Below are 72,089 nucleotides of genomic sequence, written 5' to 3'. Positions count from 1 at the left end.
TACATGTTTAATATATTTTAAAGATAGTTTACATTCGAGTTACATGAACTTACCTAGTAATTGCTTAGGTTTCGTATTTCAGTTATTTTGAAACCTTCCATTTTCCACGATCGATCTTCGAAAATAATTTTTCGGGGTCTATAGTAAAAATAAATTATTAATACCTCATGTTATTTATTTTAGACCTAAAATTCACCCCAGGCAAAACAACCATTTTGCCCTTAACATTTCAAAATTTTACAACTTAGTCCCTAGACTCGTAGAATGAAATACATGCAATCCTTTGGTTACCCAAGCCTAGCAAAATGTATTATAAACTCATACTAGCCCATATTTTCCTTTATTTCACATTTTTACCACATATTTTGTACCTTTTGCAAAAAGGTCCTTTTAGGGGTTTTTCATGAAAATCACTTAGAAAAAGATGTTTAACACACATCTAACTTTCATATTCCCCCATAAATCATCAAAGAACAAACATGTCACACATGGTTCATTTTGCATACATGAACCCTAGCTTAAAATATGGGTAGAAATGGAGAGAACATGTTACACGGGTCTCAAAAATACAAAGAACATTAAAAACGGGGCTAGGAGTCACTTACTATTGAGCTTGGAAAGTGAAGAAACCCTAGCTATGGTGTCCTTTGAAATTTCAATAGCAAGAGGGAGAAGAATGGTTGATTTTTTCCTTCATTTTCCCTTTTTATTGATTTTATTGCCAAAAGACCAAAATGCCCTTCCTAACTAAACTTCCAAAATTTTCCATGCATGCCCATTTTTGTCCAAAAACTTAGAAATTGGGAAAATTACTCTTTAAGACCTTCTAATTAATAATCTAAAGCAATTTCATGCAAATTGCTTCTAGAATCCATGTTTTGCAATTTATTCAATTTGGTCCCTGATTTCCAATTGGACACCTTACACTAAGAATTTCTTCATGAAACTTTAAAAAATGCTTACTTCCATATTGTAGGCCTCATAATAATCATAAAATAAATATTTTGATATCGGATTTTGGGTCCCGAAACCACTGTTTCAACTAGACCCAATTTTGGGATGTTACATGCGTGTCCTAAAGCTGCAAAAATAATGCAAATTAAAGATAAATAAATATGGTTTACTGCAAGGAAAGAAGTCAAATTGTAATATAGTTTTATTTACAACGAAATAAAAAATTATTCCGAGGATCGTACCAAAGGGATTGCCAAAATTGGTGAACGTTGTTACTAAAATAATTATTCAAAAACAAATGCTAATCTAATTGAGTTACGAATTTGTAGTGTGAGTCCAATATTAAATTGAAATAAAAATAATTCTAATTTACTAACTACGAAATGAATCCCTATTTTCCAATTAAACAATACACATATCAATTAATTAACTAATTAATAATTAAGCTAAAATCCTAACCCGATTGAATTGTTACTACCCTTACCTAGAAATACCCTTTTGCTTTCATCTTAACTAAGGATTACCACTAATATACCATTTCACTCTTATTTAAAGGTACAACTCGACTAAATCTATAACACCCCTCACCCGACCCGATCAATGGGTTCTAACTACAAAATGTTATAATTGTTGTCGAAGAAACTACAATCATTTAACATTTAATCCGAAACATTAAACATGCAAACAATAGATTACAAGAAATAGATATGTTATAAAACCTTTCCCGGGTCTTGTACAAGTGTACGAATGCTCTAAAGTTAACCTAAGATCGAGTGAGGACTAATTTATAGAAGTTACAAAACTTTGAGTTGACGTCACGACATGAAGGACTTCCTTGTCGCAAAGTAACATACTGACTTAACCTCGTCATGACAATGGGGTTCCTAAACTAAACACGGCGAGCAAATATTAAATTTGTATCAACCCTATCTCACATGCAACTTAAGATTAATCTTAAGATTATTTGAAAATTCCTAAAGTAAATCTACCTAGTTCACTGAGTTACAGAACTAACAAATCTAGTGGTAATCCAAATGACTAAATATTCAATCATATTACCATCAGCTTGAGTTATATAGATACATAATAAATACAATCATGTGAATTAAATACATTCAAGAAGTTAATTATTAGCAGTTCTGTCACATCCCAAAAATCGGGTTATTGAAACCAAGAGTGGTCATGTCTTTATTTTGAATTAAGGTTGTGAAAATTTTGTCAAGTGAGTTAATTTGGTTCAGTGGATAAGTGTTGTGCTTGTGTGTGTGTGAGGTTCTAGGTTTGAGGCATTTTCTTTGAATTTTTTATTTTATCCCAAACCCTATCTTTGAACTTATAGTTTATATATCATTTTCGATCAACTAATGATAGAATGTGTCTGTTGGTTTAGTGGTAATGTGTTAGCTTACCTTTTGGTTCTGTGTTCAAATCCCTGCATGTTCAAATAGGGAAATATTTTTGTTATTCTTTGTTGTGCCACCCATGTAAATTTGACTATTGTCACAATATCAAGTTTTGGTGTGAAGTTCACGAGACAATTAATCCTCCAGCGATCTAGAAACTATTGGTGGGCTACTGATTTCTCAAGGGTGCTGGAATTACAACTGAGGTCTGAGCATAAAAAAACTATCAGGTGTGTAACGAAAAACCCAAAAAAAAACGACGTGATGCTGAGAAGCTCACTGTCGATATCTGTAACAGCCTAATTTTGGTGAAACCGGAACAGTGGTTCAGGACCACAAATCTGAGCCGAAAATATAATTTATTTTTATTTTATTATATTGTCCATAATATGATAGAAATGTCATGTGAAATTTTTGATAAGAAAATTTTATCGATTATGTGCCTAATTACGAGAAGGACCAAATCGCATAAAATGCAAGAGTTGAATTCTAGTAGCTATAAGGATTAAATTGCTATGGAATTCAAAACTTAAGGTCCTTATATGGTAATTAGACCATTAAAGAAAAGTATGTAGATATTATAGTGACTCATCCATGGACTTAGAAAAAGGGCAAGGACTAAATTGGAAAGTGAAATAATTTAATTAATTAAAAGATGATAAAAAGAAATATCATCTTATTTTTATCGTATTTATCCCTAAAAATACATGAAAACCCTAGGAGAAAGAGAAGAAACTTTCATGACCAAATTGGGTAAGTTTCCTTGGCCCGTTGTTAGTAATTTTGATATTTTTGAAACTAGGGTAGCTTAATCTATCTATTTGGGGATCAATTTGAGAAGTTATAAAAGTATGGAAATTGGGTCATGGATGTATATGCTGAAAATTAGAAATTTATGGTAGAAAATGAAAGGTTGTTGATAGATAAACAACTATTACAAAGTGATTTTTGATGAAAACATGATTTAGGGATAAAATGTAAAGTTGTGAAATTGAAGAAAAATGTTGAATTTTTATGAATACATGTGCTGTAAATTTTATAATGGGATTTTGGTTAGGCTTGGATAGGGAGTAAATTGCACAAATTTTATTTTCTGAACCTAGGGACGAAATGGAAATTTATGGAAAAGTTAGGGGCAAAATGATAATTTTGCCTAAGATGTAAATTGAGTCCACATGAATGTGAAATGTGATAAATTGATGTTAAATTTACTCGTATAGATCTGGATAGACCATATTAGAAGTTAGAATAAGGAAAAGAGGAAAATGTCAGATTAGTAAATTTATGTGCACGAACATTTGTCGAGGTAAGTTCGTGTAACTAAATTGTATATGTTTTTATACTTGAATTAAATGTTGTGTTTGTGAATTGTATCAATGCCATAAATTTGTTAAATGATCACATACTCGTTAAAGCTCGATAAATGAAAGTGCCCGATCAATTATAATGCCCAACAAATGACAAATGATAAAAAAATGTAAATTTTATGCTTGAGTTGAATGTGAACATTTGAATTGCATAAATGCAAAAATAAATGAGATTGACCACATGCTCCACATGCTTGATAATGCTTTAAAAATGCTAAATTTTGTTTGAATAAATGGAAAGTTCGATGGATATGTGATTTTTCGAAATGAATGAGGTCCTGTATTTGTTGCTAACGGGATTTAGCTCGGACGAGTAATCCTATTGACCTCATTATAGAAAGGATTTATCCCGGATGGATAATCCTGATATAAGTCCTCTCGAGCATATGTTATGGATTGGGTTTAGCCCAAATGGGTAATCCAAATCAAGCTCCTTAGAGCATATGTCATAAAAAGGATTTAGCTTGGACTGGTAATGCTGTTGTGTATATGCGTGGCTCGAGAGTGTATTCTCTAAAATAGTACCTTATAGGTATCACTGAACATGAATTGATGGATTCCAATTTGTACACCTTGGGTGTACTACATGTGTGTCCATCAATATTCCGAACAAATTCAATGGGTAAAAATCTTGACATGAAAGGACATGAATAAGAAATGAGTTATTACGCATAGTTGTCTGAAATCCATGAAAATGATGCTACATGACAATTGACATATGAAAACATGAGATGATGATATTTGTACAGGAGATTCCTTTGATGAATATGTTCATCCTTGGCTATAGACTTGCACACTTTAAGTGTACTACTACTCGTGTGACATTGATATTTTGAGTAAAATGTGTACAGTTTTGATATGAAATAATCTGAATTTGAGATCTGTTATATGGAAATATACTTGAGATATAGTAATGTGAATTATGCATGTTGTGGAAAGCATATGTGCATGGAAACTTGATTGATATTAAGCCCATACATGTTTCTGATGTTATTATGGAATATATGACTAACAAGGGCAATGAGGATATGTATAAGGCTTGAGGTCAAATTGAATGAATGTGCCTTACATAGTTACCTCAAAATAAAATAAGTGGTAAGTTAAGTACCATGTTATACTGTAACACCCCTAACCCATATCCATTGCCAGAATAAGGTTATGAGGTATTACCGATCAAAACATAACATATAGCATTCATTCTCATACATCATTCAATACAATCACCTTGTCCCTTACAAAGACCTACGAGGCATTAAACATGCTTTAAAAATGATTCGGGACTAAATCGATAACATACAAAAATTTTGAAAACTTAGAAATTTTTCATTCATACAAGGGTCACAAGCCCGTGTGAACAGGCCATGTGCCTCACATGGCTGGTAGACACGCTCGTGTCTTAGGCCGTGCGGAAATAGGGCATACATACTGACTTGCATCACATGGCCAAGGACACGTTCGTATGCTAGGGCATGTGAAAACTGGAGAGTATACTGACTTGGGTTACACGGCCAATCACACGTCCGTGTGTCCAGCCCGTATGTCCTTCGAAATGGCCACACACACCTATGTGCTAGGCCGTGTGCCATTTAGGGGGTATACTGACTTATACCACACGGCCAGTCACACGCCCGTGTGTGAGATTGTATGGAGCATACTGACTTCAATTCGATTTCAACACCAAGAGACACATAGCCATGTAACCTAACCGTGTGTCGCACAGGCTGAGACACACGCCCGTGTCTCTACCCGTGTCTCTACCCGTGTGGACAAAAATAGGCCATTTGCAAGACCAATTTGCCACCTTTTCTTGCACATACCTACAGAAGCTCATATGGTATCATTTTAAGACACAATTATGCAGCCAAAAATCATCAACCAATACATAATCATACCACATTCATTTCAACTAAATTCAATACTCAATTCCAATATCATTTACCTATTCAATTACCAAACAATTTAATTTGCTTTACTAAGCATAATTCACATGTATAATTCATTTAGCAAAACTAATCCAAACATACATAACCACTTCAATTCTATTCATTCATTATAGGTCTATTACCAAACATTAAAAGTAGAACTATTTGCACATTTATAATCATCAACAAGTTCATTTTATACCAACTCAAATGGCCAAAATACATATCCATCAAACATACCAAAATGACTCAAGCCTATACATGCCATATACCATATATACATAACTTCAAAAGTACCAAAATAGATTATCGATAGTGCGATGAAGTCTCTGACGATCCACGGATCCGAGCTAGCTTTGTAGAACTATAAAATATCAAAAATTAAACAAAGTAAGCTATAAAGCTTAGTAAGTTTGTATGTGAACATGAGATAATCACAACATTCATATAGCAACTCAAAATAGATAATATCATCAACATTTAAAGCATTAATTCATGAGCTAACATAGAATTTATTCATATATCCTCATTCATGAGTTCTCAACTTCATCTATCTCGATACTTGAATAGTTTTCCGTACATACCTGTACCGATACATTTCTGTTTCTCATCAATATTCTTATCAAACCGCTTTAGTTTATAAGTGTTTACGATACAAATTCATCAATTTTTCGATGCCATAGTCCAACTATGGTCTTATACATACATTTCCAAGGCCCTGCCGTGGCCTTTCATTCACATGCCATAACCTGATTATGGTCTTATTATTTGATTGCCATAGCCCAACTATGGTCTTATTCGGCAACTTACCATACTAAACTCTTAAATTTAATGTAATATCGCAAAATTTATCTAATAAAATAAATACTATCTCAATTTTATCCACTCAATAAATGTATACACATTTAAGTTCAGTTATATGAACTTACCTCATATACGGAATTGATGGACCGGGTCGACTACTCGATAACCTTGTTTTTCCCTTGATCTAAATTCGAATTCTTTCTTTCTTGATCTTAATCAAGGAATATACTAGTTGAACCCTAAAAGTTCATCAATGGATTCTTTTCTTCTTCAATATTTGTGACAAGAAAGAAAGATGAACAAAATTCCTTTTTGTTTTTTATTTTATTTTATTAACATTTATTAATGAAATACTATATTAACCTTAATAATAAACATATAAAATCATATAATGGATGTCCATTAATGTCCATTAACACTTAAAATGGTCTAATTACCATTTAAGGCCATCATATTTAAAAGCTAAAGCGATTTGACACCTTTAGCAAGTAGAATGCAACTTTTACATTTTACACGATTGAGTCTTTTTTCTCACATTAGCTAATTAAATGATGAAATTAATTCATGAAATTTTCACACATATCAAATAACATGTTGTAAACACCAAAAATAATATTAAAATAATATTTTAACCTTGGATTTGTGATCCCAAAACCTCTGTTCTAATTTGACTAAAAAACGTGTTGTTGCATATACGAACTTACTAAGCATTTTATGCTTACTTAGTTTTATTTCCCTGTTTTATAGTAAATCAAAAGCTCTTTGGATTGGAAGCTTGGCGGAGATTGCTCACACTGGCCATCGGCCTATATCGGTATATATATATGGTAAATCAATTATGATCGTAATGGCATGTATAGGTTATATTTGCCATATTGGCATGTAAATGTAAATGATGCTTGTAATCTAGCCATTGGAATGGCTAGTAATGGTTTGTTTTGATATATTTGTAATGTCATACTATGGTAACTACATATGTGTTAAGTAGTTGACCAAATTATGTCTAACATATGGACTAAACTAAGGTAAGATTGTAATCATGCATGCATGTAATGATATGTCATGTTGAATGACAAAATTTGCTTAAATTGAATGATTGGAATGGCTGGATTGTACTTGGTATGTTTTAGTGTAGGAAAATGGTAAATTTGGGTGACAAATGAGGCTAGGAAATGGCTTTATTTTGTCCACACGGGCAGACACATGGGCTTGTTTCTAGACCATGTGTGACACAAGGCCTTGTAACATGGGTATGTGGTTAGGCCGTGTGTCCCCTACACCTTAATTTGAGAAAAAAATGCTCAAAAATTGAGCACACGAGCAAAGACACGGGCATAGCAGAGACACAGGCGTGTGTCTCAGTCGTTTGTGCTACACGGCCTAGAAGACGGGTGTGTGTCTTGGCCGTGTAAAACCTACACCTAATTTCGAATTGAATTAATTAACCACACAGCCTAGCACAGAGGCTTGTGGCATGGCCATGTGCACAAGTCAGAGAGTTACACGGGTTCAAACACGGCCTGCAGCACGGGCATGTCCTAGGGTCACACAGACGTGTCCCTTAGACCACACGGGTGTGTAAGCCCTGCACCATGTAAAATTTTTGAAATTTCACAAAAAATTCTTAGAGTTCCTGATTAAGTCCTGACCTGATTCTAATGCTCATGTTCGGCCCCGAGGGTCCAATTAATGGACGTTTTAAATGATCTTGGTTAATGAATAGTAATTTACATAAATTATTTGTAAAAATATTTTGAAAGTTTTGGTAATGCTACGAAACCCTGTTCTAACAATAGATACGAGTTAAGGGTGTTACAATATCACACAGCTGTGTGGTAGCCATGTGAGCCACATGGCCGTGTGCCAGACTTTGTGGACTAGATAGTTTAGGCTATTTGGGTTGTGTGGGCCACACTAGTGTGTGTTAGGCAGTGTGGGCCACATGAGCTGGGTCATTTAGGCCGTGTGGGCCCATTTGCTAGAAATTTCACTTAGGGTCGTATTGATTGTGATGTGTATAGCCTTCCGTAGGGATCATATTGCATAAATAGGACTTGAAAACATGAAATTTGATGGTGTGATATTATAAGTAATGTGGAAGAGGTATGTGTTTTTTATATGCTCTGATGGCATGTTTCTGTTTTGTTATGTTTGTATATGAGCATTTGGTGTCTGATTATGTTAATTTGTATATCTCTTAATCTTTTATATGACTATGCATGTGAGGTTATAGCAGAATTGATTTGCTTCTGCTGAGTTTGTGATATATCTATTTTGTAAAGCATGGAATTCCATGGTTTTTGATTTCTGTTATTGTACAATTTCATGTCTTACATGATTTTCATTCAGATTTTGTATTTGCATGCCATGTCACATTGCACAGGGTTTGGATAATATGGTAAGGAGAAAGTTCTGAAAGTTCAATGATCTGCACTATTTGGTGGTTTATCCACATTTCTGTCTGGCAGTTTGTCTGCAAACATAGTGGTGTAACCACATATATCTAATTTGGCAATTTAACTGCAACTTCGGTGGCATAATCCACAATTATCTTTTGGTGTGTTTTTGAATGGATGAGTTCTGGCGAACTCTAATTTGGTGTGTAGTAGAGTTGGGTAGGAAGTTTTTCGAAAAAGCTGCATTATGTTTTTTTGAAAAATATGGCATTGGCATAAGCATGCATTTTTAGTTTTGCTCAATTGATCATTATGAAGTTATTTGTGATACTTTGATCTGATTATTGTGTTATTTGTGTTCTCTGCTTTATTTTGGTTATACATTGAGCTTAATAGCTCTCCCCACTCTTTCACCGTTTCATGTAAATGACAGAATTAGGATTGGGGTGACATTTGGGAACTCGAATTAGTTTCTCACTTAAGAAAATTTGAATTATTTATGACTAAGTTGTCTGGACTTTTGATTTTTGGACTAAGTTTTCATATTTGATTTTGGTTTAGGGTTTTTTATTTGGTTTAAGTTTTCTACATGTTTTCTATTAAGTTAAAGGAAGGCTTGGTTTTTAAAATTAAACAAGATATGGTTTTTCTATTGAAATTTGAAATAAGTTTTACATAAGTTAACAATGAAAGTTTCAAAAAATGCACAATCAATTTGGGGTGTTACAAATTCCAAAAAAATTGTGCAAAGGAAATGTTTAAAACACATAGGTCTTTTAGGCTTGTAATGTTCTGAACTTAGAACGGTATGAATTCAAATAAACTATGGCTCAAAACGGTTCAAACACTAGAAATAGTTAGGCACATGAGATTGTTCCTGTTCACCCCCAAATTTATCTTTTAAGCTCACTTTCTTATTTCTCCTTCTCTCACCTTCCTTATCTTTCCAAATATATGGAAGATTTAGTTTAATATCATTGGGTATAAAATGCTCAACAAGTTTTAGTGTATTGTAGAAATGAAAATTTTTCTTTTAAGCTTGAAAATGATTTTTCTCTTAAGCTTATTCTAAGTATTTCTCTCTTTTTCACTCCCACTGCTTTTAACAGAATTTATGCTTTTATCCACTCATTTTGCTTTTAACCCTCATAATGTTTTTCTTTACTCAAATATTTTCTATTATGCACATTTTTGCAAGTGTTATAAACTCATCATATTGTACCATCTCTTCAATTTTCAATCAAACTTATTTTGAAACCTCCACTATGTCTCTACCTAACCCTCAATATCCATGGCCTGACATCTATTTAATAATGCAATAAAGGAAAAATGATAAAGAAAGGTTTAAGTTTTAATTCAATTTCAGCTCAAGGCTTCAATATAAAAGGTTCATTAAGGAAGAGTACATAGACTCAATGAATGAATTAGGTGTGAAAATGATAGACATTAAGCTTAGATTATGGAAAGGAATAAATTGTATAGCTTAAAAAGCTTGATTGTTAGCTTGTTTACATTAGGGACCAAATTGAATAAAATGCAAATTAGCTATAGAATTATGGTAAAAATAGAAAGTAAAAGGTCCCCAATGAAAAATGTGAAATTAGATTTTAATCCAAAGCTTTTGATTGGAAGTTATGTTTGCCCCACTTTTAAGGACTAAATTGAATGAATTGAATTGATATTTGGTTATGAATTGGTTGGGAATCGATAGTGTTTTATGTTTTGTGACTATTTGTAGCTAACATGGACGTGAAATATTTGAAAGGGAAAGGAGAAGCAAGAGTTGACGACAACAACACGAGACCACTGTTTGTACTTTTATGATTTGGGATAGAATTAATTGTTTCCATATATATGTTAGTTGAATGAAAAATATCAAGGTAAGTATGATTTGATGATATGAAATGTTGCATTGAGTTTTTGTTTAGATTATCATAATAGAGGACTAAAATGAATAGAATGCAAAATGGTATAAAACACTTTAATTGTGATATGTAAAATGGGAATTGAAATGAGGTATGACATATGATATGAAATATTTAAGTGTTTGATGAGGAAATTGGCATATGTATCATGTTATATGATATATTTGAACACCGGTACCCTATTAACTAGTCAGGTTAAGTCGGATATAGTTGGCATGCCATAGGATTTGATTATGTATGAGATTATGCATATGCACCACTATGCACTTCGTGTGCCAAGATGAACTTCGTGTTTCAGTATGCACTTTACGTGCCAGTTTACCCTACTTGGGTTTATCTGATGATTCACTTTGCTGCCAGTTTGGTGTGTTGATTGGACGATCTGTATACTTGAGTCTAAGTCACGTTAATAGGGATTTACAATTGGTAAACTTGATAAATGGTATGAGATGTCATAATGATATGAAATTATTTGTGTACGCATGTGAATTGTGATAGATAAAACAAGTGATATAATGTAACACCCTATACCTGGTCCAATCGCTTGACCCGAGCAATAAGGTGTTACAACTATAAAACATTAACACTATTTACTAAGCAATCATAAAAAACCAAATAAATCATTTCATAAATAAGTTAACATCATTTCCATGCTAATCGATCATACTCGGACCTAAATCAAGCATATGAAGCATTCAAAATAAATCGAGAACAATTCTGAATTAAAATGAAACTTTTACAAACAAAAAAATTGAGTAAAAGTGCAAATAGGGGTTACATGGCCATGTGATAGAGCTCTCTACCCGTGTGGCTTAAGGACATATCGTGTGGCCAAACCATGTAACAACCTATACCCATGTAGCTCAAGGTAACACAGCCGTGTTGCCATGCCGTGTAACTATTTGAGGCCGTGTGAACAAACTTGCACCAAAAATCAAAGAGGCCACATGGCCGTTTCATGCAACCATGTGGGACACACACCCGTGGCAGATATGTGTGCCTAAAATACCTTTAAACACAAGTCATTTCACCTAAAATTGTAACACCCCAAAATAGGGACTAAGAGTTTTGGGGTATTTTAGGAATTTTAGCCTTAGAGTATTCAAAATTTTGTGACATGGTTTATCGGTAATGATTTTTACTATGGTTTTTAGAAAATTAAATTAATTTATGAAAATTAGTCATAAATACCTTTAATTTTGAAAATAGGATTGATTTGTAAAAGAGTCAAAACAGTTTTTAAGAGGCAGTTAGACCAAATTTTTAAATTCAACCTAAAAACCCCCATTGATAGTTATATTTTCATGTTAGTTTTCTTCTCCTCTCATAATTGTTTCGTCCATAGTTCTCCCAACTCTCCCATTCGATTTTGATTTCCAAATCCTACTTCTTTGCGATTTCTATCATCTTTTAAGGCATAAACCTCCATTAAATACCAAGAAAAATACCCAAAATCACCATTGATTTTTCCATTGTTAAGCTTGTGAGTTTTTCAGGTTTTCAATCAAACGCTCTGTTTTTCATCTTCTAAGGTAACGATTCAAATCCTAAATATTTTTAAATGTTATTTAGTCTTTATAACTAAGTTTTTAGCCATTAAATCTGTGACAGCCCAAAATTGACCCTAGTCGGAATGTGGTTTCGGGACCACAAAACCGAGGCATAAAAATAATTTAAAATTTATTTTGATGCCTATGATATGTGTTAATTTGTGTGTGGCATTTTTGATGATTCGATTTAGTGTTATAAAGGTGAATTTCACTAGAAAGGACCTAGTAGTAAACTTTGAAAGTATGATAGGGAAATGTGTGATGACTAGTTGATAATGCATGCAAAATTAAGGGATTTGCATGTCAAATTCCCCAAAGATGGCATAGTGGCCGGCCATGACAAGGAGTTATGGGCAAGGAAAAACATGTTATGACATGTTTTGATAATGCATGATGTCATGAAATGATAAAAAAATTTAGTGGTGGGAAGAGAAACAAAAAAAAAATGTGTGTGAGTGTGGTATTCTCCCCATTGTTGCCGTGAGTGAAAGAAAAGCAAAGAAAAAATTTTGTTCATCCTTGTTCTCTCCTTTTTGGCCAAAAGTACTAAGGAAGAAGACAGGATTTTTGCTCTATTTTTGGTTTAGAAGAGATCTAGAAGGAGATTTGGCTATACTTGCATCAAGATTAAGGTATGTATGAAGTTGTGTCATGAGATTCATGCATGTTTTAGTTGCTAACTTGATGTTCATGTTAGCCATGGTTCAAATCCTTGTTATGCCATGGAAATGGTATTAGGCCAAGGTTGATATTGTGTTAAAGCCATTGCATGCTAAATGTGAAGCTTGATAATGATGCATGCAATGATGGATTGACTACTCTTGAAATTTCTTTTTAGTATTCTTGAGTAGGACATTGAATTCTTTGTTTAACCATGACCAAAAACAAAATTAAAAGGAGCATGGTGTGAGGTATTCGGCCATGGTGCATTCATGAGCATGATTTATGCTTGTTACTTGATTGGTAAAAATTTGTGTTTGGATGGGTATGAACCCCTTGAGATTCGGCCTTGCACCTATATGTGTGTTTATGTTTGCACATGATGTTTTGGTTATGAAGTAAGTGATAAATATGTTTGTTTAAAGAAGAAAATGTTGAAGAATGGTTGTGAAATTGCAAGTACATTCAACCTAGTACACATATGATGTGAAAATCTTGGAATTTATTGTTGATTTGGTGCAAGAATGACTAAGTATAATAGGCCATATGAGTGCTTGATGCTATATTATAAGTATTGAGCTACAATATGTAAAGCATTAGCTAGTAAAATGTGTGCCATTCATGTGTGGTGTTAAACATGTAATTGGCCTCAACATCAACATGCATAATCGGCCATGAATGAGTGCCTAAGAGGTTGTGTTGTTCGGCCATGAGTAAGCATGTTGAAGGCTTTGTGTGTTAAGTCAATTCATGAATTCCGTACTTATGTGACTTTAATGTCTAGTGAATATATGTGGGCTAAGTGCCTTGAGTTCTTCTTTTCGATACTCAAATGATTGAATCAAATTATTTGTTAAATTAAGCTCAAGAGCAAAGGGGGACCAAATCCGATAAAGGGAAGGAAAAAGTAGTCGAATAGCCATCGAATCGCTCGACAACATCCGAGGTAAGTTTTCGAGTATCGAAACTTAGATTTTGATTCGATTGAATGAAGTAATAAGCAATCGAATTTGTGCCTTTGTATGTGGCCATTGAGCCGAAATGATATTTTTGCTAAGTGAATTGTGCATAAGAGTTGTGTTATGAAATTGAAACAAAGATGTGTATGAATGTTCGAGTGATATCTGGCTAAGCCCGAAGGCAATTGTGCAATTGTGATATCGGGCTAAGCCCAAGGCAATTGTGCGAGTTATGATATCCGGCTAAGCCCAAGGCAATTGTGCAAATTGTGATATCCGGTTAAGTCCCAAGGCCTTTGTGCGGGTTACCATAACCGGCTATGTCCCAAGGCGTTTGAACGAGTAGCTATATCCGGTTAAACTCCGAAGGTATGTGATTTGAAAATTATAAGCTTGCTGTAAAATTTTCAGTTAATGCACTTGTGAAGTTCCCAACAACAAGGTATGTTTTGTGTGTGCTTTGCACACTATGAGTAAGTGCGTATGAATATTCGCTCCAATGATAAATGAGCTATCGGCATTAACTAAGCCGTTATTTGTGTATGAACATGAGAGTTGGGATTGTGAAGTAAGCATGTCTTTGAGAAATTGTGCATATGAATTATTGTTTAGCTACTTGAATGCTATGCTTTGGTTGTGTGTATATTATGGCTCAAACTTACTAAGCATAAATTGCTTACTCCGTTCCTTTGTTTCTCTGTTTATAGATTTTGCTCGTTAGCGATCGGATTCGGGATCATAGAAGTTGAAGTCAACCACACTATCAAAGCCCTTTTGGTACTCCTTTAGTTGAGTTTTGGATATGGCATGTATAGGACTACCCTCGTTATTTTTAAGTACTTGTGATGTATATGTATGCGACCATGCGAAAATGGTTCGTAATAGTGGAGTATGGAATTAGACCATTTGTGGTTTGTAATTATATATGGTTTCATGATGTGATTATGGATTGGAATGGGAGTGTTGGTCACATGATCAGCCATTGGAATGGCTAAATATGATCATATGTGGACCCATGTATGGCAAGACCATAGTTGGCCCATGGAGACTACAAATTAGGTAAAGCCTACCTTAAAAACAGATGCTGCCAGCTGCAGTGACGTGGATGGGGAAAATCACCAAAATTTGTAGGAATGGTGTTAAATAGTGAATAAATTATGTGATTGAACCTTGACGAGTCTATTTTCATATGAAAGTAACGAAAGGATCATATGATCAGTATACCGAGAGATATTAAAGTTCTCGTGAGACAGGGCCAGAACGGTTTCTGGGTCCCCTGTCGCGACTTTGAAAATTTTCCATAAATTATCCAGAATGAATTAGAAGTCATGCCTTATATGTACAGATTCCTTTTTGAGTCCAGTTTCATTAGAAATAAACGGAATCAGTATTGAAACCCTGTACAGAGAGATATTCAAGTTGTAACGCGCGAAGGTCAGTGTAGTTGACCCCTGTATCAGGGGCGACTTTAACTAATAAACTGTACCAATTGGCCTGACCAAAAATTCTAGAAATAAATCCAGGGATGTATATATGAGTCTAAATTCAGGGAAAATTTACGGAATCAGTTTCCGAGTTTTGTAACTCGAGATATGCTTTTTAAGGAAACAGTGACGCACGTTTTCCAGCTTGCACGGAATGTCAAGTTGGTCGGTGCTATAAGTGGTTTTGGCTTGTTAACCCTCGTGTCCGACAAATCGCAACGGTCTCGTGTTCGGGTGTTACAATTTTATTGGTACCAGAGCTACGGTTTAGTCGATCCTAGGACTACCGTGATATGTTTGGGGTCTAGCTATACATGCCATTAAGTGACAAATTGATAGTGTGGTGATTTCTGACAATTTGAGTTTGTGTTTGTTTATAGCAATGGATCCCGATCCCAACCGAGCAATAGCTGATGATGTGGAGAGTGTGGCACCTGCTCCGCAAGGGGACAAAGACCGGCGGGACTCTCAACCTATTGCCAAGAATCCGAATGATGAGGCTAAGCAAGCCTTTTATAGTGTGATGAATGATTGGTTTAATCAATACATTCGAACTAACACTACTGCTCCACAACCTCCATTCCCGACTAATGCAACCTCACCTACAATACCTCCGGTAAATGACCAAATAAGGTCAAGTAAGCCCCACCGATGTAATTCGAAAACATGGGGCTACTGAATTTAAAGCTACGGATAGCGACGATGCCGAGCAAGCTGAATTCGGTTGGACAACACTATCCGGTGCTAGATGAGCTATCATGTACACCGATGAATGCTTAAAGTGTACTATCTCCTTGCTACGCGATTCCGCCTACTATTGGTGGAGTACTCGACTTCACAGTGCCTAGAGAGCAAGTAACTTGGGAGTTCTTTCTAACCGAGTTCAAAGAAGTATATCATCGAGATTTATGGATCAAAACGGAAGGAATTTCTTGAACTTAAACAAGGTTCCATGTCGGTTACCGACTACTGAACGAAAATTTGTGAGGCTTAGCCAGACGCTGCTGAGTGTATTTCTTCAGAAGCTGTGATGTATAAACGCTCCGAAGATGGACTGAACGGTGATATAAGCTGTATGTTGGCATTTTGGAAATCCGAGAGTTTGTGGCTCTTGTCGAGCGAGCGTGCAAAGCCAAGGAGCTCAGTATGGAGAAAAGAAAAGCTGAAATGGGAGCAAGGGAGTTTCGTAAGAGGTCTTCGGGGAAGCCCTTCCCACAGTCATCAAAGAAATTTAGAGATGGCTTAGGCCGATCTAGAGACATTTCGGGCTTTTCTAGACGAGACCGCGATCGACCCCCTATGGGCACGCGAGTCACTTCGATCGCCAGTGTTGGCAATGATCGTCGAGACAGAACGGAGTGCCAATATTGTGGCAAATGGCATTCTGGGAGTTGTAGATTCCGTGACCGCTCCTGTTACAAGTGCGGATCAGTCGATCATTTCATTAAGGATTGCCCGAGCTTATCTGAACAAAACGTAAATCAAAGTGGGAACCCGGGTGCTACCACAACTCGAGGTAGGCCGTCTAGAAACACGGGCAATGCTAGTGGCGGTCAGAGAGGATCTAGAGATGCCACCATCGATCCGAGGCTCGTGCTCTGCTAGGACTTATGCCATACGCGCGCGAGGATGTTGCCTCACCGGATGTTATTACCGTATCCTCACTCTTTTCGATACTAATGTGATTGCTTTGATTGACCTGGTTCTACTCATTCTTATATATGCGAAACCTTAGCATCCAAGAAGACTTTGCCCATTGAGTCTCTCGAGTTTGTAATTCGGGTGTCAAACCCCTTGGGTCATTACGTGCTCGTCAACAAAGTGTGTAAGAAAAGTCCCCTAGTATTTTGAGGTTCTTGTTTTCCGGCGGACTTGATGCTTTTGCCATTCGACGAATTCGACGTTATTCTTGGTTTGGATTGGTTGACCATGGACGATGCGGTTGTAATTTGCAAAAGCAAGACTATTGATCTGAGGTGCACGAATAACGAGATAATTCGGGTTGAGTCTACGGACTTAAAGGGATTGCCAGCTGTAATATCAGCAATGTTGGCTCAGAAATACGTAAGAAAGGGGTGTGAAGCATACCTTACGAATGTTCTAGATGACAAGGAGTTAGAAAAGAAACCCGAATCTGTGCCAGTGGTTTGTGAATACCCGGATGTTTTCCACGAAGAATTGCGGGTTTACCACCTGTTCGGAAATAGAGTTTGGCATCGAATTGGTACCGGTACCACTCCAATTTCGATAGCTCCGTGTCGTATGGCACCAACGGAATTAAAGGAGTTGAAAGCTCGATTGCAAGAATTGGTGGATAGAGGTTTTGCTCGTCCGAGTTTTTCACCTTGGGGTGCGCCGGTGTTGTTTGTGAAAAGAAGGATGGAACCATGAGGTCGTGCATCGACCATCGTCGACAATAAAGCGACGATAAAGAACAAATATCCGTATCACAGACGACGATTTGTTCAATCAACTGAAGGAGCCTCGGTGTTCTCGAAAATAGATTTGAGATCGGGCTATTATCGATTCATGAATTCGAGATTCGGACGTACCCAAGACCGCCTTGAGCGAGATATGGTCACTACGAGTTCCTAGTGATGCCGTTTGGGCTTACTAATGCCCTACGGTATTTATGGATCGATGAATCGGTCTTGGACCATATTTGGATCGGTTCGTAGTTGTCTTCATTGATGACATTTTGGTCTATTCGAAAAATGAGACCGAACACGCTGAACACCTGAGGATAGTGTTGCGAATTTTACGGGATAAGCAGTTATATGTTAAGTTCGAATGGACGGAGAAATGTCAGAAAAGTTTCGATCAACTGAAAACTTATTTGACTGAAGCCCCAATTCTAGTGCAACCCGAATCTGGCAAAGAGTTTGTCATCTATAGTGACGCCTCCCTACTTGGGTTAGGTTGCGTATTGATGCAAGAAGGTCGAGTTGTGGCCTATGCGTCGAGGCAATTAAAGCCACATGAGAAAAATTATCCGACCCATAGTCTCGAATTGGCTGCCATCATATTCGCCTTAAAGATATGGCGACATTACTTATTTGGTGAGAAGTGCCATGTGTATTCGGATCACAAAAGTCTCAAATATTTGATGACTCAAAGAGACTTAAATTTGCGACAAAGACGTTGGCTCGAGCTGTTAAAGGATTATGAGCTGGTCTTTGACTATCACCCGGGAAAGGCGAATGTGGTTGCGGATGCCTTGAGTCGTAAATCATTATTAGCTTTACGAGCGATAAACGTGCACTTGTCCGTTCGATCCGACAATGTGTTAGTAGCTGAATTAAAAGCCAAACCATTATTGATACATCAAATTCGTGAAGCTCGTAAAGTCGACGATGAGTTGGCGCAAAACGGCCGAGTGTGTTCAACAAGGACTCGGAATTTCAAATCGATGATGACGATTGTTTGAGGTTCGAAGTCGTCTGTGTGTTCAAAGAATTGAGCTTATTTCGATAATTCAATGAAGCCCATTGTAGCCGAATGGCAATCCACCCGGGGAGTACGAAAATGTACAATGATTTGAAACGTCGGTTTTGGTGGCATGGTATGAAACGAGACATCTCCGACGTCGTTTCGAGGTGTTTAATATGTCAACAAGTGAAAGCGGAACATCAAGTGCCTTCAGGATTACTTCAGCCGATCACGATACCCGAGTGGAAATGGGATCGAGTCACAATGGACTTTGTATCCGAACTGCCATTGTCAGCGAGTAAGAAAGATGCGATTTGGGTCGTTGTAGATAGATTGACTAAGTCGGCTCACTTTGTCCCCGTACGTACGGATTTTTCAATAGACAAACTAGCCGAATTGTACGTTTCTTGGATTGTGAGATTACACGGGGTGCCTATTTCCATCGTGTCGGATAGAGATCCGAGATTTACCTCGCGATTTTGGAAGAAGTTGCGAGAAGCTCTGGGTACAAAGTTGCATTTCAACACCGCCTTTCACCCCCAAACCGATGGTCAATCCGAGCGGATGATTTAGATACTTGAGGACATGTTAAGATGTTGCATCCTCGAGTTCAGTGGTTCATGGGAACGGTATTTGCCTTTGATTGAATTCGCTTACAACAATAGTTTTCAATCAAGTATTAAGATGGCACCTTACGAGGCCTTGTACGGGCGTAAATGCCGTACACCATTGTGTTGGACGGAGCTCGGTGAAAGCAAAATTTTCGGTGGACTTGATTAAAGATGCTGAACCGAAAGTGATAGTGATCCGTGAAAATCAAGATAGCCTCCGATCGTCGAAGTCGACGCGGATCTGAAGCGTAAAGACATCGAGCATCGGTGGGAGATAAAGTGTTTCTCAAGGTTTCGCCTTGGAAAAAGATACTCGATTCGTAGTAAGGGCAAGTTGAGCCCAAGGTTCATTGGGCCATATGTGATATCCGAGCGAGTCGGTCCAGATTGCATATCGTTTGATTTTGCCCCGAACTCGAAAAGATTCACGATGTCTTTCATGTTTCGATGCTTGACGCTATAGATCTGATCCATCGACGTGATTAGTCCCTCGAGGTTGAAATTCAAGCCAATATGAGTTATGAGGAAGAACTGATTTGTATCCTATCATGTAAAGTGAAAGAGTTGTGAAACAAGCGGGTTCCGCTAATGAAAGTGTTATGGCTCAAACACGGGATAGGAGAAGCTACTTGGGAAACGAGAACTCTATGAAAGAGCGATACCCAACCCTATTTACGGTAAGATTTTCGGGACGAAAATTTCTTAAGTGGGGAGAGTTGTCACACCCAAAATTGACCCTAGTCGGAATGTGGTTTCGGACCACAAAACCGAGGCATAAAAATAATTTAAAATTTATTTTGATGCCTATGATATGTGTTAATTTGTGTGTGGCATTTTTGATGATTCGATTTAGTGTTATAAAGGTGAATTTCACTAGAAAGGACCTAGTAGTAAACTTTGAAAGTATGATGGGGAAATGTGTGATGACTAGTTGATAAGCATGCAAAATTAAGGGATTTGCATGTCAAATTCCCCAAAGATGGCATAGTGGCCGGCCATGACAAGGAGTTATGGGCAAGGAAAAACATGTTATGACATGTTTTGATAATGCATGATGTCATGAAATGATAAAAAAATTTAGTGGTGGGAAGAGAAACAAAAAAAAAAATGTGTGTGAGTGTGGTATTCTCCCCATTGTTGCCGTGAGTGAAAGAAAAGCAAAGAAAAAATTTTGTTCATCCTTGTTCTCTCCTTTTTGGCCGAAAGTACTAAGGAAGAAGATAGGATTTTTGCTCCATTTTTGGTTTAGAAGAGATCTAGAAGGAGATTTGGCTATACTTGCATCAAGATTAAGGTATGTATGAAGTTGTGTCATGAGATTCATGCATGTTTTAGTTGCTAACTTGATGTTCATGTTAGCCATGGTTCAAATCCTTGTTATGCCATGGAAATGGTATTAGGCCAAGGTTGATATTGTGTTAAAGCCATTGCATGCTAAATGTGAAGCTTGATAATCATGCATGCAATGATGGATTGACTACTCTTGAAATTTCTTTTTAGTATTCTTGAGTAGGACATTGAATTCTTTGTTTAACCATGACCAAAAACAAAATTAAAAGGAGCATGGTGTGAGGTATTCGCCATGGTGCATTCATGAGCATGATTTATGCTTGTTACTTGATTGGTAAAATTTGTGTTTGGATGGGTATGAACCCCTTGAGATTGACCTTGCACCTATATGTGTGTATATGTTTGCACATGATGTTTTGGTTATGAAGTAAGTGATAAATATGTTTGTTTAAAGAAGAAAATGTTGAAGAATGGTTGTGAAATTGCAAGTACATTCGGCCTAGTACACATATGATGTGAAAATCTTGGAATTTATTGTTGATTTGGTGCAAGAATGACTAAGTATAATCGGCCATATGAGTGCTTGATGCTATATTATAAGTATTGAGCTACAGTATGTAAAGCATTACCTAGTAAAATGTATGCCATTCATGTGTGGTGTTAAACATGTAATTGGCCTCAACATCAACATGCATAATCGGCCATGAATGAGTGCCTAAGAGGTTGTGTTGTTCGGCCATGAGTAAGCATGTTGAAGGCTTTGTGTGTTAAGTCGATTCATGAATTCCGTACTTATGTGACTTTAATGTCTAGTGAATATATGTGGGCTAAGTGCCTTGAGTTCTTCTTTTCGATACTCAAATGATTGAATCAAATTATTTGTTAAATTAAGCTCAAGAGCAAAGGGGGACCAAATCCGATAAAGGGAAGGAAAAAGTAGTCGAATAGCCATCGGAATCGTTCGACAACATCCGAGGTAAGTTTTCGAGTATCGAAACTTAGATTTTGATTCGATTGAATGAAGTAATAAGCAATCGAATTTGTGCCTTTGTATGTGGCCATTGAGCCGAAATGATATTTTTGCTAAGTGAATGGTGCATAAGAGTTGTGTTATGAAATTGAAACAAAGATGTGTATGAATGTTCGAGTGATATCTGGCTAAGCCCAAGGCAATTGTGCAAATTGTGATATCCGGGCTAAGCCCAAGGCAATTGTACGAGTTATGATATCCGGCTAAGCCCAAGGCAATTGTGCAAATTGTGATATCCGGGTTAAGTCCCAAGGCCTTTGTGCGGGTTACCATAACCGGCTATGTCCCGGCGGCGTTTGAACGAGTAGCTATATCCGTTAAACTCCGAAGGTATGTGATTTGAAAATTATAAGCTTGCTGTAAAATTTTCAGTTAATGCACTTGTGAAGTTCCCAACAACAAGGTATGTTTTGTGTGTGCTTTGCACACTATGAGTAAGTGCGTATGAATATTCGCTCCAATGATAAATGAGCTATCGGCATTAACTAAGCCGTTATTTGTGTATGAACATGAGAGTTGGGATTGTGAAGTAAGCATGTCTTTGAGAAATTGTGCATATGAATTATTGTTTAGCTACTTGAATGCTATGCTTTGGTTGTGTGTATATTATGGCTCGAAACTTACTAAGCATAAATTGCTTACTCCGTTCCTTTATTTCTCTGTTTATAGATTTTGTTCGTTAGCGATCGGATTCGGGATCATAGAAGTTGAAGTCAACCACACTATCAAAGCCCTTTTTGGTACTCCTTTAGTTGAGTTTTGGATATGGCATGTATAGGACTACCCTCGGTTATTTTAAGTACTTGTGATGTATATGTATGCGACCATGCGAAAATGGTTCGTAATAGTGGAGTATGGAATTAGACCATTTGTGGTTTGTAATTATATATGGTTTCATGATGTGATTATGGATTGGAATGGGAGTGTTGGTCACATGATCAGCCATTGGAATGGCTAAATATGATCATATGTGGATCCATGTATGGCAAGACCATAGTTGGCCCATGGAGACTACAAATTAGGTAAAGCCTACCTTAAAAACAGATGCTGCCAGCTGCAGTGATGTGGATGGGGAAAATCACCAAAATTTGTAGGAATGGTGTTAAATAGTGAATAAATTATGTGATCGAACCTTGACCAGTCTATTTTCATATGAAAGTAACGAAACGATTATATGATCAGTATACCGAGAGATATTAAAGTTCTCGTGAGACAGGGCCAGAACGGTTTTTGGGTCCCCTGTCGCGACTTTGAAAATTTTCCATAAATTATCCAGAATGAATTAGAAGTCATGCCTTATATGTACAGATTCCTTTTTGAGTCCAGTTTCATTAGAAATAAACGGCATCAGTATTGAAACCCTGTACAGAGAGATATTCAAGTTGTAATGCGCGAAGGTCAGTGTAGTCGACCCCTGTATCAGGGGCGACTTTAACTAATAAACTGTACCAATTGGCCTGACCAAAAATTCTAGAAATAAATCCAGGGATGGATATATGAGTCTAAATTTAGGGAAAATTTATGGAATCAGTTTCCGAGTTTTGTAACTCGAGATATGCTTTTTAAGGCAACAGTGACGCAGTTTTTCCAGCTTGCCTGGGAATGTCAAGTTGGTCGGTGCTGTAAGTGGTTTTGGCTTGTTAACCCCTCGTGTCCGACACCGGCAACGGTCTCGGGTTCGGGGTGTTACAAAATCACATGTTTTGAATAAAAGCCAAAAATTGACTTGTTAATGGTGGATTTCAGGAATTTGAGTAAAAACGTGGTTTCAAAGTGTTTTTCAATTAGTTTTGACATGATTAAGAGATTTCTAAACCTGTTTTGAAGTTTTGTGAAAGATTTCTTGAGTTTTAATGAATTTTTGGAAAATAGCCATAAAACATGTCGAAAAAGTAGATACCATGAATTAAGTATTTTATTGTATTTAAAAGGTTGGGAAATAAATAGCAGTAGGTGAATTATAGGATTAACAAAACTGGTTTTAGGTGAAAATATTGAGGATAGACCGAGATATTTGAGTTTTAAGATTTCTATGTTAAAGGTTTCGGTTACATGAGAACTTAGTTTAGCCTTCTATTTTTTATTGCTTGTGGTGAGTCCTCGGCTATTTTTAAATGTATTGTTGTATGAAATTGTTTTTTTGAAGCTACGGATTCACTAGGACCATCTTCGAGTTTGGAAAAGCTAGTTTGAACTTTTGGCTTTTTGGCGAAAGCGTAATTGGTGAGTGATTGAAATAATTGCTTGTGGACATGATTCAATTAGTTATTTGGGAATTTACTGGTACCCTAAACCCCTACTCTAAATTTCGAGTGTAAGCTTTCTCATACCTATGTTATCTTGTGAACTATGTGCTTATATGTTTGTGAATCTGTGAATTGAGATGAGATGCTATAACATGTGATATATGGTTATGATAACCGTTGTAGAAGTGCAAATGTGTACATGTTATGTATATGTTAAAAGTTATTGACAGTGTTTTGCCAAAGATGCAAATATGCAATGATAGTGTATGGATAATTGGTAAGTGATATGTGTTTGATTTTGGATATTTTGGCCTTGTGATCTTGAAATCGTTGGATATAGTTGGCATGCCATAGGATTGTGAGTGCTCACCTCTATGTACAGTGATTTAGGCATTGAGGCCCTGGGCATGTTTGGAGAGATAAAGGAATGTGAGCTAAGCTCCATTCAACGGGACATGTGAGGGAAATAAGGAGAGTGTTAGCGTTATGCTTCACTTTTGGGACATATTTGACTCTATGAGTCTATGAGGTGTGTTGGAGATCCGTGTATCCAATAAGCGATGATATAAAAGTTTCATAGCTCAAGTGCCAAATTATCTTAAATTATGAATATGTGTATTGTGATATGTGTTTATATGACATGTGACCATTATGCAATTTATCTATAAACATATTTTTGAGTATTGCAATATATATGCTTGAATGTTATGTGATTATATGAGTATTGTGATATATGCTTGAACATTATGTAATTATAAAAGTATTGTGATATATGAATAAATGTTATGTGATTATATGTGTAATGTGATATATGCTTAAAAGTGAATTTGTTTACCATGTAAAAGAACTAGAAAATATTGCACGAGTAAGTATACTATGACACTAGAGTTGGCACTATTGAGGTTATTCTATATGGTTGTTTCATCGATGCTTGATGAATTGTTAGCATAGTAGTTGCTCTAGGCATTCACTGAGTTTGTTAAGCTCACCCACTCCCTTCTTAAACCATTGCAGATTAGTAGTGTCTTGGTGTGAGTGGTGTGGTTCTAGGGGGTGAACCACGCAAGTACTTTTCCGTTATTTCATACGTGTTATTGTTATTTGTTTTCGTTTTGAGAATAAGGCAATGTGGTAGACTTTTACTGATATTTCCATGATGTTTTGGATGTTTCCATAGACTATATGCTCCTAAGTTTATAAGATATGTTTCGTATTATGTTTTGGATGTTTCCATAGACTATACACTTGGTTTCACACACCACAACCAACCAACTTACCAAATAGGTTTTACATCAACACCCATATTATATACTTCAAATGGCAAAAAATATAACCTTAGTTCTTATAACCTACATAACCAAAACCCTACTTAAATCACCATTCAATAACATTATTTTACCATGCCAATCCATATTCGAGGTGCATTTAAAAACATTATTTGTACCACATCCAAAATACAATTCAACTATGCCCTGACCATATATCATCATGAACACTTAAATACATAACATATAACCATTCAAAACTCAAACCACAATCAAGAACCAAGGTACCAATTGTGACAGCCCAAAATTGACCCTAGTCTGGAAGTGGTTTCGGGACCGCTAAACCGAGTCACCGAAATGTTTGAACGTAATATTTATTGTCTAGAATATGTATTTATGAATGTGTGAAAATTTCAAGCTTCGATTTAGTCGATTGCATGTGAATTCAGTTATTAGGACTTGTGTGACACTTTTGAAATGTGATAGGCTAATCTATAAGGACCTAATAGTGCATGTAATCAAAAGGGAGGACTTGCATGTCAAATTTCCCCCCCTAATAGCTAGTGGCCGGCCATGACAAGGGATTATGGACAAAACATGTCATGAAACATGTTGTGACAATGGTGTATGTAAGAAAAAAATAAAATAATGAGCATGGGAATTGAATAATGAAAGGGAAGAAAAAAAAAAGAATGTGTGTGTTACCCCCCCCCATTGCCGTGAGTTGAAGAAAAGAGAGAAAAAAAAATTGTTGTTCATCCTTTTTTTCATTTCTTTGAGCTGAAAATTCTAAGGAAGAAGGAAGGGGTTTTTGCTTCATGCTTGGTTTGGAAGAGGATTAGGAGGAGGTTTGGCCATACTTGTATCTAGATTAAGGTATGTTGAGGTTGTGCCATGAGATTTATGCATGTTTTTAGTTGCTAGCTTGAGTTCTAATTAGCCCATGGTTCAAATACTTGCTATGTCATGGGGGTGGTATTCGGCCAAGGTGGATTTTGTGTTAATGCCATTGCATGTTAAATATGAAGCTTGCTAATGATACATGTGATGGTGGATTGATGGCTCTTGGACTTTCTTTTTAGCATTTTTGAGTGAGACATTAAGTTCTTTGTTTAACCATGACCAAAATTGAAATGGTATGGTGTTGTGATGTATTCGGCCATGGTACATCCAAAAGTATAATTTATGCTTATTGCATGGTAGGTAAGATTTGTGTTATGGATTTATGTTCATGTTTAGTTATAATCAACTTTGAGATTCGGCTCTAGCATATATATATATATATATATATATATATGTTTGCACATGATGTATTGGTATGACATATAAACTATCTCAAGGTATATATTTTCATATGATGATGTTTGGTTATGAAGTAAATGATTGATGCGTATTGAGTTACAATATGGAATCGTTAGTTAGTAAAATGTATGCCGCTTATGTGTGGTATTAAGTGTATAATTGGCCTCAACATGGACATGCATATTCGCCACATGAGGGGATTGGTGTGCATGCATTCGGTTAGAGGCAAGCATATTGATGCCTATTCTTGGCTTGGAAAATTCGCTAAGGAGAGTACTAACTAATGTGTTGAGTTTGATTCATGATTTCCGTACATATGTGACTTTAATGTCTAATGAAAATATGTGGGCTAAGTACCTTGAATTCCTCTTCGATGCTCAAATGATTAAATCAATTTATTTGTTAAATTAAGCTCAAGAGCAAAGGGAGCTAAATCCGATAAAGGGAAGGAAAAAGTGGTCGAATAGCCATCGGAATCATTCGACATCATCCGAGGTAAGTTCTTCATAATAGAGCTTAAATTATGATTTGATTAGATCATGTTTTAAGCAAATCAAATCATGCTCTTTGTGTGTGGATATTGAGCCGAAATTGCAAGTGTGATAAGTGTCTTGTGTTTGAGTTTTGCTAAAGAAAATGAAATACTGAATGTGTCATGATTTAGTGTTAAATGTGCATGATTATTCAATGATGTCCTGCTAAGTCCCGAAGGCTTTGTGCTAAGTGACCATATCCGGACTAAGATCCGAAGGCATTTGTGCGAGTTCCCAAATCCGGGTTAAGTCCCGAAGGCATTTGTGCGAGCTATTATAACCGGGCTATGTCTCGAAGGCTTTTGAGTGAGTCGCTATATCCGGATAAAATCCGAAGGTACGTGATTCGGGAATGAACAATATTGATGTAAAAATTTCAGTTAATACGCTTGCAAAATTCCAGCAATGAGGTATGTTTCGTATGTGCTTTGAATTAGTTGAGCCCTTACAAATAAGTATTCGCTCAGTTGATAAACGAGCCACCGCCTTTGGCTAAGTTGATCTTTGTGTATGAACATAAGGGTTGGTAATGTGAAGTAAGTATGATATTGAGAATGTGTGCATATGAAATTATCCGTTAGCTATATGAATGCTATGCTTTTGTTGTGCTGGAATCCCTTGCTCAAAACTTACTAAGCATAAATTGCTTACTCCGTTTCTTTGCTCTCTGTTTTATAGATTTTGACTCGTCAGCTATCGGACTCGGGATTTTTGGAAGTCGAAGTCTCCCACACTATCAAAGCCCCCTTTTGGTACAAATTTTGGTTGAACTTTGAAATGGCATGTATAGGACTACTCTTTAGTTTGTTGGTCATAGACCCCTTTGATTTTGTATAAATTTGGATAGCCATGCGAAAATGGCTTATATACACTTTGGCATGGTATCATAATCATTTTGTATGTTGTTCATTAAGAGGTATGGAAATGTTTGGAAACGATTAGCCATTGGAATGGTTAATCATGATCATTCTTTGTGCCATGTATGCAAAAAGGGCTAATTGAATCATGGAAATTATGAAATAGGTAAAGTCTACCTCAAAGGCAGATGCTGACAGCAGCAGTGATATGGATGTGAAAAATCACTAAAAATAGTAGGGATGGAATTAAATAGTGAATAAATTATTTAAATGAACCTTGGTGAATCTACTTTCATATGGAAGAAACGAAACGGTCATATGAGTTATATGTTAAGAGATATTTAGGTTTTCGTGGAACAGGGCCAGAATGGTTTCTGGAATCCCTGTTCCGACTTTGGAAATTCATTGTAAATTAACCAGAGATAATTAGGAGTCATGTCATATATGTATAGATTCCTCTTTAAGTCTAGTTTCTATAAAAACAAACGGCATCAGTATTGAAGCCCTTTACAGGGAGATATCCAAGTCGTAATGCGCGAAGGTCAGTGTAGTCGATCCCTGTAACAGGGGAGATTTAACTAATAAACTGTACTAATTGGCCCGACCAAAAATTCTATAAAAAAATATGTAGATGGACATATGAGTTTATTTTCAGGGAAAAATTACGAAACTGATTTTTGAGCTTTGCAACTCAAGATATGATTTTTAAGGCGACAGTGATGCAGTAACCAGCTTGTCTGGAAATTTCTAAATGGACTGTGAAAATAATTAAGTTAAGTCTGTGTGCACCTTGTGTTCGATTCGATGAACGGACTCGGTGCGGGGTGTTACAATTTTATTGGTATCAGAGCTACGGTTTAGTCGATTCTAGGACTACCGTAATGCGTTTGGGTCTAGCTATACATGCCATTTTATGTGATTATTTGATAGTGTGGTGATTTCTGACAATTTCAAATGTGTTTATTTATAGTAATGGATTCCGATCCCGACCGAAGCGGTGGTGATGATCTTGAGAGTGTAGCGCCGCTCAAGACAAGGGACAATGGCCATGACTCTCAACCTAATGCTAGTAATCCAAATGATGAAGCTAGACAAGCTTTCTATAGCGTGATGAATGATTGGTTCAACCAATACATTCGAACTAATACGGCTGTTCCACAACCTCCATTCCCAACAAACACAGCCCCCGCACCTACAATGCCTCCGAATCGACCAAATAAGGTCGAATAAGCCCCAGTTGATGAATCCGAAAACATGGGGCTACTGAATTTAAAGCTCGGATAGCGACGATGCCGAGCAAGCTGAATTTTGGTTGGACAACACTATCCGCACTTTTCGATGAGCTATCTTGTACACCCGATGAATGCCTAAAGTGTACTATCTCCTTGCTACGCGATTCGCCTACTATTGGTGGAGTACTTTGACTTCACAGTGCCCGAGAGCAAGTAACTTGGGAGTTTTTCCAAACCGAGTTTGAAAAAAGTATATCATCGTAGATTTGTTGATCAACAACGGAAGGAATTTCTTGAGCTTAAGCAAGGTTTTATGTCACCAACGATTCGAGCGAAAATTTGTTAGACTTAGTAGATACGCTCGGGAATGTATTTCGTTCGAGGCTATCATGTAAACGCTTCGAGGATGGGCTGAATGAAGATATAAAATGTTCATTGGCATTCTTGAAATACGAGAGTTCGTAGTCCTTGTCGAGCGAGCTTGTAAAGTCAAGAGCTTAGAAAAGAAAAACAAAAAGTTGATGTGGGAACCGGAGAGTTTCGTAAAAGATCCTCGGGAAAGTCTCTTCAACACCATCGAAGAAATTTCGTGATGATGTGGGCGGTCTAGAGGCACTTCGGCCTTTTAGATGAGATCGTGACCGACCCCTGGGGTACATGAGGCACTTGATCGCCAAAGGTTGGGAATGAACGTCGAGACGAGCAGAGTCAACATTGTGGCAAATGGCATTCTGGAAGTTGTAGATTCTATGACCGCTCCTGTTACAAGTGCGGATCAGTTGACCACTTCATTAAAGATTGCCCGAGGTTGCTTGAACAAGATGTAAATCGAGTGGGAAACCGGCGCTACCGGTTTCGGGGTAGACCATCTAGAAATATGGGCAATGCTAGTGGTGGTCAGAGAGGATCTAGAGATGCTACGACCAGATCCGAGGCTCGCGCTCCTACTAGGGCCTATGCAATACGCTGCAAGACGCGAGGATGCTTCCTCGCCAGATGTTATTACGGGTACTTTCACTCTCTTTGATACTAATGTGATTGCTTTGATTGACCCCGGTTCTACTCATTCTTATATATGCGAAACCTTAGCATCCAAGAAGACTTTAGCTATTGAGTCTCTCGAGTTCGTAATTCAGTGTCAAATCCCTTGGGTCGTTCGTGCTTGTTGACAAAGTGTGTAAGAAATGCCCCTAGTAATTGAGGTTCTGTTTTCCGCGGACTTGATGCTTTTGCCGTTCGATGAATTTGATGTTATTCTTGGTTTGGATTGGTTGACCGTGCATGATGCGGTTGTGAGTTGCAAAAGCAAGACTATGGATTTGAGGTGCGCAAATAACGAGATGATCCAAGTTGAGTCTACGGACTTAAAGAGGTTGCCAGCTGTAATATCATCAATGTTGGCCCAGAAATATGTAAGAAAGGGGTGCGAAGCATACCTTGCGTATGTACTTGATGATAAGGAGTTAGAAATAAAACCCGAGTCTGTGCCGGTGGTTTGCGAATACCCAGATGTTTTTCCCGAAGAATTACCGGGTTGCCACCTGTTCGGGAGATAGAGTTTGGTATTGAGCTTGTACCTGGGACTACGCCAATTTTGATAGCTCCGTATCGTATGGCACCAGCTGAGTTAAAGGAGTTGAAAGCTCAGTTGCAAGAATTGACGGCTAGAGGTTTCGCTCGACCAAGTTTCTCACCTTGGGGTGCACCAGTATTGTTTGTGAAAAAGAAGGACGGAACCATGAGGTTGTGTATTGACTATCGTTAGCTGAATAAAGTGACGATAAAGAATAAATATCTGTTATCGCGTATTGATGATTTGTTTGATCAACTAAAGGGAGCCTCAGTGTTTTCAAAGATAGATTTGAGATCGGGTTATTATCAGTTGTGGATTCGAGATTCGGACGTACCCAAAACTGCTTTCAGAACGAGGTACGGTCACTACGAGTTCTTAGTGATGCCGTTCGGGCTCACTAATGCCCTACAGATTTATGGATTTGATGAATCGAATCTTGAGCGATTTGGACCGGTTCGTAGTTGTGTTCATCGATGACATCTTGGTCTATTCAAGAGATGAGACCGAACATGCTGAACACCGCGATTCTTGTTGCAAATTTTACGGGATAAGCGTTATATGCTAAGTTCAAGAGTGTGAGTTCGGTTAAGGAGGTTAGCTTCTTGGGTCATGTGGTATCTGCGATCGGGTATTCGAGTCGACCCGAGCAAAATTTCAGCCATACTTAACTAGAAGCCTCCGAGAAATATTACTTAGGTTCGGAGCTTTTTGGGACTTGCCGGTTACTACCGACGGTTTGTGAAAGGTTTCTCGATGATAGCCACACCCATGACGAAGCTACTTCAAAAAGATGTTAAGTTCTAATGGACGGAAAAATGTCAGAAAAGTTTTGAGCAACTGAAAACTTATTTGACTAAGCTCAATTTTAGTGCACCCTAATCGTGCAAAGAGTTTGTCATCTATAGTGACGCCTCCCTACTTGGGTTGGGTTGCGTATTGATGCAAGAAGGTCGAGTTGTGGCCTATGCGTCGAGACAATTAAAGCCACATGAGAAAAATTATCCGACCCATGATCTCGAACTAGCTGCCATCGTATTTGCTTTGAAAATATGGCGACACTACCTATTTGGGGAGAAGTGCCATGTATTTTCGGATCACAAAAGTCTCAAATATTTGATGACTCAAAGAGACTTGAATCTGCGACAAAGACGTTGGCTCGAGTTGTTAAAAGATTATGAGCTTGTCATTGATTATCACCCGGGAAAGGCTAATGTTGTTGCGGATGCCTTAAGTCAGAAATCACTGTTTGCTTTACGAGCGATGAATGTACACTTGTCTATTCTACCCGACAATGTGTTAGTAGCCGAATTAAAGGCCAAACCATTATTGATTCATCAAATTCGTGAAGCTCAGAAAGTCAAAGATGACTTGGTTGCAAAACGGGCTGAGTGTGTTCCGAACAAGGAATCGGAGTTTCAAATTGATGATGATGATTGTTTGAGGTTCAGAAGTCGTCTGTGTGTTCCAAGGAATTCGGAACTCATTTCGATGATTCTGAACGAAGCCCATTGTAGCCGAATGTCAATTCACCCGGGGAGTACGAAGATGTACAACGATTTGAAACGTCGGTTTTGGTGGCATGATATGAAACGAGACATCTCCGACTTTGTTTCGAGATGTTTAATATGTCAACAAGTGAAAGCGGAACATCAAGTGCCTTCAAGGTTACTTCAGCCGATCACGATACCCGAGTGGAAATGGGATCGAGTCACAATGGACTTTGTGTCCTGACCGCCATTGTCGACAAGTAAGAAGGATGCGATTTGGGTTGTTGTTGATAGACCGACTAAGTCGGCTCACTTTATCCCGTCGTCACGGATTTTCATTGGATAAACTAGCTGAATTGTACGTTTCTCAGTTGTGAGATTACATGGGGTACCGATTTACATTGTGTCGGATAGAGATCCGAGATTCACCTCGCGATTTTGGAAGAAATTGCAAGAAGCTTTGGGTACCAAGTTGCATTTCAAAGACCGCCTTTCACCCCAAACCGATGGTCAATCCGAAGTGATAATTCGAGATACTTGAGGATATGTTGAGATGTTGCATCCTCAAGTTCGATTGGTTCATGGGAACGGTATTTACCTTTGATTGAATTCGCTTACAACAATAGTTTTCAATCAAGTATTAAGATGGCGCCTTACGAGGTCTTGTACGGGCGTAAATGCCGTACACCATTGTTTTGGACCGAGCTCGGTGAAAGCAAAATTTTCGGAGTGGATTTGATTAAAGAAGCTGAACAGAAAGTAAAAGTAATCCGTAAAAATCTGAAGATAGCCTCCGATCGTCAGAAGTCGTACGCGGATCTGAAACGAAAAGACATTGAGTATCAGGTGGGAGCTAAAGTGTTTCTTAAAGTTTCACCTTGGAAAAAGATACTCAGATTTGGCCGTAAAGGCAAATTGAGTCCGAGGTTCATCGGGCCATATGAGATATCCGAACGAGTCGGTCCAATTGCGTATCGTTTGAATTTGCCCCCTGAACTTGAAAAGATTCACGACGTCTTTCATGTTTCGATGCTTCGACGTTATAGATCTGATCTATCGCACGTAATTAGTCCATCAGAGGTTGAAATTCAAGCCGATATAAGTTATGAAGAAGAACCGATTCGTATCCTAGCTCGTGAAGTGAAGGAGTTGCGAAACAAAAGGGTTCCGTTAGTAAAAGTGTTATGGCTCAAACACGGGATGGAAGAAGCTACTTGGGAACCCGAGAACTCTATAAAAGAGCGATACCCAAACCTATTTACCGGTAAGATTTTTGGGGACGAAAATTTCTTGTGTGGGGGAGAGTTGTGACATCCCAAAATTGACCCTAGTCAGGAAGTGGTTTCGGGACCGCTAAACCGAGTCACCGAAATGTTTGAACCTAATATTTATTGTCTAGAATATGTATTTATGAATGTGTGAAAATTTCAAGCTTCGATTTAGTCGATTGCATGTGAATTCAGTTATTAGGACTTGTGTGACACTTTTGAAATGTGATAGGCTAATCTATAAGGACCTAATAGTGCATGTAATCAAAAGGGAGGACTTACATGTCAAATTCCCCCCTAATAGCTAGTGGCCGGCCATGACAAGGGATTATGGGCAAAACATGTCATGAAACATGTTGTGACAATGGTGTATGTAAGAAAAAATAAAATAATGAGCATGGGAATTGAATAATGAAAGGAGGAAAAAAAAAGAAAGAATGTGTGTGTTACCCGCCATTGCCGTGAGTTGAAGAAAAGAGAGAAAAAAAAATTGTTGTTCATCCTTTTTTTCATTTCTTTGAGCTGAAAATTCTAAGGAAGAAGGAAGGGGTTTTTGCTTCATGCTTGGTTTGGAAGAGGATTAGGAGGAGGTTTGGCCATACTTGTATCTAGATTAAGGTATGTTGAGGTTGTGCCATGAGATTTATGCATGTTTTTAGTTGCTAGCTTGAGTTCTAATTAGCCCATGGTTCAAATCCTTGCTATGTCATGGGGGTGGTATTCGGCCAAGGTGGATTTTGTGTTATGGATTGATGGCTCTTGGACTTTCTTTTTAGCATTTTTGAGTGAGACATTAAGTTCTTTGTTTAACCATGACCAAAATTGAAATGGTATGGTGTTGTGATGTATTCGGCCATGGTACATCCATAAGTATAATTTATGCTTATTGCATGGTAGGTAAGATTTGTGTTATGGATTTATGTTCATGTTTAGTTATAATCAACTTTGAGATTTGGCTCTAGCATATATATATATATATGTTTGCACATGATGTATTGGTATGACATATAAACTATCTCAAGGTATATATTTTCATATGATGATGTTTCGGTTATGAAGTAAATGATTGATGCGTATTGAGTTACAATATGGAATCGTTAGTTAGTAAAATGTATGCCGTTTATGTGTGGTATTAAGTGTATAATTGGCCTCAACATGGACATGCATATTCGCCACATGAGGGGATTGGTGTGCATGCATTCGGTTAGAGGCAAGCATATTGATGCCTATTCTTGGCTTGGAAAATTGACTAAGGAGAGTACTAACTAATGTGTTGAGTTTGATTCATGATTTCGTACATATGTGACTTTAATGTCTAATGAAAATATGTGGGCTAAGTACCTTGAATTCCTCTTCGATGCTCAAATGATTAAATCAATTTATTTGTTAAATTAAGCTCAAGAGCAAAGGGAGGTAAATCGATAAAGGGAAGGAAAAAGTGGTCGAATAGCCATCGAATCATTCGACAACATCCGAGGTAAGTTCTTGAGTAATAGAGCTTAAATTATGATTTGATTAGATCATGTTTTAAGCAACTCGAAATCATGCTCTTTGTGTGTGGATATTGAGCCGAAATTGCAAGTGTGATAAGTGTCTTGTGTTTGAGTTTTGCTAATGAAAATGAAATACGAATGTGTCATGATTTAGTGTTAAATGTGCATGATTATTCGAATGATGTCCGGGCTAAGTCCCGAAGGCTTTGTGCTAAGTGACCATGTGACAGCCTTAAAACGACCCTAGTCGGAATGTGGTTTCGGGACCACAAAACCGAGGCATAAAAATAATTTGATATTTATTTTGATGCCTATAATATGTGTTAACTCATGTGTGACATTTTTGATGCTTTAATTTAGAGTTATAAATGTGAATTTCACTAGAAAGGACCTAGTAGTAAACTTTAAAAGAATGAGGGGGGAAATGTGTGATGACTAGTTGATCATGCATGCAAAAATGAGGGGTTTGCATGTCAATTTCCCCTTTTATTAGCTAATGGCCGCCATGACAAAGGAGGATGGGCAAAACATGTCATAGACATGTTTTGTTGGTGCATCATGGGTGAAAAAAATATAGATTAATGAGTATGGGTAATAAAGAATGAAAAAAAAAGAGAAAAATGGTCTCATGCATGCCCATTGCCGTGAGTTGTGGAGAAAGAAAGAAGAAATTTTGTTCATCATTTTCATTTCCTTTGGGCTGAAAATTCTAAGGAAGAAGGAAGGAATTCTTGTTTCATGTTGGTTTGGAAGAGGTTTAGGAGGAGGTTTGGCCATACTTGTACCTAGATTAAGGTAAGTTTGATGTTTTGCCATGAGATTCATGTATATTTTACTAGTTAGCTTGAGTTCTAACTAGCCATGGTTCAAATCCTTACTATGTCATGGAGATGATATTCGGCTAAGGTGAGGTTGTGTTGATATCATTTGCATGCTAAAAGTGAAGCTTTGTAATGGTGCATGTGATGGTGGATTGATGATTATTGAATATTCTTTTTAGCACTTTTGAGTGAGAGTTTGATAGATACCATGAGGTTAAACTTCATGACATTGTAAGCTTGTAAGTTGGATGATGAAGTTCATGCTTTGTGAAGGTAAATGGGGTAGAAGGAGCATTCGCCATAATGAAAATATATGAGGTAGTCATAGTCATCCTTATGATTCGGCCCTTGCACCTATATGTATATATGTTTGCACATGATGTATTGGCATGGCATATATACTATTTCAAGGTATATATTTGCTTGTGATGATGTTTCAGTTATGAAGTACATGAGAGATGTGTATTGAGCTACAATATGTAATCGTTAGTTAGTAAAATGTATGCTGTTTTGTGTGGTATTAAGTGTATAATTGGCCTCAACATGGACATGCATATTCGGCCACATGAAGGGGGTTGGTGTGCATGCATTCGGTTAGAGGCAAGCATATTGATGCCTATTCTTGGCTTGGAAAATTGACTAAGGAGAGTACTAACTAATGTGTTGAATTGATTCGTGATTTCGCATACATGTGACTCTAATGTCTAATGTATATAAGGGCTAAGTACCTTGAGCTTCACTTTGATGTTTGAATGAATTGTATTGAATTGTTGGTTGTGATTAAAATTTGTGCATGACCATTGTGTATTTGAGCTAAAGGATGGCCATATGACCATTTAAACTCCTTGTCATATTCGCCATAAGCTATCATAATGAGATTTTAATAAGTTAAATTTGTGTGAATTAGCTCAAGAGCTTAGAGGACCACAGTTGGATAAGGGAAAGGAAAAGTGATCGAATAGCCGTCGAAATCGCTCGACAACATCCAAGGTAAGTCTTGAGTAATGACCCTACTTGAATTATATTGAAATCATGCTCCTTGTGTGTGGCTATTGAGCCGAAATTGTAAAGGTTTGATAAATATTTTGTGTTCGAGCCTTAGTAACGAAAATGAAATATGGATGTGTCGTGATTATTGATATATGTGTACATGAGCATTTGAATGATACCCGGGCTAAGTCCCGAAGGCATTTATGCTAGTGATTATATCCGGGCTAAGACCAAGGCATTCGTGCGAAGTTGTTATATCCGGCTAAGACCCGAAGGCAATTGTGCAAGTTACCAAATCCGGGTTAAGACCCGAAGGCAATTGTGCTTGTGGTTATATCCGGTTAAATCCCGAAGGTACGTGATTTGGAAATGAGCAATCTTGCTGTAAAAATTTCAGTTTATACACTTGTGAAAATTCCAGCAATGAGGTATGTTCGTATGTGCTTGAATTAGTTGAGTCCTTACAAGTAAGTATTCGCTCAGTTGATAAACGAGCTACCGGCCTTTCGCTAAGTTGTTCTTTTGTGTATAAACATAAGGGTCGGTAATGTGAAGTAAGTATGATTATGAGAATGTGTATTAATAAAGTGATTCATTTAGTTATGTAAATGTAATACTTTAGTCAAAGCTGATTTCATTATTTGAGACTTACTAAGCATTAAAATGCTTACCCCGTTGCTTTGGCTCTCTGTTTTATAGATTTTGCTCGTTAGCTATCGGATTCGGGATCATCGAAGTCGAAGTCATCCACACTATCAAAGCCCCCATTTTGGTACAATTTTGGTTGAACTTTGAAATGGCATGTATAGGACTACCCTTTTGTTGTAGGTCGTGTACCTTTCGGTTTTGTGTAAACTTGGATAGCCATGCGAAAATGGCTTATATACGTTTTTAGCATAGTACTATAATCGTTTGTATGTTGATCATTATGAGGTATGGAATTGTTTTGAAACGATTAGCCATTGGAATGGTTAATCATGATCACACTTTGTGCTATGTATGCAAAAAGGGCCAATTGAATCATGGAAATCATGAAATAAGTAAAGCCTACCTTAAAGGCAGATGCTGACAGCAGCAGTGATGTGGATGTGAAAAATCACTAAATATAGTAGGAATGGTATTAAATAGTGAATAAATTATGTAAATGAACCTTGATGAATCTACTTTCATATGGAAGAAACGAAACGGTCATATGAGTTATATGTTAAGAGATATTAAAGTTCTCGTGAAACAGGGCCAGAACGGTTTCTGGATCCCCTGTTCCGACTTTGGAAATTCATTGTAAATTAACCAGAGATAATTAGGAGTCATGCCATATATGTATAGATTCCTCTATGAGTCTAGTTTCTATAGAAACAAACGGCATCAGTATTGAATCCCTTTACAGGGAGATATCAAATTCGTAATGCGTGAGGGTCAGTGTAGTCAAACCCTGGATTAGGGGAGACTTTAACTAATAAACTGTACTAATTGGCCCAACCAAAAATTCTAGAAAAAAATATGTTGATGGACTTATGAGTCTAGTTTCAGGTAAAATTTACGAAACTGGTTTTCGAGCTTTAAAACTCTAGATATGATTTTTAAGGCGACAGTGACGCAGTAACCAGCTAGTCTGGAAAATTTTTTTTTTTAGGACTGTGAAAACAATTAAGTTAAGTCCGTGTGCACCTTGTGTTCGACTCCGGTAATGGACTCGGGTACGGGGTGTTACAGACCATATCCGGACTAAAATCCGAAGGCATTTGTGCGAGTTCCCAAATCCGGGTTAAGTCCCGAAGGCATTTGTGCGAGCTATTATAACCGGGCTATGTCCCGAAGGCTTTTGAGCGAGTCGCTATATCCGGATAAAATCCGAAGGTACGTGATTCGGGAATGAGCAATATTGCTGTAAAAATTTCAGTTAATACGCTTGAAAAATTCCAGCAATGAGGTATGTTTCGTATGTGCTTTGAATTAGTTGAGCCCTTACAAATAAGTATTCGCTCAGTTGATAAACGAGCTACCGGCCTTTGGCTAAGTTGATCTTTTGTGTATGAACATAAGGGTTGGTAATGTGAAGTAAGTATGATATTGAGAATGTGTGCATATGAAATTATCCGTTAGCTATATGAATGCTATGCTTTTGTTGTGCTGGAATCCCTTGCTCAAAACTTACTAAGCATAAATTGCTTACTCCGTTTCTTTGCTCTCTGTTTTATAGATTTTGGCTCGTCAGCTATCGGACTCGGGATTTTTGGAAGTCGAAGTCTCCCACACTATCAAAGCCCCCTTTTGGTACAAATTTTGGTTGAACTTTGAAATGGCATGTATAGGACTACTCTTTCGTTTGTTGGTCATAGACCCCTTTGATTTTGTATAAATTTGGATAGCCATGCGAAAATGGCTTATATACACTTTGGCATGGTATCATAATCATTTTGTATGTTGTTCATTAAGAGGTATGGAAATGTTTGGAAACGATTAGCCATTGGAATGGTTAATCATGATCATTCTTTGTGCCATGTATGCAAAAAGGGCTAATTGAATCATGGAAATTATGAAATAGGTAAAGTCTACCTCAAAGGCAGATGCTGACAGCAGCAGTGATATGGATGTGAAAAATCACTAAAAATAGTAGGAATGGAATTAAATAGTGAATAAATTATGTAAATTAACCTTGATGAATCTACTTTCATATGGAAGAAACGAAACGGTCATATGAGTTATATGTTAAGAGATATTTAGGTTTTCGTGGAACAGGGCCAGAACGGTTTCTGGAATCCCTGTTCCGACTTTGGAAATTCATTGTAAATTAACCAGAGATAATTAGGAGTCATGCCATATATGTATAGATTAATCTTTGAGTCTAGTTTCTATAGAAACAAACGTCATCAGTATTGAAGCCCTGTACAGGGAGATATCCAAGTCGTAATGTGCGAAGGTCAGTGTAGTCGATCCCTGTAACAGGGGAGACTTTAACTAATAAACTGTACCAATTGGCCTGACCAAAAATTCTAGAAAAAAATATGTAGATGGACATATGAGTCTAGTTTCAGGGAAAAATTACGAAACTGATTTTCGAGCTTTGAAACTCAAGATATGATTTTTAAGGCGACAGTGATGCAGTAACCAGCTTGTCTGGAAATTTCTAAATGGACTGTGAAAATAATTAAGTTAAGTCTGTGTGTACCTTGTGTTCGATTCTGGTAACGGACTTGGGTACGGGGTGTTACACCAATATTCAAGATTGACCAAAAATGAATCGCCTATATACATTCCACAAAACCAAGTTTTCAATGGTAAAAAGACTATTGAGTCAATACCGGGATAGTGTGAGCTTCTCGACCATCTACTTGACACGTTTAGCAAGTTGACACTACAAGGAAAAAAGAAAGAAGGGAATAAGCATTACAAATGATTAGTAAGTTCACATGTATAGAACCAAGTAACTCACCTCAAGTTATATTTATACTTTGCATGCTACCTAGCTTGGTAAAGTTTGCCTATTATGGCAATTCAAATATCAAAAGGGCGAGTTCAATATTTATCAAACCATATAGTAAGTGAGTTCAATATTTATCAAACCATATAGTAACTCAATCATATAATATTTCAATTCACTTATTCAACATTTCATTACCATTCAAAAAACAAATAATCATTTAAATCAATTCATTATCTTAACTTATCATACAATCTATTTATCTACAATACATCCTGTTTCAAATTAATTTTCAACATTCATTGTCATTTCATAATTTGAATTCTCAATTCAAATCATATTAATTCATCTTTATACCAAATAAATATTGAATGTCAATTAAATATCAATCACTACTTTATTCCATAATACTAATTATGAATAACATTCATCGATTTATCATCTTTTCATATTGGCCCCCTGTGCTTGTACAACTGATTATCAATATTTATATATATCATCCGATTATCATATCAACTCATTTCACAAATAGACATTTCATTTCACATTTTTCTTCCATTTCTTATCCATCTGCCATCTCAATATCAAATATCACATCTCACATTCAATTTTCCAATTTCATGGATTTCAAATGCTTATTCATTATCATCATTTTTTTTATCTTTTATTTCCCCATTAACACGACTCAGACTCAGACGGATACATGGATTTAACCAACACACCAGTTTGGCACTCAGTGCCTTATCAGATAAATTCGAAGCAAATAGTAACCCAACGCTTATCAAATAGTTTGACACCCAGTGTCTCATCGGTATAACCAAAGAAATTTGGCACCGAGTGACTTATTGACTCATAGTTGAAGTAACTCTGAACTCTTCCTATCCTATGGCATCCTAACTATATCCGAGTCTGCCCGAACAGTTAATAGGGTATTCATTACTCAATTTATTATCAATCAACATCTCAATTTACATATTTTTTTCATCATTAAATCATTCATCCATACTTATGACAACATTAATCATCTCTATATGCATTCCATTACACATTTATATATGTACACATTTTTCACATATATTCAATTCAGTCATTATCACTATCAATCTATCTAAATTGAATCAATGAAGCTCATTACACGAAATCATCACTTTTCGTATAACAAATCCTATTTCAGTCCAATTTAGGGTAAATTATTTAATTATTTCAATTTGTAATTCATAATATTGAATTTAATCCTTTATCCCACCTTTCTATACCGAATTATAAATGACCAAAATTTCAATTAAACATAAATACAATTATAATTCTAAGTGCACAAAAATTTAAATCAAACATACCATATGAACTTACCTAGTCAAGACAGCAAACAAATGACTCTCTAAGGATTAATCTGCAATTTTCGCTATTTACTTCAATTTGGTCCAATTTCGATCTATTCAATAATTTAATCAAATTTATCAATTCTAACCCTCTTATTTCATCCAATTATAAACATTTATCAACTCAATTTTATTATTAAGGTGCCCCCTAAAATTTTGCATCTTATTCAATTTAGTCTCTAAAACCGAACTTACTATACTTCCAAATTTGAACTCCAAATTTTAAACCCACTTCAATTATGTCCATATTTAGCCTCCTATTACATATTTTAAAAAACTTTCATAACAATTTCAATAAATTCACAATTTGGTCCTTAACTCAAAACTAACAAAATTTACTTAACAAATTAATCTTAATTCATTTCTAAGCTTTAAAATCTACCATAATTATTCAAAACTTCAAATAATATCAATGGAAATATTTTAAAATTTTGACATTTTTGAATTCGGAGATACGAGTTAGCTGGACCTAGTTACAGCAATCTCAAAAATATAAAATTTATAAATATTCAATTATCTCATACAAGAAGAATTTCTTACCATGCAAGAAGAATTGCTTGGCAGAAATGGAAAAGCTCCAAAAATAGCCATTCAGTTAGACAAAAAAAATGAAAAAGATGACTTCATTTTTTTTATATTTTATTCTTTTAATTTATTTATTTTAACTTTAACAAATATTTAATTATAAATATTCAATTATCTCATACTTTAACCGGCCACTAAGATAAAAATGGTTTAATTTGCATATAAAACCTTAAATAAATGTTAAATATGCCTTTTAACAAATAATAACTAATATCGATTAAATTTTTTAATTTTATGATTTAGTCCTTTTCCTTAATTAATTAATAAATCATCAAAATTACCCACCAAACCTCAATTCACCTATATAATAGCTCTGTAAATATATAATAAAAATATTCACAAGCTCAATTTATAGAAACGATGTAACACCTTATAACTGACCCGGTGTCCGAGCCCGAGTAATAGGATGTTACATCACCGTCTCACTTCTTATTCATCAAGATTACATTTTGTTAACTGAACATGCATTTTTTTAATTGATTTAAAAGATAGTACTTAAAAGCCAAATACGAGTCAAGCAAACTCAATTTGAAACTTAGTCGAGCAACATGAAACATGCAACATTCGAACTTAATTTGACCATTTATCAAACATTGAAACCTCATAGCAAAATTTCACAAAAATGTTACGTAGATATCGATACCAAATCTAAGGTATCGATATTTATTCTTAGTCGTATGGATACACATCGGTACCAAAATAGCTCATTGTTTTCCACTTGAAACCAAACTTATCGAAGAATATTGGTACCTCTCTCAAGGTATCGATAATTACACCTCGAGTATCGATACTCAGGTCATGGTATCGATACCAATTTCGTATTCTGACCTCCTGCACTTTCGTGAGTATAGAGGTATCATTTTTTAAACCTATATATTGATACCCCTACTTCTAATTACAAAAATTCAGCATATATGAGTACTTAAATCATTCGAACTTAGTTCTTAAACATCATATTTCATTCATTTAATCAAATAAGCATCAAAACAACTAAAACAATAATCCAAAATTGTGACAGCCTTAAAACGACCCTAGTCAGAATGTGGTTTCGGAACCACAAAACCGAGGCATAAAAATAATTTGATATTTATTTTGATGCCTATAATATGTGTTAACTCATGTGTGACATTTTGATGCTTTAATTTAGAGTTATAAATGTGAATTTCACTAGAAAGGACCTAGTAGAAAACTTTGAAAGTATGATGGGGAAATGTATGATGACTAATTAAAGCATGCATGCAAAACAATGGCCTTGCATGTCAAATACCCCTTTTACAAGTGATGGCTGGCCATGACAAGGAGTATGGGCTAAACATGTCATGAAACATGTTTTGTTGGTGCATTAGGGGAAACAATAAACAAATAAGCATGGGTAGTAAAGAAAAAAAAAATGTGTGTGTGTGAGTGAAACCCCCATTGCAGTACATGGAAGAAAAGAAAAGAAAAAATTTTGCTCATCCATTTCATTCTCTCTTGACCGAAAATACTAGAGGGAAGGAGGAATTTTGCTTCATGCTTGGGTTGGAAGAGGATTAGGAAGAGGTTTGGCTATATTTGCATCAAGATTAAGGTATGTTTGATGTTGTGCCATGAGATTCATGCATATTTTGGTTGTTAACTTGATGTTCTTATTAGCCTATGGTTCAAATCTTTGTTATATCATGGGGATGGTATTTGGCCAAGGTGGATTTTGAGTTAATGCCATTGCATGTTAAATATGAAGCTTGATGATGATACATGTGATGGTGGATTGAGGACTCTTAGATTTTCTTTGAGCATTTTTGAATGATATACTAAGTTCTTTGTGTAATCATGACCAAAATTATGGTGTTGTGATGTATTCGCCATGGTGCATCCCCAAGTGTGATTTATGCTCTTTGCATGGAGAGTAAGATTTGTGTTTCAAATCATGTTCATGTTTAGTTACAATCAACTTGAGATTCGGCTCTAGCATACATATATGTATATATGTTTGAGCATGATGTATTGGTATAACGTATATACTATCTTAAGGTATATACTTACTTATGATGATGTTTTGGTTATGAAGGAAATGATAGATGTGTATTGAGTTACAATATGGAAAGGTATTAGTTAGTAAAATGTATGCTGTTTTTGTGTGGTAATAAGTGCATAAATGGCCTCAACATGGACATGCATATTCGGCCACATGAAGGGAAATTGGTGAGCATGTATTCGGTTAGAGGCAACCATATTGAAGCCTTATCTTGGCTTAGATTGTTGACTAAATGGGTAATAAGTGAGGATGGTTGCCGAATATACAAACATACATATGCATGTGTAATTGAATTATGAATGTTTAGCGAGATGGTTAAACTAGTTGATTTATTGATTAAGCTCAAGGAGTTAAAGAAGGAGAATCGCATCGAGTAGCCGACTTGGACTATTTTTACCCAACACAAGGTAAGTCATTAAGCATATATTTGATATTGCTTAAATGATTGTAATATCTATGCAATTGTGTTTAATGAGATGAAATATATACAAATGTATGTGTATGAAAAGATGATAATGTTGAACGTAAAAGAGATAGTGAAATGTGTAGGAAGTTTGCTTCGGCACTAAGTGTGCGAGAAATAGATGTGTGCGGTGATTGAGATTGGCACTTGAGTGTGCGAGCTTGTAATGTACGGCACTAAGTGTGCGAGTTTGGACTATATGGCACTATGTGTGCGGGCTTGAATCATATGGCACTAAGTGTGCGTGATTGAGTATTAAGCACTATGTGTGCGAACTCTACGATATCTCCGATTGAACATTTATATGGAGGCGTGACTTTATCGAGATGAGTATGGACAGCGGAAAGAGTAAGTACCTTGAGTTCATGGCTAATAGATGCTATGTTCATGCTCGGGGTGGAGTTGGTAAGATTTAAATCTATGTGATGATTTCAATTGCATTCCCGTAAATAAGGTATCGTGGAATAGATGAAAGTTCATTTGATTGCATGATTGTTGCGGAAATGAAATGATGTATGGAAATTGCTTCAAATATCCTATTGAACAGTATATGAAATGTAAATGTATGACTTGGTATGAGATTGATCCGAAAGATCTAAGGAACTATGGTATAGTTCGGTATGGCTGGAACATTTGGCCTTGTTTCATTATTTCATTTTATGATAATTGTATTAATGGATGGTTGTGGAATGCTTATGACTTACTGAGTTATAAACTCACTCGGTGTTTTCTTGTCACCCATTTTAGGTTCTTTGGGCTCGTATCCTTTTGGGTGTTCGTAACCGTCAACGAAGTCATCACACCGGCGAGCAATCTTTGGTATTGTCTTCTTAGTCGACTTAGGAGAACATTTGGCATGTATGAGCTATTTTGTTTTGTTAAATTTTGGGTTGTAAACTTTAAGCCATGTGAAAATGGCCTATGTGGTCGTTTGAGTGGGATGCTAGAATCTATAGCCACGAGTCTTAGAAACCTTAATTTTGATAAGGTGGCCATAATTTGTGTCACGTATGATGGATGAGTAGTAAGGCTAAGGAAGGATTCATGAAATTGGCATAGTCTACTGCAGTAACTGTTGCGGACAGCAGCAGTGATATGAGATCGAAAAATCACTAAAAATAGTAGAAGTGGAATTAATAGCTAAAAAATTACGTACTCGAAGCTTGATGGGTCTATTTTCATATGGATGAAAACAAACGACCATATGAGCTGTATTTTAAGAGATATTAAAGTTCTCGTGAAACAGGGCCAGAACGGTTTCTGGATCCCTATTCCGACTTTGGAAAATCATTGTAAATTAACCAGAGATAATTAGGAGTCATGCCATATATTTTAGATTCCTCTACGAGTCTAGTTTCTAAAGAAACAAACGACATCAGTATTGAATCCTGTACAGGAGATATCCAATTCGTAACGCACAAAGGTCAGTGTAGTCGATCCCTGCAACAGGGAGAATTTAACTAATAAACTGTACTAATTGGCTTGACCAAAATTCTAGAAAAAATCTGTAGATGGACATATGAGTCTAGTTTCAGGAAAAATTACGAAACTTATTTTCGAGTTGTAAAACTCAAGATATGATTTTTGAAGCGACTAGTACACAGATTGGCAGCTTGTCTGGGAAATTCTCAATAAGTGGTTTGAACTCTGTTAACACCTCGTGTTCGACTCCGGCGACGGTCTCGGGTTCGGGGTGTTACAATTTTATTGGTATCAGAGCTATGGTTTAGTCGGTTCTAGGACTACCGTAGCGCGTGTGAGTCTAGCTATACATGCCAATGTGTTAGTGCTTAAAAATGTGATGACTTCTGACGGTTGAAATTTTTGTTTTAATTAGCAAATGGAACCCGGGGTAGAGAGACCCTTGGCGGATGACGTTGAAAGTGTAGCGGCTGCTCCTGCGCAAGGGACACCGCCTGTTGAGCCTCAGTCATCCGTGAATAATCAAGATGAAGGGGCAAAACAAGCCTTCTTCACCATGATGAATGAGTGGGTCGCGCAATATGCCCGAACCAATCCGGCTGTCCAACCATTCCCAAATTTAAATAATCCACCCCAAGAGCCCGTAATGCCATCGGTTGCTGATCCCGTGAGGTTGAGTAAACCACCGTGGACTTGATTAGGAAGCGTGGGGCCGAGGAGTTTAAGGCCATAGTTACTTGGCGATTTATGCCGAAAGGGCTGAGTTACGCTTGATAACACCATTAGAGTGTTTGATGAACTGTCATGCACACCCGATGAATGTCTTAAGTGTGCTATATCCTTGTTATGAGACTCACCTACTATTGGTGGAGGACCTTAATTTCCATAGTCCCAAAGGAACAAGTTACTTGGGATTTCTTCCAAACGGAATTTCAAAGAAATACATTAGTCAACGTTCATCGATCAAAAGCGTAAGGAATTCTTGGAGCTCAAGCAAGGTCGTATGATTTGAGATCTCGAATCTGAACATGAGTTCGTAAGACTTAGTCGGTATGCTCGGGAGTGTGTGGCTGATGAGGTTGCTATGTGCAAAAGATTTGAAGAGGGATTGAATGAAGAGTTAAAGCTACTGGTGGGTATTTTGGAGATAAAAGAATTTGTAACACTAGTTGAACGAGCCTGCAAGGTGGAAGAGCTCGGAAGGGAGAAGAGGAAGACTGAATTTGAAGCTAGAGATTATCGTAAAAGATCGACGGCAAGGCTCCATTTTCTATGTAAAGAAGTTCAGAGAGGACACAAATAAGTCGAGGGCGACTGCGGGGATTTCCATTAGAGCACGACCATCGATGGACTCACGAGCTACCTCGGTAGCTAGTGTGGGCAATAATCGTCAAGAAAAGCTCGAATGCCCCCAATGTGGAAGACGACACATAAGTGAATGTTGGGGTAAGTCTGTTAATAGGGCCTGTTATGGATGCGGTTCGAGGGACCACTTCATTAGAGATTGCACGGAGCTAGATGAGAAGAATAAGATGCAAGGTGCAAGATCTAGTGGGACGACGGCTAGAGGTAGACCCCGAGGATTTCGGGGAGGTAAGGGTGGTAATCGAGAGGGTCTCGATACGGTTGTTCGATCCGAGACTCGTGCTCTGCTAGAGCATATGCTATCCGCAGACGAGAGGAGGCATCCTCCCCGACGTTATCACTTTGGTACTTTCACTCTCTTTGATACTAGTGTGATTGCATTGATTGACCCCGCTCTACTCATTCATATGTATGTGAAACCTTAGCATCCGAAAGACTCTACCGTTGAGTCTCATCGATTTCGTAATTCGGTGTCAAATCCTTGGGTCGTTACGTCTTTGGTCGACAAAGTGTGTAAGAAATGCCCCTAGTCATTCGAGGTTCTGCTTTCCCACGGACTTGATGCTTTTGCCGTTCGATGAATTTGATGTTATTCTTGGGTTGGATTGGTTGACCGTGCATGATGCGGTTGTGAATTGCAAAAGCAAGACTATTGAATTGAGATGCGCAAATAACGAGATGATCTGAGTTGAGTCTACGGACTTGAAGGGGTTGCCAGCTATAATATCATCAATGTTGGCCCAGAAATATGTAAGAAAAGGGTGCGAAGCATACCTTGCGTATGTACTTGATGATAAGGAGTTAGAAATAAAACCCGAATCTGTGCCGGTGGTTTGTGAATACCCGGATGTTTTTCCCGAAGAATTACCGAGTTTGCCACCTGTTCGGGAGATAGAGTTTGGTATTGAGCTTGTACCTGGGACCACACCGATTTCGATAGCTCCGTATCGTATGGCACCAACGGAATTAAAGGAGTTGAAAGCTCAGTTGCAAGAGTTGGTGGATAGAGGCTTTGCTCGCCTGAGTTTTTCACCTTGGGGTGCACCAGTGTTGTTTGTGAAAAAGAAGGACGGAACCATGAGGTTGTGCATCGACTATCGTCAACTTAATAAAGTGACAATAAAGAACAAATATTCGTTACCGCGTATCGATGATTTGTTCGATCAACTGAAGGGAGCCTCAGTGTTTTCAAAAATAGATTTAAGATCGAGCTATTATCAGTTGCGAATCCGAGATTCGGATATACCCAAAACTACCTTCAGAACGAGATATGGTCACTACGAATTCTTAGTGATGCCGTTTGGGCTCACTAATGCCCCTGCGGTATTTATGGATTTGATGAATCGGATCTTCAGATCATATTTGGATCGCTTCGTAGTGGTGTTCATTGACGACATCTTGGTCTATTCAAGAGATGAGACCGAACACGCGGAGCACCTGAGATTAGTGTTGCAAATTTTACGGGATAAGCAGTTATATGCTAAGTTCAGCAAGTGTGAGTTCGGTTAAGAGAGGTTAGCTTCTTGGGTCATGTGGTATCTGCATCGGTATTCGAGTCGAATTCAGTAAAATTTCAACTATACTTAACCGAAGCCTCCGAGAAATATTACCGAGGTTCGAGCTTTTTGGGACTTGCTTGGTTACTACCGACGGTTTGTAAAAGGATTCTCGATGATAGCCACACCCATGACGAAACCGCTTCGAAGGATGTCAAGTTTGAATGGACGGAAAAGTGTCGAAAACGTTTCGATCAATTGAAAACTCATTTAACTAAGCTCAATTTTAGTGCAGCCCGAATCTGGCAAAGAGTTTGTCATTTATAGTGACGCCTCCCTACTTGGGTTAGGTTGCGTATTAATGCAAGAAGGTCGAGTTGTGGCCTACGCGTCGAGACAATTAAAGCCACATGAGAAAATTATCCGACCCATGATCTCGAATTGGTCGCCATCGTATTCGCCTTTAAAGATATGGCGACATTACTTATTTGGTGAGAAGTGCCATGTGTATTCGGATCACAAAAGTCTCAAATATTTGATGACTCAAAGGGACTTAAATCTGCAACAAAGACGTTGGCTCGAGTTGTTAAAAGATTACGAGCTTGTCATTGATTATCACCCGGAAAGGCTAATGTGGTTGCGGACGCCTTAAGCGGAAATCACCGCTTGTTTTACGAGCAATGAATGTACACTTGTCTATTCTACCCGACAATGTGTTAGTAGCAATTAAAGGCCAAACCATTGTTGACTCATCAAATTCGTGAAGCTCGTAAAGTTGATGATGAGTTGGTTGCAAAACGGGCTGAGTGTGTTCAACAAGGAATCGGAGTTTCATATTGGTGATGACGATTGTTTGAGGTTCAGAAGTCGTCTGTGTGTTCCAAAGAATTCGGAACTTATTTCAATGATTCTGAATAAAGCCCATTGTAGTCGAATGGCAATCCACCCGGGGAGTACGAAGATGTACAACGATTTGGAACGACGGTTCTGGTGGCATGGTATGAAACGAGACATCTCCGACTTTGTTTCGAGATGTTTAATATGTCAACAAGTGAAAGCGGAACATCAAGTGCCTTCAGGATTACTTCAGTCGATTACGATACCCGAGTGGAAATGGGATCGAGTCACAATGGACTTTGTGTCCGGACCGCCATTGTCGTGAGCAAGAAGGATGCGATTTGGGTTGTTGTTGATAGATCGACTAAGTCGGCTCACTTTATCCCCGTGCGTCACGGATTTTCATTGGATAAACTAGCTGAATTGTATGTTTCTCGACAGAGATTACACGGGTACCGATTTCTATGGTGTCGGATAGAGATCCGAGGTTCACCTCGCGATTTTGGAAGAGATTGCAAGAAGCTTTAGGTACCAAGTTGCATTTCAAAGACCGCTTTTCACCCCCAAACCGATGGTCAATCCGAGCGGATAATTCAGATACTTGAGGATATGTTGAGATGTTGCATCCTCGAGTTCGATGGTTCATGGGAACAGTACTTACCTTTGATTGAATTCGCCACAACAATAGTTTTCAATCAAGTATTAAGATGGCGCCTTACGAGGCCTTGTACGGGCGTAAATGCCGTACACCATTGTTTTGGACCGAGCTCGGTGAGAACAAAATTTTTGGAGTGGATTTGATTAAAGATGCTGAATAGAAAGTAAAAGTAATCCGTGAAAATCTGAAGATAGCCTCCGATCGTCAGAAGTCGTACGCGGATCTGAAACGAAAAGACATTGAGTATCAAGTGGGAGATAAAGTGTTTCTTAAAGTTTCGCCTTGGAAAAAGATACTCAGATTTGGCCGTAAAGGCAAATTGAGCCCGAGGTTCATCGGGCCATATGAGATATCCGAACGAGTCGGTCCAGTTGCGTATCGTTTGATTTTGCCCCCTGAACTTGAAAAGATTCACGACGTCTTTCATGTTTCGATGCTTTGACGCTATAGGTCTGATCCGTCGCACGTAATTAGTCCATCAGAGGTTAAAAATTCAAGCCGATATGAGTTATGAAGAAGAACCGATTCGTATCCTAGCTCGTGAAGTGAAGGAGTTGCGAAACAAAAGGGTTCCGTTAGTAAAAGTGTTATGGCTCAAACACGGGATGGAAGAAGCTACTTGGGAACCCGAGAACTCTATGAAGGAGCGATACCCAAACCTATTTACGGTAAGATTTTCGGGACGAAAATTTCTTAAGTGGGGAGAGTTGTGACACCTTAAAACGACCCTAGTCGAATGTGGTTTCGAACCACAAAACCGAGGCATAAAAATAATTTGATATTTATTTTGATGCCTATAATATGTGTTAACTCATGTGTGACATTTTGATGCTTTAATTTAGAGTTATAAATGTGAATTTCACCGAAAAGGACCTAGTAGAAAACTTTGAAAGTATGATGGGGAAATGTATGATGACTAATTAAAGCATGCATGCAAAACAATGGCCTTGCATGTCAAATACCCCTTTTACAAGTGATGGCTGGCCATGACAAGGAGTATGGGCTAAACATGTCATGAAACATGTTTTGTTGGTGCATTATGGGGAAACAATAAACAAATAAGCATGGGTAGTAAAGAAAAAAAAATGTGTGTGTGTGAGTGAAACCCCCCCATTGCCGTACATGGAAGAAAAGAAAAGAAAAAAATTTTGCTCATCCATTTCATTCTCTCTTGACCAAAAATACTAGAGGGGAAGGGAGGAATTTTGCTTCATGCTTGGGTTGGAAGAGGATTAGGAAGAGGTTTGGCTATATTTGCATCAAGATTAAGGTATGTTTGATGTTGTGCCATGAGATTCATGCATATTTTTGGTTGTTAACTTGATGTTCTTATTAGCCTATGGTTCAAATCTTTGTTATATCATGGGGATGGTATTTGGCCAAGGTGGATTTTGAGTTAATGCCATTGCATGTTAAATATGAAGCTTGATGATGATACATGTGATGGTGGATTGAGGACTCTTAGATTTTCTTTGAGCGTTTTTGAATGATATACTAAGTTCTTTGTGTAATCATGACCAAAATTATGGTGTTGTGATGTATTCGGCCATGGTGCATCCCCAAGTGTGATTTATGCTCTTTGCATGGAGAGTAAGATTTGTGTTTCGAAATCATGTTCATGTTTAGTTACAATCAACTTGAGATTCGGGTCTAGCATACATATATGTATATATGTTTGAGCATGATGTATTGGTATGACGTATATACTATCTTAAGGTATATACTTACTTATGATGATGTTTTGGTTATGAAGGAAATGATAGATGTGTATTGAGTTACAATATGGAAAGGTATTAGTTAGTAAAATGTATGCTGTTTTGTGTGGTAATAAGTGCATAAATGGCCTCAACATGGACATGCATATTCGGCCACATGAAGGGAAATTGGTGAGCATGTATTCGGTTAGAGGCAACCATATTGAAGCCTTATCTTGGCTTAGATTGTTGACTAAATGGGTAATAAGTGAGGATGGTTGCCGAATATACAAACATACATATGCATGTGTAATTGAATTATGAATGTTTAGCGAGATGGTTAAACTAGTTGATTTATTGATTAAGCTCAAGGAGTTAAAGAAGGAGAATCGCATCGAGTAGCCGACTTGGACTATTTTACCCAACACAAGGTAAGTCATTAAGCATATATTTGATATTGCTTAAATGATTGTAATATCTATGCAATTGTGTTTAATGAGATGAAATATATACAAATGTATGTGTATGAAAAGATGATAATGTTGAACGTAAAAGAGATAGTGAAATGTGTAGGAAGTTTGCTTCGGCACTAAGTGTGCGAGAAATAGATGTGTGCGGTGACGAGATTGGCACTGAGTGTGTGCGAGCTTGTAATGTACGGCACTAAGTGTGCGAGTTTGGACTATATGGCACTATGTGTGCGGGCTTGAATCATATGGCACTAAGTGTGCGTGATTGAGTATTAAGCACTATGTGTGCGAACTCTACGCATATCTCCGATTGAACATTTATATGGAGGCGTGACTTTATCGAGATGAGTATGGACAGCGGAAAGAGTAAGTACCTTGAGTTCATGGCTAATAGATGCTATGTTCATGCTCGGGGTGGAGTTGGTAAGATTTAAATCTATGTGATGATTTCAATTGCATTCCCGTAAATAAGGTATCGTGGAATAGATGAAAGTTCATTTGATTGCATGATTGTTGCGGAAATGAAATGATGTATGGAAATTGCTTCAAATATCCTATTGAACAGTATATGAAATGTAAATGTATGACTTGGTATGAGATTGATCCGAAAGATCTAAGGAACTATGGTATAGTTCGGTATGGCTGGAACATTTGGCCTTGTTTCATTATTTCATTTTATGATAATTGTATTAATGGATGGTTGTGGAATGCTTATGACTTCTTGAGTTATAAACTCACTCGGTGTTTTCTTGTCACCCATTTTAGGTTCTTTGGGCTCGATCCTTTTGGGTGTTCAGAATCACAACGAAGTCATCACACCGTGAGCAATCTTTGGTATTGTCTTCTTAGTCGACTTAGGAGAACATTTGGCATGTATGAGCTATTTTGTTTTGTTAAATTTTGGGTTGTAAACTTTAAGCCATGTGAAAATGGCCTATGTGGTCGTTTGAGTGGGATGCTAGAATCTATAGCCACGAGTCTTAGAAACCTTAATTTTGATAAGGTGGCCATAATTTGTGTCACGTATGATGGATGAGTAGTAAGGCTAAGGAAGGATTCATGAAATTGGCATAGTCTACTGCAGTAACTGTTGCGGACAGCAGCAGTGATATGAGATCGAAAAATCACTAAAAATAGTAGAAGTGGAATTAATAGCTAAAAAAATTACGTACTCGAAGCTTGATGGGTCTATTTTCATATGGATAAAAAAAAATGACCATATGAGCTGTATTTTAAGAGATATTAAAGTTCTCGTGAAACAGGGCCAGAACGGTTTCTGGATCCCCTGTTCCGACTTTGGAAAATCATTTTAAATTAACCAGAGATAATTAGGAGTCATACCATATATGTGTAGATTCCTCTATGAGTCTAGTTTCTATAGAAACAAACTGCATCAGTATTGAAGCTCTGTACAGGGAGATATCCAATTCGTAACGCACAAAGGTCAGTGTAGTCGATCCCTGCAACAGGGGAGACTTTAACTAATAAACTGTACTAATTGGCTTGACCAAAAATTCTAGAAAAAAATCTGTAGATGGACATATGAGTCTAGTTTCATGGAAAATTTACGAAACTGATTTTCAAGTTGTAAAACTCAAGATATGATTTTTGAAGCGACTAGTACACAGATTGGAAGCTTGTCTGGGAAATTCTCAATAAGTGGTTTGAAGTCTGTTAACACCTCGTGTTCGACTCCGGCGACGGTCTCGGGTTCGGGTTGTTACAAAAATACCATGTCCAAATCTAAATGCTTCTAAACATATTTAACATGCAAACAATAAATCCAAAATATACTCAACAAAACCAATATAAATGTATATCCTATTGCCTTAACTTATATACTCAAGAATAATTAGTAACACCTACTATAACGACTAAAGAATAGCTTGCATCAACCCTTCGACTACCACACTGCTCACACCAGCACTAAGTATCTGCAATGGTAAAAATGGAGTGGGTGAGCTTTACAAACTCAATGAATGCTTAAAGTAACCACTTGTGCCAACAATCAAGGCAACATATAGCATATTGTTTAACACATGCGACTTGCATACAATTTCATATAAACACCCATAATCACATATTTAATCACAAGAATCACATACAAGAACAAATTATGATAGATTGGCTCTTGAGAGGATGAAACATAAATATTACCACATAACGGATACACAGATCTCCACCAAAACACACATAGGCTCATTGAGTCAGCCATATCCCATAAGTGAAGCGTATAGCTAACACTCTCCAACACATCGCACATACATATCCCGGTGAATAGAGCTTGGGTTACATTCCCTTATCTCTCTGAGTTCTATCCTTGGGCCTCAGTGCCCCAATATCACAACACATGTAAATGAGTACGCATAATCCTATGGCATGCCAACTATATCCAACAGTCTCATTAAATTACAAGGCCAAAATATCTATAATAAAAACACATAATTACGAATTGATTTTTCTGCACATATTCATTACATATACACATTCATATCACTTTATAACCTCTGTCACATGGCATGTTTAACATACCCTCATAATCACATACACAAAAGTCATCTCATGTTCATGGCCTATATTCTAGCATTACATTTATATTCATAAGTCCACAGCCTCAATTTCTACAACATACATACAACCCATTTTGTCATAAATGTGAGAGCAGTTACACTAGGAATTTAGAGTAGGGTTTTAGGCTACTTCTAAATTCCCAAATACAAAGCGATTTGCTTGCGAGCGATTATTCCAAAACACTCACCAAATTGCATGCTTTTGCCGAAATCCAAAAGCTTAGGTAAGTTTTTCCTTGCCTTTATCTCTACTTGTTAAAGGTCCTACTGACTTCGACATTTCAAGAAGGCAAAACCATACAAATACACCATCAACCAAACAACCATCAACTCATTAAAACAGTCACAAACATAAGCTTAAAATACCTTAACTTTTAACCAAAACTTTTAACATAGAAACTTTAGATTCGAATATCTCAACCTACACTTAATATTTTCACACGAAACGAATTTCGTTCACCTGCATATTCATCTATGACTAATTCTCAACCTTTAAACTACTCAAAACCACATGTTTTAAGGTATCAAAATATTTCAACAACTTTTAGCCTTTAGAACGAGAATTCATTAAAACTTAAGAATTTCTTAACTAAACTTCAAAGTATCTTTAGAAAGCTCCTAATTATGTTAAAACAAGTTAAAAAACTCTTTAAAATCAAGTTTTTATCCACAAACCTGAAATCCATCATTAATGACCACAATTTTGGCTTTTACCTAAATCATGCATTTTACAAGCTAATAACTTGATTTAAAGAACTAAATAACATTTAAAACTAATATGAAGATGATTAATTACCTTGAATGTAAAAAACAATGATTTAAGAACATGAGGAAGATGATGTAGTTTTTGGGTGATTTGCTTGGTTTAAATAGAGGTTTGAGGTTCAAGGGCAATAGAAATTAAGGAGATTTAAGAATCAAAGTTCAAAATCACTTAGAAGAGTAAGACGAGAGCAAAAATGGCACAAGAAAAAAAAAGAGAAAATTTTAACGTGAAAGCAAACTAGAATTGGGGTTTATTGGGTAGATTTTAAAATTCTGCTCTATTTGCTTCATAAAGACTCTTAGTTTTGACATATTTACAAATCAGTCTTATTTACTAAATTGGAGACATTTAAAACTCGTTTTCAAGAATTGACTTGATTTTATGTAAACCATTATCGAAAACATTATCGATTACCCAACTTACAAAATTTCGAACTCATCTAAGCTCAAATTCCTAGAATACCCCTAAAACTCCTAAGTCCACCTTTGGGGTGTAATACCCCAAACCCGGCCTAGACGTTATGACCAAATTTGGTGATGTCACATTGAAGTATTTTTCGTAAAGTGTGATATCGTTTGAAAAGCCCAACCTTTATTAAGCCTATTTGTATGATCTAAAAGATGGTTAAAAATCTTATGTCACTATCAAAAGTATTTACTTTCAAACGTTATTAATTTCAAAGTCTCGATTGAAGCGGAAGCTTTATAAAATAGTTGCGTACTAGCGTTTACTTGCAAAAAGTTATTTTTTTTTGTGGTAGCTCTTAAAACCGTTTACGTATTCATGGTATTTTTTAAAACATTTTTCTTTTTGAAAACCTGTGTGTTTTTCCTACTGCTAGCGGTATTAAAGCAAACAAATACGAATCCCCAAATTAAAAATAAAATCCATAGAGGCCTTATTACATAAGAATACCCAAATTAAACTACTTATAAATTAAAAGACAAATATGAGAGCATAAGCTGTTGTGTAATCATAAATAAGCATAAGGGTGAGTTTATGAAAACTCAATGTGTAATCAGTTAATAAACAAATAGTCAGACATATAATAGGAGAATACAGTCTGGCCCTAAGCCCGTATTAGAAACAGTCCAGTATCAGTGGAGCCTAAACCCATTACAAAATCAGTACAGTATGCAATTAGAATATCCTTCCCAATCCAGCCTCTACACACCATATCTGTACCAACCTTACACACTATGTGGGGATAAAATCGACCCACCCATCCCTACACACCAAGTAACACCGATTGCGACTCTAAAATAGTATTTGCAGTAGAGCTGCCAGTAATGGGCTTATAGCCTTTCAGTACACTTCCTCCAATATCATATATCCCACCCCATGTAATGCAACATAATGTAAATGTATATACAGTAAAAATGGCATGCTCAAACAGTCATACATCATATAGGGGTATATCAGTCATTTACCTCATAAAGGTATAACGGTCATTTCATCAAATTGGGGTCTAAGTATACTTACCGACACAACAGTATGTCCATAATCGTCTCGGCGACCCGTGCAACCTTGACAATCAAGTAGTGAAAATGGGCCCAAAGCCCACAATGCGGCTGATGTGGACCCACACACTTGTGTAGCCCAAAAACGTCCTTGGTCGTGTAAGCTACACAGCCTGGTTTAGTAATCTCCACACGTCCAAGTGATTTACCCATGTGGGGCCCACGAGCCTGTAGGGCCCACACGACCTATTTCGACCCAACATGGCCCAAAACGGCCTAAGCCCATGAAAACACTCATGGTGGCCTCTATGATCAAATGCCCACATTTTGACCGTTTGGACTACCACACGAGCGAGCGCACGCTCGTGTAGTGTCAATAGTCATACTTTTCGGATTTTGTCGGTTTACGATTAGAGCAGTGTGGTTACACACCTGATTGCAAAAACGTGCGAATGAGCCCACATGCACTCCAACCTATTACAACAGAAGCTTCGGATAAATACATAACAAATGAGTTGAAAGGAACCCTAGCCAATACTTGTTCAAAAGATTACCTACTACTCGCCTTGATCGATCACACTAAACCTGTTGCAAGAAGTCGCTTACAATCCTTAAAGACCACCTGCATCCCAATCGCAACTTGTTAACTATAACCCTACACGCAAGCCATTGAACCCAATATATAGTAACTTATCGAATGCGCTAAGCCAGAAAAAGAGAAAAGTAATTCGGCCCACATCTCAACATAAGCCGAAATCCAAGATTCCACAGAAGTAGTGCTGACACAACCACTTTTCCAGCAAAAGTCGGTAACATAAAAGGGTGTTGGTAGAATAGACTATCACAACAGAAAGAGGGAAGAAAACAATAACTAAACACTTGAACTTGAGATGGTATAATCGGCTAACCAACATAAAAGTGCAAAGAGAAGAGAATCGAAAGAAATAAATGAGAAGAAGTGTATTCGGTTTTAACAATACAGAAGGGACACTCGATAAAAGCTGAAGGAAACAAGAGAGAAGCGAAAGGGATGTTTAGCCACTACATAAAAGAAGATGATGATGACACAGAATCAATTTAGAGGGGAAGAATGGTATTCGGTTAAGGGTACAATGATAAGCACATTAGGTGGAATAGTAGATGAAAAAAGAATCGACTAACAGTAGAGAGATGGTCGAATGGGAAAGCCAAAATCAAAAAGAATGCAGAAGGGAAAACACCCGAATGGTCACGACCTCAAAAAAAAGTGAAAACCAAGCAAAAAGGGATAGCCACTAAAATGGAGAGCACTTTGACAGCCTCAAAGCTGAATTCTGAGTGTTGAGAGTCCAAAATCGCACCAACACTCCTTCTCCTTCAAAATCCCTTGATTTTCTCCTAAAATCTCTCCACAACATCCTCAAACCAATCCCTCAACAACTCAACCACTTAATTTGAATTTCATTCAAACTTTTCAGTGTTTCGGTCAAACTCTATTACCCACACAGCATAAGCAACAAAATAAAATCCCCATTGCACAAACCAGGATTCGAACCTTAGTCCTCAAGCATAGATGACACGCAACTTATCCCCTAGACCAGCAAGATCTTTATGGCATATCTTACCCATTTTCCTTTAAAAGCCTACTGCCTAGAGACAGTGCTTATTCCTTTAAAAACAAAAATTTTTTGCACCTGCCAAGGCTTGAACCCAAGACTTCTCAGACACTTTCCAGAACACTTAACCACAGAAACAGATACAGATTTGTGTCACTTTCTTACACAACTAAATATTTATGTGTTGCCTCCTAACTATTCCCATGCTCAAGACTTAATACTTCTAGGCCCAAATTCAGGACATTACAATTCACCCCTCCTTAAAGAAATTTCATCCCCAAAAATTTTCAACTATCAAATCAATCCCATAACACAGATTACACTGCTACGCTCCCGCTGCGCACTCTAGTTACAAAACACTGCCATAGTTAACTTGAGTGTTTGCAGTATAGTTTATAGATAGACTGGGACAATGCGTCAATCCAATACTCAACCACATTAGGGCAACTCCAGCAATACCCCTAAAACCCTTAGCTCCACTAGACCGGAGTCGTTCCGTAACTGATCCATGGCCCACAACACCAGTATTGGATCTAACGACCCTCTTCAAAATATGCAACATCATTTGTGACAGTGCATCATCCCCAGCCACACGATCATGAGACTCAAGTCGAGCACCCTCACCACCTCCGTTGCGGCCTCTTGTACCCCTTTCGCGAGCACCTCTGATGTCCATCATCGAATTTCGTTTTATCTTATTAACAGTTTTATGCAGATCAGTTTACAGTTCCAGTGGTTTATTAACTGATATTTTATGGGAAATAGTATCAGATTTTCAGAGTTTCTTTTCGTAGATCGCAGCCTTACTAAAGTTTCAATACACACTACTAAAGAGTTTGCAGTACGGTATGCTATCTATAGTAGTCTCAGTAATCCTACCTAAGGCAGTTTCAGTTAAAAAAATAAAAATGTAGTTTCCAGAGAGAACTTACAGGATTGGCCCGGAGACTCGGTGTACCACACATTCAGTAAAACCTTCTAAAAATACTTCAAATCATTTAAAACAGTTCTTTCAAAAGTTCCAACTTTTAAAAGAACCCAAATCCACAGCTGATTTTTGCAACATGACTCTGATACCACTAAATGTAACACCCCAAACTCAGCCAGGACGTTATGACCGAATCTGGTGATGTCACATTGAAGTGTTTTTCGTAAAGTGTGATATCGTTTGAAAAGCCCAACCTTTATTAAGCCTCTTTGTGTGATCTAAAAGATGGTTAAAAAGCTTGCGTCTCTATCAAAAGTATTTGTTTTAAAACGTTATTAATTTCAAAGTCTCAATTGAAGCGAAAGCTTTATAAAATAGTTGCGTACTAGCATTTACTTGCAAAACATTTTTTTTTTGTTACGGTAGCTCTTAAAACCATTTACGTATTCGTGGTATTTTTGAAAACATTTTTCTTTTTGAAAACCTGCGTGTTTTTCCTACTGCTAGCAGTATTAAAGCAAACAAATACGAATCCCCAAATCAAAAATGAAGTCCAGAGAGGCCTTATTACATAAGAATACCCAAATTAAACTACTTATAAATTAAAAGATAAATATGAGAGCATAAGCTGTTGTGTGTCCACCTTCAAGTCTCTCGCAGCTCCGATCCACCTAAGGATTACCTACACAGATAAGCAGAAGGGTGAATTTATGAAAACTCAATGTGTAATCCCTTAATAAACAAACAGTCAGACATATAATAGGCAAATACAGTCTGGGCCTAAGCCCTATCAAAAACAGTCTAGTATTAGTGGGGCCTAAGCCCATTACAGAATCAGTACATTATGCAATCAGAATATCCTACCCAATCCAGCCTCTTCCACCATCTCTATACCAATCCTACACACCATGTGGGGATAAAATCGACCCACCCATCCCTACACACCAAGTAGGACAGGTTGCAACACTAAAACAATATTTGCAGCCAAGTTACCAATAATAGGCTTATAGCCTCTCAGTACACTTACTCTAATATCATATATCCCATCCCATTCAATGCAACATAATGTAAATTTATATACAGTAAAAATGGCATGCTCAAACAGTCAAACATCACATAGGGGTATATCAGTCATTTACCTCATAAAGGTATAACGATCATTTCATCAAATTAGGGTCTAGGTATACTTACCGACCCAACAGTAGGTCCACATTCGTCTCAAGAGACCCGTGCAACCTTGACAATCAAGCAGTGAAAATGGGCCCAAAGCCCATACTACGCCCCATGTGGGCCCATACGCTCGTGTGGCCCATAGAGCCCAAAAATGGCCTTGGTCATGTAAGCTACATAGACTGACCCAATAATCTCCACAAATCTGTGTGTTTTACCCATATAGGGCCCACGAGCCCGTGGGGCCTATACGGCCCATTTCGGCCCAATATGGCCCAAATCGACCTAAGCCCATGAAAACGCTCATGGTGGCCCCTACGATCAAACGCCCAGGTTTTGCTTGTTCGTACTACCACACGAATGGTCAAGGTAGCGTTCAGCCTTAAACAAAAGTGAAAACCAAGTAAAAAGGGATAGCCACTAAAATGGAGAGCACTTTGACAGCCTCAAAGCCGAATTCTGAGTGTTGAGAGTCTAAAATTGGCACCAACCCTCCTCCTCCTTCAAAATCCCTTGATTTCCTCCTAAAATCTCTCCACAACATCCTTCAACCAATCACTCAACAACTCTACCACTTAATTTGAATTTCATTCAAACTTTTCAGTGTTTCGGTCAAACTCTACTACCCACACGGCATAAGCAGCAAAATAAAACCCCCATTTCACAAACTAGGATCCGAACCTCAGTCCTCTAGCATAGATGACACGTCACTTATCCCCTAGACCAACAAGCTATTTATGTCATGTCTTACCCATTTTTATTTAAAAGCCTTGTCTTACCCATTTTTATTTAAAAGCCTACTGCCTAGAGACAGTGCTTATTCCTTTAAAAACAAAACTTTTTATACCTGCCAAGGCTTGAACCCAAGACTTCTCAGACACTTCCCAGAGCACTTAACCACTGAAACAGATACAGATTTGTGTTACTTTCTTGCACAACTAAATATTTATATGCTGCCTCCTAACTATTTCCACGCTCAAGACTTAATACTTCTAGGCCCAAATTTAGGGTGTTACAATTCACCCCTCCTTAAAGAAATTTCATCCCCGAAATTTCCAACTATCAGATCAATCACCTAACACAGACTACACCACTACACTCCCGCTGCGCACTCTAGTTCCAAAACACCACCATACTTAACTTGAGTGTTTTCAGTACAATCTATAGATGGACTGGGACAATACATCAATCCATTACTCAGCCACCTTAAGGCAACTCTAGCAATACCCCTAAAACCCTCAACTCCACTAGACCGAGGTCGTTGCGTAATCGATCCATGGCCCACAGCACCAGTATTGGGTCCAGCGACCCTCTTTAGAATTCGCAACATCGTTTGTGACAGTGCATCGTTCCCATTCGCACGATCATGAGACTCAACTCGAGCACCCTCACGACCTCCGCCGTGCCCTTTTGTACCCCCTTTTGCGAGCACCTCTGGTGTCTATTATCGAATTGCGTTTTATCTTATTAATAGTTTTATGCAGATCAGTTTAAAGTTCTAGTGGTTTATTAACAGATATTTTATGGGAAACAGTATCAGTGTTTCAGAGCTCGTTTTCGTAGATCACAGTCTTACAACAGTTTCAATATACACTACTAAAGAGTTTGCAGTACGGTATACTATCTACAGTAGTCTCAGTAATCCTACCTCAGGCAGTTTCAATCAAAAAAATAAAAAAATAGTTTCTAGAGAGAACTTACAAGATCAGCATGGAGACTCGGTGTACCACACATTCAGTAAAACCTTCCAAAAATACTTCAAATCATTTAAAACAGTTCTTTCCAAAATTCCAAGTTTTAAAAGAACTCAAATACACAGTCGAGTTTTGTAACTTGGTTGTGATGCCACTAAATGTAACACCCCAAACTCGGCCTGAACGTTATGACCGAATCTGGTGATGTCACATTGAAGTGTTTTTCGTAAAGTCTGATATCGTTTGAAATGCCAAACCTTTATTAAGCCTCGTTGTGTGATCTAAAAGATGGTTAAAAACCTTGCGTCACTATCAAAAGTATTTGTTTTAAAACATTATTAATTTCAAAGCCTCAATTGAAGTGGAAGCTTTATAAAATAGTTGCGTACTAGCGTTTACTTGCAAAACATTTTTTTTGTTACGGTAGCTCTTAAAACCGTTTACGTATTCGTGGTATTTTTGAAAACATTTTTCTTTTAGAAAACCTGTATGTTTTTCCTACTGCTAGCGGTATTAAAGCAAACAAATACGAATCCCCAAATTAAAAATAAAATCCAGATAGGCCTTATTACATAAGAATACCCAAATTAAACTACTTATAAATTAAAAGACAAATATGAGAGCATAAGCTGTTGTGTGTCCACCTTCGAGTCTCTTGCAGCTCCGATCTGCCTAAGGATTACATGCATAGATAAGAAAAAGGGTGAGTTTATGAAAACTCAGTGTGTAATACCTTAATAAAAAAACAGGTAGACATATAATAGGCAAATACAGTCTAGGCCTAAGCCTGTATCAGAAACAGTCCAGTATCAGTGGGGCCTAAGCCAATTACAGAATCACTACAATATGCAATTAGAATATCCTACCTAATCTAGCCTCTACACACCATCTCTGTACCAACCCTCCACACCATGTGAGGATAAAATCGACCCACCCATCCCTACACACTAAGTAGCACCGGTTGCGGCACTAAAATAAGATTTGTAGCAGAGCTGCCAGTAATAGACTTATAGCCTTTCAGTACACTTCCTCCAATATCATATATCCCACCCCATGCAATGCAACATAATGTAAATGTATATACAGTAAAAATGGCATCCTCAAACAGTAATACATCACATAGGGGTACATCAGTCTTTTACCTCATAAGGGTATAATGGTCATTTCATTAAATTAGGGTCTAGGAATACTTACCGACCTAATAGTAAGTCCACAGTCGTCTCGGGCGACCTGTGCATCCTTGATAATCAAGCAGTGAAAATGGGCCCAAAGCCCATAATGCGGCCCATGTGGATTCAAATGCTCATGTGGCCCACAAAGCCCAAAAATGACCTTGGTCATGTAAGCTATACAGCCTGGCCCAATAATATCCACACGTCCATATGGTTTACCCATATAGGGCCCACGAGCCCGTAGGGCCCACACAACCCATTTCGGCCCAACGTGGCCCAAAATGGCCTAAGCCCATGAAAACGCCCATGATGGCCTCTACGATCAAACGCCTACGTTTTACGCATTTGAACTACCACATGAGCGAGCACACGCTCGTGTAGTGTCAATAGCGACTTTTTTCGGTTTACGATTAGAGCAGTGTGGTTACACACCTGATTGCGAAAACGTGCGAATCAGCCCATGTGCACTCCAACCTATTACAACAAATGCTTTGGTCAAATACCTAACAAACGAGTTGAAAGGAATCCTAGCCAATACTTGTTCAAAAGATTACCTTCTACTCGCCTTGATCAATCACACTAAACCCGTTGCAAGAAGTCGCTTACAATCCTGAAAAACCACTTGCATCCTAATCGCAACTTGTTAACTATAACCCTACACGCAAGCCATTAAACCCTGTATATAGTAACTTACCAAATGTGCTAAGCCAAAAAATGAGAAAAGCAATTCGACCCACATCCTAGCATAAGCCAAAATCCAAGATTCCACAGAAGCAGGGCTGACACAACCACTTTTCTAGCAAAAGTTGGTAACATAAAAGGGTGTTAGGTAGAATAGACTATCACAACAGAAAGAGGGAAGAAAACAATAACTGAAGACTCGAACCTGAGATGGTATAATCGGCTAACCAACACAAAAGTGCAAAGAGAAGAGAACCGAAAGAACTAAATGAGTGGAAGTGCACTCGGTTTTAACAATACAAGAAGGGACACTCGATAAAAGCTAAAGGAAATGAGAGAGAAGTGAAAGGGATGTCTGGCCATTGCACAAAAGAAGATGATGATGGCACAAAATTGATTTAGCGGGGAAGAATGGTATTAGGTTAAGGGTACAAGGATAAGCATGTTAGGTAGAATAGTATATGAAAAGAGAATCGACTAAAAGTAGAGAAATGGTTGAATGGTAAAGCCAAAATCGAAAAGAATGCAGAAGGGAAAATACCCAAATGGTTAAGGTAGCGTTCGGCCTCAAACAAAACTGAAAACCAAGCAAAAAGGGATAGCCACCAACATGGAGAGCACTTTGACAGCTCAAAACTGAATTCTGAGTGTTGAGAGTCCAAAATCAGTACCAACACTCCTACTTCACAATCCCTTGATTTCCTCCTAAAATCTTTCCACAACATCCTCAATAATCCCTCAACAACTCAACCACTTAATTTGAATTTCATTCAAACTTTTTAGTGTTTCGATCAAACTTTACTACCCACATGGCATAAGCAGCAAAAAAAAACCCCCATTGAACAAAACAGGTGTGACAGTCCTAATTTGACCCTAGTCGGAATGTGGTTTCAGGACCACAAAACCGAGTCATAAAAATTTACTTTAATTTTTATTGCATATATTTAATGTGTGATAGTGTGTGTATGAAAATTTAATGTTTTAATTTAGTGTTAGGAATGTGAATTTTCTTGAAAGGACTTAGTTGAGAAACTTAGAAAAGATGATAGGTAAATTGTAAGGATCAAATAACAACAAGGTGAGAAAGCTTGGGTTTGCATGTCAAATTGCCCAAAATTCAAGTAGTGGCCTGCCAAGAAATGATGCTTCTTCCACTAAGTTGAATTTTATTGTAATTTTTTTTATATTAGTTAATGGTTAAAATAAATTAAAGAAAGGAATTAATAGGAAAAAGATGAATAAAATAAGAAAGGGAGAGAAAGTATTCATCTTCTTCCTCTTGCAAATGTCGTAAGCTAGGGAAAGAAGGAGGAAATTTTCTAAGACATCCGGCCATCCTAAGGGGTTGATTAAGGTAGGACTCATGTTAATTTTATTAAATTTTTGTGAAAATCTACTTAGTAGCCAATGTCTTATTATATCCCATATGTTAATTTTCTACCTAAATAGGTGACTAAATGGCATACGGTTAGAGGGAGGTAAATGCTAAGAGTATGGTGCTTTTGATGTTGTGAATGTAAATAGTAGAAAGGTGAAAGAAAACTAGGGTAGATATGTAGATATATGTGGATTTATATGATGTTATAAATAGATGTGAAGCTATGCTAGTTTAGGAAAAATTCGGTCAAGTGTTCATGAGATGAAACTATGTGTGTAAATGAATTAAAAATAATATTATAATTGATATTGTATATTCATCCATCTAATTAAGTACATAGGTGATGTTGAATTTAATTTTTGCATATTCGGCTATATAGGTATGCCCATTTGTGATATTACCTTTGATTATATATAATCGACTAAATGAGTGATGTTGGCTTATAAGTTGAGTTTGATTCATGATTATATATATATATATATGAATGTAAACCTATTTGAGATAATGTTATGTTGAGAAGTGAAGATGCATTCGGCCTCGAGGTAATAGATGAATATTTGTTGAAGTTTTAATGTCTTGAACAATTACGGTTGTAAAATGTAATGAAAATTATTAGACTATATATGTGAGAAATTAGCAAGGGTGGTTGCCGTATATACAAATATATATGTGTTATATATGTATGTGTAATTGGATTATTGATAGTAAGGTGATATTATATGGTTATTAGCCGAATAGCTCAAAAGCATAAGGTAGAAAGATAAAATTTTACCATGTGTTTCTTATGATATAAAATCACTAATATTTTGATATAAATATCTAGCAAGACAGTTAAACTAGTTAATTTATTTGATTAAGCTCAAGAACTTAAAGGAGGGGAATCAAGTAAGGGCAAAGCAAAGAACATCGAGTAGCCGAGTTGGAACCGTTTTACCCAACACAAGGTAAGTCCTTAAGTATTTTGTAAGGTTGATTAGTTGGTGCATAAATAATACTAGTGAATCATGAAAGAATACCTTTTGTTAGGTGTTCCTTTGAAGCGATATATATATTATTAATGTGACCGTATATGCTATTTCAATTAAGTAAGTTGCCATATTATAATGAGTTAACATTGGCACTATGTGTTGGAAATTAAATGTCACTTTGTGTGCAGATTTTATATGCTATTTGAATTAAGTAAATTGCCTTATTATAATGAGTTAACATTGGCACTATGTGTGCGGAATTAAATGTCACTTTGTGTGCAGATTTTATATGCTATTTGAATTAAGTAAATTGCCTTATTATAATGAGTTAACATTGGCACTATGTGTGCAGAATTAAATGTCACTTTGTGTGCAGATTTTATATGCTATTTGAATTAAGTAAATTGCCTTATTATAATGAGTTAACATTGGCACTATGTGTGTGGAATTAAATGTCACTTTGTGTGCAGATTTTATATGCTATTTGAATTAAGTAAATTGCCTTATTATAATGAGTTAACATTGGCACTATGTGTGCGGAATTAAATGGCACTATGTGTGGAGATTTGAATGTCGATGCATGAGTGAAAATTTCAGGCACTATGTGTGCGGTTTAGTATGGCACTATGTGTGCGAGCTTAATTAGCACTATGTGTGCGAATTTGGTTGATAATATAATATGTGCAGGAAAAGAATAAAGTGATAGAACTATTAACTAAAATATCGAATTTGAGACATGAAATGTATATGTATGAATTTATCTAGTGCATCATTGTTTCATGCTTTGAGGAAATGGATCTAGATCAATTGGGTTATTTTGATATTTGATTGGGTAGAAGGACTTGGCTTAAGATTGAACCAATAATCTAAGTAATTATGGCATAGTTCGGTATGGATGGAGTAATAGATCTTACATTATTTTTCTTATGATCTTTTATCAATGGAATGTATTATATTGCTTATGACTTACTGAGTTGAATACTCATTTGGTGTGTTTACTTGTCTTTTATTTAGATTTCTTCGATCCATTTTGTGTGCTCGGGACCATCGTCGAAGTCATCACACCAGCTTGCAACATTTTGGTACCCTCTTCTTATTGGTCTAAGTGAACATTTTGGCATGTGTAGGCTAATATGTATTTGTTTGAACTTTGATATGTATACTTCTAGCCATGCGAATATGGCTTAAATACTAAGTTTGAATTTGGTTATATTTAATCATGGTATAATTTGTCTTGGCTATAATGTTTAATGCTATTAATGAATGATAAATATATATATATATATATATATAAATTATACATATGCTTAAGGGTTGATAATGCTAAGAAATCTTGACTATGTGTTTTTGGGGTGGTTCGATTATGACACATTTATATAAGTGATTAATTGCAACGTGGCTATTGTATATGATCTTAGTATCTAAATTGAGATAGCATAATGGGTCGTCTGGTTATGTCTGAACATAACATGCAATCGTATGATATGGTTGTTATATGATGTAAACTTATGTAATAGTTTTGATTGAACTTGATAATGATTAACTATGTGTTCCGACTATGTTCCAATAAGGATCGTATATGGGAGTATAATGAATTATGCATTATTAAAGATGAACTTAACGCAATGAAGATGATAGAAGTAAATGCATGGAAATTTTACGAATAAGTATTTGCTTCGGTAATATCTCGTAACCCATTCCAGCGATGGAAACGGGTTAGGGGTGTTACAACAGGATTCGAACCTCAGTCCTCAAGCATAGATGACATGCCACTTATCCCCTAGACCAGCAAGCTCTTTATGTCATGTCTTACCCATTTTTATTTAAAATCCTACTGCCTAGAGACAGTGCTTATTCCTTTAAAAACAAAACTTTTTGGACCTGCCAAGGCTTGAACCTAGGACTTCTCAAACACTTCCCAAAGCACTTAACCACTAAAACAAATACAGATTTGTGTCACTTTCTTTCACAACTAAATATTTATGTGCTTCCTTCTAACTGTTCCCACTCTCAAGACTCAATACTTCTAGGCCCAAATTCAGGGTGTTAAATAAGGTGTGACAAACGAGGTCCTGATACCTGATTTTTTTCAAAGTCTCTTGTACCTTCACTAATTGGCCAATTAATAAAATCTATTAAATCGCTATTCACTAATATACCATATTTAACTCATAAATATTAATTAAATATATCTATGGACTCTCTAGTTGGAATTGTGGTCCCAAAACCATTGTTTCTAACACCATTGAAAAATGGGTTGTTACATCAAATGTGAAAATCAGTTGAAAACAAGCCTTGTAGGCCAAAACAAATGTGAATGAATCAAATGACTCTAAAAACGAGATTGAAAAATAGTTATTCAAGTAAATATTTTAACTTAATGTAACATTAGATGGCTTATTAGTAATGGTAAGTAGATATATGTGTCTGATTCATGAATGATATTGAATTGGTATATACTCATGGAATGATAATTGAGAAGTAATTGGAGTTTGTCATGGATATGGTAATGTTGAATAAGTTGTTCTAGCATGATTATAAGTATGTTTTCATGCATTGCAAGATGATGAAAATGGTTGACAATATTGAATATAGTTTGATTAAATATTGAGTGCATATGTACATGTATTCATCTTGAAATTTATTACCTATGTTTATGTTATAATATATTGGATCGTGAAAGTACCACTAAGCCCTATCGCTCAACATGCTATTTGTTTATTCCATGCACAAGTTCAAGTATTCTCGAAGTACTAGGATATTAAAGTCAGCATTCAGACGATAACAAGAGACTCATCCTAAGTTTGTATAGCCTTTTTTCTCTATTTCAATGGCATATACGTAAGGACACTTAATCTAATGTTAGAAATGGTCTAAAATGACTTGTATATAGATTATGGTTATGTGAGTTTGGTTATAATCATGCTTGTAAATGATGTTAATGTTCTATAAGCAATGTTTTTTGGAAAGTTCAGGTATATGAAATTGTTGATTTGGGGCCTTGAGACCAATGGATGTTAAGCATGTTCAGTTGTTCTCATTTGAAACAGAAATTCAAGGGTATACCTATAATATCGCGACATCACACCCTAAATATTGCCATACCAAGCCACCTCGTTACGATGTCTCCTGCTCAAGGTCATGATACCCGTTCTATTTTATTTTGAAAACTTTACAATTTGGTCCTCGGGTTGAGAAGTTGGCTACTGCCTTCAATTTCATGACACCAAGCCTTGGAAGTTGTGACACCCAACTAAAATACTTTGAAAAACTTTTTAATTTAGTTCTAGTTTAACCCCGGGGTGGTATTGAGCTTTCGTAAGCTCGTCTATGACTCGAGAATGATTATATATAATGTTTTACACTTTAAATACTTATAATTTAATGATTAATGATGAAATTTGTTTGTAATCGATTGTAGTTGCTTTAACAATGAATATGGTACCTCATAGCTCAGACCTGACGATCGGGTCGGATATAGGGTGTGACAAGCTTTGAGGCTCATTTTCTACTAGATAAGTTAAAAAATCTAGACCAAACATTTTCTTACGTTATCACCTTTTTTCTTATTCTTGGTTCAAACTCATCAATGTCTAATTGATGGTTTCCATTTGAGCTTACCTCTTACGTCCTTTTAAGTGAATGATTTTCTTATGCTTCCTTGAAGGGAAACACATCCTTAAAGAATATAACATTTCTTAATTCCATAATAGTATTTAGATGAATGTTATCAATACTCGATTTATGCACAAGAAATCTGTATGAACTAATTTTGTACACATATCTAATGAATACACAATCTACAGTTTTAGGTCCTATCTTAACCTTTTTGGGATTAGGTATCTCTACCTTAGCAAGACACCTTCATACTTTAAGATTTTTGAAGGACGGTTTCCTTCCTTTTCACAATTCATATGGATCTTTCTCTAACTTCTTGGGTGGTACTTCGTTTAGTATGCAAATAGTATTCAAAATTGTTTCCTCTACAAGCTATGAGGTTCTCCCAAACTTTTCAACATGGCATTCATCATTTCTTTTAAAATTCAATTTTTCCACTCACCGATGTCATTTGGTTGAGGTGAATAAGGTGTAGTAGTTTGAGGGATAATACTATTTTGAAAATAAAACTCATCAAAAAGGTGTAATATAATCTCTACATATTTCACTCCTTATTACCTTTACCTTTTTTTCAAGTTAGTTTTCAACTTCAATCATGTAATGTTTAAACTTTTCAAGAGCCTCATCTTTGCTTCTAAGCAAATAGGTATAACAATAACTTGTGCAATCATATATAAAAGTAATATAATACTTTTTCCCACCTCTAGTTTTCACATATTTTAAGTCATCAATATCTAAGTGGATTAATTATAGAGGTTTACTACTTCTTTCAATTGATTGAGAAGAAGTCCTTTTGAATTTTGATTCTACGCAAACTTCACACTTATGGTTTTTATCAAAATCCATAGTTGGTAATAAACCATGATTTATTAGCATTTGCATAGGATTATAATTCACATGCATTCACCTCCAATGCCACACATTACAAGACTCAAGCAAGTAAGAAGAAAAGGCATTATTATTTCATCCTTAGTTACAATAGTCATTACATTCATTTTGAAGCTGTCATCACAAATATATCCTTTTGTTGACAAACAACCCACTAATGGTAAATACAAATTTGTCACTTTCAAAGACCATTTTTGCTTAACAATGATTGTAAAACCTTATACTCGGCCCGATCGCCAAGCCCGAATATCAGGATACCACACCACCATCTTATGTCATACTCATAGTAACTTGTCACATTATTAAGAATTCATCATCTTTATCAGTGATCTTATAAATTTTTGGTCAAACATATATCAATCATCATTAGAACATGCCAAACATACTTCTAATAAACTTATAGTAATAATTAAACATGCATTAGGACCACTTAGCAAAATTTCCAAGACAATCACGTAGGTATTTATACTAGGACAAGGGTATTGATATTTTCCTGGAAACAAAAATAAATAACAGTAACACCTACGGAAACAGACTTGCTTG

This window comes from Gossypium arboreum, chromosome 3 (genome assembly GCF_025698485.1).
Source record: "Gossypium arboreum isolate Shixiya-1 chromosome 3, ASM2569848v2, whole genome shotgun sequence".
NCBI lineage: Eukaryota > Viridiplantae > Streptophyta > Magnoliopsida > Malvales > Malvaceae > Gossypium > Gossypium arboreum.
The sequence above is the reverse complement of the archived record's forward strand: the minus strand, read 5'-3'. Positions refer to the sequence as shown.